The sequence below is a fragment of the Syzygium oleosum genome, unplaced genomic scaffold (genome assembly GCF_021117445.2).
Source record: "Syzygium oleosum isolate NSW1041296 unplaced genomic scaffold, Sole_v2.1 Sole_v2.03, whole genome shotgun sequence".
In the NCBI taxonomy this organism is placed as follows: Eukaryota; Viridiplantae; Streptophyta; class Magnoliopsida; order Myrtales; family Myrtaceae; genus Syzygium; species Syzygium oleosum.
The window spans coordinates 11,841,437-11,906,842 of NW_026607487.1; the positions used below are offsets into that span (position 1 = coordinate 11,841,437).

General features: G+C 40.9%; 4 protein-coding genes and 2 pseudogenes across 6 annotated transcripts; 4 read left to right on the forward strand and 2 right to left on the reverse strand.

Annotated features, from left to right (window-relative positions):
• The first annotated feature begins 6,171 nt into the window (after window positions 1–6,171).
• LOC115670864 (disease resistance protein RPV1-like) lies at window positions 6,172–13,573 on the forward strand (annotated as a pseudogene).
• A 1,142-nt stretch (window positions 13,574–14,715) lies between these two features.
• LOC115670866 (protein SHORT HYPOCOTYL IN WHITE LIGHT 1-like) lies at window positions 14,716–16,286 on the forward strand. 2 transcript variants are annotated; one of them, XM_056309676.1, is made up of 3 exons: window positions 14,716–15,159; window positions 15,354–15,419; window positions 15,809–16,286. In XM_056309676.1, exons 1-3 carry the CDS (start codon window positions 14,770–14,772, stop codon window positions 15,965–15,967), a joined length of 615 nt encoding a protein of 204 aa, XP_056165651.1. In that variant the 5' UTR covers window positions 14,716–14,769; the 3' UTR covers window positions 15,968–16,286. The 2 variants fall into 2 exon arrangements, with proteins under 2 accessions (XP_056165651.1, XP_030448106.2); XM_030592246.2 differs by having other exon boundaries at window positions 15,827–16,203.
• Window positions 16,287–20,483: 4,197 nt separating this feature from the next.
• LOC130137698 (LRR receptor-like serine/threonine-protein kinase GSO1) lies at window positions 20,484–21,783 on the reverse strand (annotated as a pseudogene).
• A 1,373-nt stretch (window positions 21,784–23,156) lies between these two features.
• LOC115668657 (uncharacterized) lies at window positions 23,157–44,275 on the forward strand. Its single transcript, XM_056309631.1, has 11 exons — window positions 23,157–24,187; window positions 26,846–27,956; window positions 28,178–28,591; window positions 28,759–30,375; window positions 30,579–31,087; window positions 33,173–33,206; window positions 36,032–36,546; window positions 39,400–40,510; window positions 40,732–41,145; window positions 41,313–42,890; window positions 43,095–44,275. Exons 1-11 carry the CDS (start codon window positions 23,703–23,705, stop codon window positions 43,605–43,607), a joined length of 8,301 nt encoding a protein of 2,766 aa, XP_056165606.1. The 5' UTR covers window positions 23,157–23,702; the 3' UTR covers window positions 43,608–44,275.
• Window positions 44,276–47,007: 2,732 nt separating this feature from the next.
• Window positions 47,008–48,632, forward strand: LOC115670867 (protein SHORT HYPOCOTYL IN WHITE LIGHT 1-like). 2 transcript variants are annotated; one of them, XM_056309880.1, is made up of 3 exons: window positions 47,008–47,560; window positions 47,755–47,820; window positions 48,210–48,632. In XM_056309880.1, the coding sequence occupies exons 1-3, from the start codon at window positions 47,159–47,161 to the stop codon at window positions 48,366–48,368; spliced, it is 627 nt and encodes a 208-aa protein (XP_056165855.1). In that variant the 5' UTR covers window positions 47,008–47,158; the 3' UTR covers window positions 48,369–48,632. The 2 variants fall into 2 exon arrangements, with proteins under 2 accessions (XP_056165855.1, XP_030448107.1); XM_030592247.2 differs by having other exon boundaries at window positions 47,015–47,560; window positions 48,228–48,632.
• Window positions 48,633–49,964: 1,332 nt separating this feature from the next.
• Window positions 49,965–52,103, reverse strand: LOC115670865 (probable leucine-rich repeat receptor-like protein kinase At1g35710). Its single transcript, XM_030592245.2, has one exon. The coding sequence runs from the start codon at window positions 52,040–52,042 to the stop codon at window positions 50,078–50,080; it is 1,965 nt and encodes a 654-aa protein (XP_030448105.1). The 5' UTR covers window positions 52,043–52,103; the 3' UTR covers window positions 49,965–50,077.
• Window positions 52,104–65,406: the final 13,303 nt, after the last annotated feature.

Here is a 65,406-nt window from a genome sequence, read left to right on the forward strand (position 1 = left end):
GCTATTAGATAAATGTGTGGTTATTATTTAAATATTTTAACACTCTCCCTCAAGCGTAGGCTAAACTTTGGCCTAAGCATAAAGCGTGAAAATATGCAATTAGGGAGACAAATAGGGTCCGGAAAGATTTGAACTTAGGATATCATATTTTGATATCACGTGAGATTTTGTGGGACACCGTCAATTTAATTTCCTTTATTTCCTTGGATAGTCCTCTAACAAAGCCTATAAATAAGCTCTCCATGTACTCTTTTTTATACATCAAAATATATAGAAAAATTCCTCAATTCTCTTTTCCACTTTATTTTTAACTTGGTATTATAGCCTCTATCTTGAGCAACCCTAGAGCATCGAGTGCACTTCGCACCCGGTGCACTTGTAGCAAAATAGATACATCCTGTTACTCGACAGTGTTCATTCAAATGCCTCATTCCCATTTGAGTAAGCGCTATGGTGGTTGTGTTACGATGTCATCGATGGGTCACCATGTTGAGTTTTTCTTTTGCACGAAGGTAATTTTCGACTTTGTGAAGACGCATCTTGTCACAGTAACTTTCGTTCAACAAAGCCTGATTTATTCCACTTGTTGTAGCCATACTAGTCGTATTGGCTACGATTATTAAGATATTGTCCCAACAACAAAGTCGACCGCAAAGGACGCATGCTGTTCGGCTCAAATGCCTCCGATTCTCGACTTTTCTCTTCACATTTCGAAAAGAGACACTACCACCAAACTTGCCGCCCTCGGATGAGCTAGATCTGGTAGACCCCGCCTCACACAACACCTCGCCACAGATCCACCAAGCCTGATGCCACGCGGCGTCATTAGAGAAACAAGTTTTCGTGACTTCTTTGAAGTCACCTTGAATTTGAGGGAGGATGTTAGAGATATTTAGATATTTTCTAGAGATATTTCGGATATTTCCTCTAATTTTCTTATCTATTTTAATTATGAATATATGATTTGATTTCCTTAAATAGTCATCTAATAAAGCCTATAAATAAATAGGCTCTCAATGTACTCTTTTCTATACATCTAAATATACTGAAAAATTTATCAATTCTCTTTTCCATTTTATTTTTAATCAAACTTTTAGAATAGTTGGTAGTGATCCCACAAAATATCACATTATATTTAAGCAGCAGGTGCCGAGTTCAAATCTTTTTAGGCCTCATTTGTCTTCCCAATTAAATATGTGCACGCTTAGTACTAGGTAAAATGACCAGACTAAGCGTGATGGGGTGTGATAGAACATTTAAATATTAAACCACGCATTCATCTAATAAACTTTCAGGATAGTTGGCAGTGATCCCACATAATCTTTTATACATAATTATAATAGATATAGAAAATCAAAGAAAATATCTGAAATATTTTTAGAAGATATCTAAATATCTCTAACAAAAATAAAAGATCAAGAAAAATCGATTTGTCACGGAGCAATCAATAGATCTAATTGACTTGATGGCTGAGGATTTTTTTTTCATGATATTGCATCCACTTAATGTGGTAGTGAGCTTGAGTTTGGACTCCATTTGGGTGATCTTCTCATCAACGAGGCATCGAACATCCACTATCCATCCACGGATGACCATTTGACCATGCCATGTTGGAACATAGAAAGATATGGAAGATCTCTTTGCATGCGCGCACACCGTCCCTGAGTGAAATCATCTTTTTATTGGATTCGTACACGACAACTTTGATAAGTGTCCCGGAATCTCGATTTGTTTGATTGTGCGTTACACACAACATGGGCCGATTCCATGCGATAAAAAAGCTCTAGATTTGGTTACTTGCGCTTCAATTATTATAAAAAAAATGCTTGATCAAGCATCTCTCCGAATAAAACATGGTTTCAATGCCATCACTGTGGCCAATGCTAAAGCACGGTTCGTCGTTCAGTACAAGTTTCTTACTGATGTTTCTCAGCACGATGCAAGTCGTGTCCAGCACCCTCTGATATGCTTCTGTATCTCTGTATTCGGTCAAAAGATGAATAGATAGTGCACAGATGTTTCCGAAACCTCTATGTTTTGATTTTCTACTGTATGAGACAGTTGAATGTTTCTAAGTGGGATTAACTTCACATGTTAGCTGTTGGTCAGTTGAGTCGTTAACGTTTTAGTTGAATCATTATGGATGTACAAGGTTTTTCTTTTCATCCTTGTAGAAGTGTACGTAATTTAAGAGTCGGATAAATCTGACAAACATACAAACTATACTAATACAGAAAACTCACAAACGTATTGTCGCGCCGTACCAAGGAACTTTGTGTTAGAAATTTTTATAAATGTGGGATAACATTGATCGGACAATGGTTTAATTATTGAAAGACAAGCTGTTATAAAGTAGATAAAATATACAAAGTTTTAGACCTATTGCATTGGCACCAATTCAATCTTAAACCTTTCAATTGAGTCATAAAAATTTTCACATTGATATCAATTCAATCCATCTGATCAATTTAAATTGGAAATCGCTGACTTAGATATTTTTAGTAATATTTTAAAAAATTTCTTTTCTTTTTATTTTTTTTATATTTTTTTCCCTTCATTTTGGCCGGTGAGGGTCCCTGGGCAAGGACCAGAAAGCCCTCATCGGCAGTTAGTGGGGGCCTTTGTGGCCCCACCGTCCGCGGGTGAGGCGGCCCTCGCCAACCAAAATGAAGGAAAAAAATAAAGAAGAAAAGAAAAAAATATTAATAAATATCCACGTTAGCGTCGGTCGTGTCACGTAGGACAACTGGCGTCCACATTAGCAATTTCTGGCCCAAATTGGCCAGATGGTCTGAATTAGTATCAATATAAAAATATTTGAGACTAAGTTGGCCCAATTAAAAAGTTTAGGACTGAATTAGTATCAATACAATATGTTTTTGGCTTTTTGGTACTTTTCCCCTTAAAAGACTCGGATAATAACATGTGGTCGGACAGTGTTGACCACTTTTTCAAATGATGACCGTGCTGGGCCTCTTAGAATATATAATATAAATAGGCTATTGTCTTGTCTCTACTCCGCATTGTGAACATATCACGGTTTATCCATTAGTCCAATGGAGTAGAAGGAGAGAAGGTCCTAGTCCTGGATTTGTACAGCTTCGTTCATATTGATAGTTATGAAAGAGATTACATGAATATAAAGAGCATTTAAAATTTATTATCAAGTCTCTCACGTGCAGCCCGGAGTAGGAGCAGCTCGCGAAATTTGACTAATGGTAGGTAGAGACATATTCGTGAAAGAGACGGTACTGGCTCTGATTCCATGTTAAAAAGTTCAACTTAAAAGCTTAAGCTGATGGGTGGAAGAAGACCATAAAAATATAAAAAAATATTTAGGATCTATTGTTAAGCGATGTGGAACAATACTTTACCATTGATCAATTCGATGATGGTGATCACTCTTCTTAGCCTGGACAAGTCGAGTTCGTGATTTCCATTCAGACCTAGGTATTCTAAGAATGTTCACCTGTTTGGTTTCATGACAAGGAATTCTCGAATGTGATTATGTTTCACCAAAAAGTGTTGACATAATACCTTTCAAATTATGAATGGGTAAAGACGAATTGAAAAAGGTTGTGAAGGGCCCTTAATTGATTTTTGGAAAGAAAATGTAAATGATGAGACAATCAAATGTTCCAAGACTAGGGAATATCGTTGCAGGCCATGTAATAGAGTACTAGAAATGTAAAGATAAACTGGAAGTATAAAATGAAGAACTGGTTTTTTTTTATTGATTGGCAGTCCCTTTTACAAATTACAATTCAAGTATTTATCCCTACTCTCGATGGTTAACAACAGTTACAAAGAAATAACACATTCTACGTGGTTCCTACAATGAAGCAATTCTTATCTACAAATGGTTACTCGGAATTAATCGACTCCACTACTTGACGGTTGCATCTTCTCCACTTCATCACAGTTGCCTTTATCAGTTGTTCCCGGACTCTTCGGCTCCATTATTTGACATTTGCATTGAATTCACTACTTTACAAGTAACTTTCTGACGGTTGCATCGAAATCGTTGGCTCCACTACTTGGACAGTTAATTCATTTCCACTCCGTCGACGGTTACATCAATCGTGACCATTTTTGTCAATTATGTCTATCTTTATTTGTCATTTCCAAAAAGTCTTAAACTCATTGTGCGAGGCCAATTCAATACTAAACTTTTTAATTGTGCCAATTTAGTTCTATACCTTTTGACGATTTATCAATTTAGTCTTAGTGCCAATTTAATCCTAAGACTTTTGACGATTTGCCAATTTAGTCATAGTGTCAATTTAATCCTAAACCTTTTGACGATTTGCCAATTTAATTCCTCTTAGAACTCTTGTTTGAAGATTATGTGGCTCGAGGAATTGACCATCGGAGTTCCTCTCATATCCATGTTGATGCTTTGAATCCTGAAAAGAAAAACGTGGATGAATACTGTTGAAAATATGTCTTGAGTTGGAGCCAACAATAGAAACCCGATTCAAGTAGGTTTCCTAGTTAGAGTAGCTTTTGGATACAAACATTATCATTCTAGAATAAAACAAGAGGATTGCTAAGGTTTTTTCTTTGTGAGTTTTCCGAGCGAGTTCTCTCTAAGAGATTGTGAGGTAGCACTTGTGAGTTTTGCTTTTAGTGTAATGTAGGGCTGTGAAACACTTGAGCAATTGTAAGCTCTATATTCTCCAAATTCATAGTAGATTATGTGACCGGCCCTTCCTGTGAAGTAGGTACCGACACTCGGATCGAACCCCGTAAATCTCTAGTGTTCTTTATCGCTCATCGTTGGTTTTTCTAGTAATTTTCTCCGTCTCACGTTAAACATAAATTGCAAGATCCATTGTTTCCGCGCAAGTTTCACAACAAATACAATGGACATTTGAATCTTTTCCCGTGAGGGTTCCCTTTCTCGTTAAATATCAAAAAAACTATATGGATCATAATCGATTATCAACATTTGTAATCGTCACAACAGAATTTCTTCTTGTTACGAGCAGTAATCCTCGTTGCGACTTAATATTTGTTAAAGATGTCTTTTAGATGTTATAGATACATTATATATATTTTTGCAAAGCATTCAAATGTTTTCCATATTGTGCATATCTTGTACGTGTCAAATTTGTGTCTAAATTCGTGATCATGTATATTGAACCGGAAATTCTCCATAAATAAGCTATGTTTGTAATATTGGAATCGAGCAATTCAATCGTTCCATCGCCCTTCTCATTTTCTAATAACTTTGTCTAAATATGACGCCTAAGATAATTGAAGTTCTTCCTCCTTGCGGACCCCAAATGGAATCTAAGGAGAATTGAAAAGCGAGCGAACATTAGAGGAATGGTGATAGGTGGAGAAATCCCGCGAACCACGCAAAAGCAACGCAATCACGCCAGCCACACAAAAGCAAATCAATGAATGAAGTGTCTCTGTTCTTTTGCCGAAGGGCTAGGCAAAGCAATAGTGCTTAGTACTAGGTGTGATGATAACGAGAACTTATTATACTAGGCGTACTATGTATATATGTTACTGTATTAAATTTAGAGAATTGAAAATAGTGGGATGTTTTTTTTTTTTTTTTTTTCCGACGTGGGTTTCAAAAATTGAACGATTTCAATTCACTTTAGCATATGTATGAGGTCAAAGAAATACTTCAAGAATGTAGGGTTGTTCGCTTTATACATGTATAGTGTAGACAATCATATGCTTTTTCCCTTGAATTTCTGTTCACATCTTCGACTCGGTCTTCATTCACCAAAGATGATGTGATGGAACTACAAGTTCCATTCAGTGAACAGTCTCTCGCTCAGCCAAAGTCTCCTCCTTTGATGCCTTTCTATGACTTGGGAAGCAACTGGCTCCATGGAAACTGATCAGACAAAGCTTTCACACCCTTCAACGAATCAAAGATGCTTTTCTTGGTTCTAACTTTCTTTCTGGTTGGGTACCCTTCCTTCCCCATCTGCCCTGTCCGATCACCTGTCACTATTGTGACGGCAGAGCTGACGTTGTAAGAAGAAAATGATACTTCGCTTCGGTTTCGAATTCTCCTTTTTCGCCTCACAAGGTCGAAGAGAGCGCTCTTTTTACCTCTCTGGTTGAGTACCTTCAATCGAATTCCCTGCCCGGTCACCTGTATTCTTCGTTGATTCGAGGTAAACTGCTTCTTAATAGCCTAATCCGCGTATTCCTTCAAACTCGGCAAACTCTGATGGTAGTTTCCGTATATAAGATCTCATATGTAGCCAAGTTACACTCATTTCGCATGCCCATCTTTCTCAACTTTTAGCAACGATTCAACCCTCCCCAGAAAAAACAAAAATGGAGAACGACGTTGCTGCATCTACTCAACCGGATCTGAGGCTGAAGTGGGACGTGTTCCTGAGCTTCCGAGGCGCAGACACGCGCATACCCTTCATCGACCCTCTCTACGACGCGCTCCGAAGCAAAGACATCCGGGCCTTCCGGGACAACGAAGGCATGAACCGGGGCGACCAGATCTCGCCGACCCTGCTGACGGCGATCGAGGACTCCGCCATGGCGATCGTGGTGTTATCGCCGGACTACGCGACCTCGAGCTGGTGCTTGGAGGAGCTGGCGAAGATATGCGAGTGCGGGAAGCTGATGATCCCGGTGTTCTACGGGGTCGAGCCCTCGGACGTGAGGTATCAGAAAGGCCCGTTCCAGGACTCGTTCAAGCGTCATGTGGGGAGGCACGGAGATGCGAAGGTTTCTTCTTGGAGAGCTGCCATGATACAAGCTGGTGGAGTCTCCGGTTGGCACTTCAGGGGCCAAGACGATCAGAGGTAAGAGATGTCGAGCCGTTTTCTTTCCTTCCCCCAACGTAAGTGAGAACACCCAAACATCATCCATGTTGTCATGTGTACCCTAAACAAGACCATCCGTAAGACGAGGAATTGAGATTAATCTCTAAATTTTACTTACTAAGATACTTTCATCTTTTTTCTCCTCTTTTCTCCATCATTTTGGTAAAGTTTGATCGAAAAGTCGAGGTGATTGAATCTACATCCGTCATTATGGGTCGCTAATGCGGTGATGATTAATTTACATAGGATAAGCTTACATGTTTAATTTCTCTTTAAATCTCAACAACTGAATAATACCTGTGGTTCCTGAACAATCAACGGTACGGGAAAATGTTCAATTAGCCTTAAGCCTATTGCACAAATATCAATTCAATATTAAACTTTTCAATTTAGCCAATCTAGACCTAGACCTTTGCGTGAAATTTCAATGTAGTGCTCCTGGCCAAATTACACCGAAAATTGATGTCGTGACACACCGCCACGTTAGCGATTCTGGGAAAAATTGACCGGACGGATTATATTGGAGTTTGGTACAAAAGTTTAGGACTAAATTAGTAAAATAGAAAAGTTTAGAACTAAATTAATAACTGTATAATATGTTTAGGACAAATTGGGTAACTGTCCCTTCACCGGTAAGGTGACAACACAAGGTACCTTGCCGATGCACCTGGTCCCAAAACTATAGGGTTAGTCATATATACTGATCTCTTTGAAGGTATACTACATTCTATTAATGATTGGTTGTTGTCAATTAAACCTTTCATGCGAAACTAACTTTTTCCATTTATTGTTTCCTAGTACAAATTCGATAGATCATAGCAATGTCAGTAATTATTGCTTTGGCTATAAAGAGGGTATACTTGGGGGCTAGGCTTATAAGTAAAATTTGAAAGCTCATATAAGCACACCTAGCTCAGCCTTGTTCACGAACTCCACAATTTGGATTTTTATTTAGTAAAAAAATGCAAATGTTGTAGTTGAGAAATTGGGCTCCGTTTATTTTTTCGAATTTTCCGCTGTTTGGCTCAAGGAAATGAATGGATTAAGGAAAACAATTTCCGTCAACTGAAAAAAGACCTTTAAATAGGGGAAAATAACTTCCGCTATCTGAAAAACAGAAATCATTTTCTGCACTTTTTGAGACAAAGCCCTAGCTCCATTCCTCTCGTTGCACGCCTCCTCCTTCCTCCTCTCTGCCTTCTCGCTCATCTCTCTCCACCTTCAGAGCTTCTCCTCCTTGTCGTCTCATACTTCTCTTCAGCACCAAATGAAATATGCCATATTTCGACAAAAAAAAAATCTGCCATATCACTTTATGAGCACATTTAATATATCAATTTTCGAATTTCTAACATTATTTGTATCCCTGACTTTCTCTATGTTAGGACACCATTTTCTATATGTCCATTATCTAAGTGTCCTAGTCTGAATATTATATATCTAGGAAGCCAACTTAAGTGAGTAAATTTTGAGTATAAGAAATACACCATTAAACTCATGGATCAAGTTCCAACCCAAAAAAAAAAAACTCATGGATCAAGTAAAATGCAAGTGTAAATATAGTAAACGATTTAATTATTTTTTTACTTCGAGGTGTACTCATCAAGGAATTGAACTTGTGATATGCGTCTAATTTACACTCATCATATCCTTAATCACTAAGCCAACCTCATAGGTCAAATATAATGATGTTATAGCCGAGTTTGTTTCTTTTGCCATACTAAGGATGTGTTTGGATTGACTTTTACTTACTATGTTTTGCTTAATCAGAATTCTTTTGCTCATACACTTTGATTTTTATTAATCGAAAACACCTGAAATTTTTACACTAGATAATAACAAGTTGATTCACATATGATTCTTTCATGATTTTTTGAAATGTGAATAAGATTTTTAAGTTCAGCGGAAAAGGAAAAAGCACCCATAATTTTAAAGCCAATAGTGGTGGAGAAGATGCACCAATAATTGTGTGTGTGGTCTTGGAATGTGTAGAGTTAAAGCATGATTTATAATTCCACCATCAATTTAATAAAAAAGCTTATGCATTCAACTTTAAAGAGTTAGTTTTGTAATCAAATTCTTCTTGGTGTCTGTAACCCAAAATGATGACGTGCATTCAATGTTAAAAGTTCGTCGATTTTTTCAATTTAAGAACGTGCATTTTTGTTCTTCTCCACAACAAAATCGGTAATTTTTTTTACCAATGATTCTTTAGGTTAATACTAAGAAAAACCCCCAACTAGTATACCAGTGACAATTTTACCCTCTGTTAATTTCCGTTTAATTTTACTGTCAAATTTCTGAGTTGGATAATACGTGGCAGTTCACTAGTGTACCAGTTTGGGGTTTTACCTTCCGTTTATTAAAGGTATATCGGTTTGTGATTTTTCGTGGTATTAATTCAATTTTACGGAGGGTAAATTTATTACAAATGTACCGGTTTGGGATTTTTGGTGGTCAAAAAAATAGTTTGGGATAAATTTATCACAGATGTACTAGTCTGGGATTTTTCGTGGTATCAAATCTTTTTTTTTTTTTTAAAGGGAATGGTAGGATGGTCTTTATTTTTTGAACGTGTTTCCCAGTGAAAATAATTGTATAACTTCAGCATATGTGCATTCACGTCCCGATTTGACAGCTATATATATATATATATGGGCCTTTGCATATTTGATTTATAATTCCTTCCCGCCACTCATCCACTCCCTCCTCGCTCGTAATGTATTCTCGACTTGAATCTCTTATTGCAGAGAAATGTCGCTGTTGATTCAAAACCTCGTCCGCAGAATTATGGATGAACTGAACAATGTTCCGCTCAACGTGGCTCCGATCCTCGTCGGACTGGACTCTCGCATTGAGCAACTCCTCGGTGTGTTGAGCGTCAAATCCGGCGGTGTCAAGTTTCTTGGATTGCACGGGTTTGGCGGTGTTGGCAAAACCACCCTTGCCAAATCGCTCTACAACAAGCTCGTCGCGCACTTTGAGAAACGCAGCTTCGTCGCGGACATCAGAGAAGCTTTCATGCAGAGCGATGGCTTGATCTCTCTCCAGGACAAGATCCTACGCGATCTCTCGCCCAATATGCCACCTTTGAATGATGCCACTTCTCACAAGAATGCGATCAGGCTAGCCCTTAGCGAAATGCGAGTCCTCCTCCTCTTGGATGACGTCGACGATGCTGGTCAGCTCAACATGTTGTTCAGCGGTAAAGAATGGTTCCACGAGGGAAGTCGAATCATCATAACGACCAGAAATACAGAAGCTTTGGTCGCAAGAAACTTTGAGATTGAGCTTTACGAGGTGCGAGAGCTGTTCTTCGAAGATGCGTTGCGTCTGTTCAGCTACCATGCATTGAAGAGAGAGAAGCCAATGGATGAATTCATGGCGCTGTCCAAGCAAATCGTGTCTCTGGCCGGGAATTTGCCGTTGGCTTTGGAGGTGTTCGGCTCTTTTCTGGTCGACAAGAGGAGGAAAATCGAATGGGAAGACGCGGTGCAGAAGCTGAAACAGATTCGCCCTAATAATCTCCAGGACACGATGAAGATCAGCTACGAAGGGCTCGACGAGGAGACCAAGCGCATATTCCTCGACGCAGCTTGCTTATTTGTTAAGACGCATATGACGAGAGAGGAAGCAATAGAAATATGGGAAGGTTGCGGCTTCAAGGCTGAGATTGGGCTCAGAGTTCTTGTCTCGAGATCACTTATCAAGATCATGAAGGATGACGGTACGCTGTGGATGCACGATCAGCTTAGGGACATGGGGAGAGAGATCGTGTTACTCGAGAATGCTCGTGATCCCGGCGCACGCAGTCGACTGTGGGATCGCAAGGAAATCTTGGCTGTCTTCAAAAATAGATTAGTATGGAAATTTTGTGCCATCGCGCCTTTTGCTTCCTCCGTCATTAACGCCATTACACACACGTCCCATGTCGTTGTTCTTCATTTGGTAGTTACTAACAGACATGAATTTGAAAAAAAAAAAAACATTGGTCAAATTGTAAACTGTTCCAATTGGTGTAGATTTATCTTTCTTTCTCCTAAGCAAGCTTTTAATTCAAGATCCATACTTTTTCCATCACAGGGGACAAGGAACATAGAGGGGATCGTCCTGGACTACCAACATAAGCCGTTTGTGACGGACCCTAGCAGCGAGAGACTGTCACGAGACAATTTCATGAGAACGCCCAATCTCGCTTCCGCCATTCAATGTTTACAAGAGATGTTTAGGAAATTTTTTGATTTTGGAGCAGAGAGTGAGAACGAGGCGGTGCTTCGTGCTGAGTACTTTAAACCAATAATTAACCTGAGACTGCTTCAAATTAATCATGCCAAATTGGAAGGGAAATTCAGGTTCCTGCCTCAGTCGCTGAAATGGCTGCAATGGAAAGAATGTCCCTCGACCATTCTTCCTTCTGATTTTTTACCACGAGAATTGGCGGTCCTCGATCTGGCAAGGAGCAAGATTGAACGCTTGTGGAAAGCCAACAGTAATAAGGTGAGTCACGGTCTTGGTCACTCTAACGATACAATAACTATAGACATGTTACGTCAGTATACTGTTTCAATGCTTCTGTACCATTTGATACTGCCTGTATGTTTTTGCTACCATTCATATGCTTCAGCAACTATTTATGATGGGATAAAATTTCATATCGACCAGGCTGGGGAGAACTTATCGGTTATAAATCTTCGTGGCTGCTGTAATCTTGCTAGTATTCCAGATTTATCAGCAAGTCGAAGCTTGAAAAAACTTGTTCTCGAGCGGTGCACGAGATTGACCCAAGTTCCCGAGTCAATCGGAAGTCTGAATGCTCTGGTGCACCTAAACCTTGAAGGATGTTCAAAGCTTGTTGGACTCCCAAAAGACGTATCCGGGCTCAAGAATCTGGAAGAACTCATTCTCTCCGGTTGTGCAAATTTGAAAGAACTACCCGAGGATATAGAGAGCATGGAATCTTTGAAGTTACTTCTCCTCGATGGAACTCCTATAAAAAGTTTGCCCGAAAAGATATTCCACCTCACAAAACTTGAGAAGCTTCATCTAAATCGGTGCACTTCTTTGAAAAAGCTACCCAATCACATTGGAATGATGGCTTCTCTCAGAGAACTCACTCTTAATGATACTGGAATAGAGAAGCTACCTGATTCGGTGCGGTCATTGCGGAAACTTGAGTTATTGAGCCTTGTGAGGTGCATCTCACTGATTGAACTTCCTGAATTTGTTGGCGACTTAGAATCGTTGAAAGAATTGTTCATTGATGGAAGTAAAATCAGAGAACTGCCTGCTTCCATCGGTTCTTTGCTGTACCTAAAGACCCTTTCGATTGGAGATTGTCAGTTTTCAAGCCATTGTCCTGACTCAATTAAAGGATTGCATTCGCTCACAGAGCTTAGTCTAGGTGGACCGTCAATCACAAGTCTACCGGCTCAACTCGGAGCTCTGAAGATGCTTAGAAGGTTGGAAATCCGGGATTGTGAATCACTTGAAAGCTTACCAGAATCGATCGGAAGCTTGTGGAATCTCACTACCATGATACTTTACAAAGTGAACATAACAGAGCTTCCGCAGTCGATAGGAAATTTGGAAAATGTCGTCATGATGAGGCTTAACAAATGTAAACGTCTCTGCAAGCTTCCGCCATCCATGGGCAATTTGAGATCATTGTACCACCTGATGATGGAGGAGACGGCAGTAACAGAATTACCAGAAACCTTCGGGATGCTCTCAAAGTTAGTAAGTTTGAGAATGGGCAAGAAACCGCGTTCCACGGTTATTCATGAGGGCAACACAGAGACAGAGAATCAACATTTGATTACAGAGGAAATTCCTGGGTCGATTCTTCCATCTTCATTATCGAATCTATCTTGGCTTGAAGATTTGAATGCCCGTGCTTGGTACATGCATGGAAAAGTTCCTGATGATTTCGAGAAGTTGGTATCGCTAGAAACTCTAAATCTAGGATACAATAACTTGACGAGCCTTCCCACGAGCCTGAAGGGACTTTCCGTCCTTAAGAAGCTGCTGCTACCTCACTGTAAGGAGATCAAGTCTCTTCCGCCTCTTCCATCGAGTTTGGTAGAGGTTAATATCGCAGGCTGCGTGGCAATGGAGACAGTCTCTGATCTGTCTGAATTGGAAAACTTGCAAGAGCTAAACATGGCGAATTGTGAGAAAGTGGTGGATGTTCCAGGACTTCAGTGCTTGAAATCCTTGAGTAGGCTATACCTGACTGGATGCCATGCGTGTTCCTCGGTAGTAAAGAGGAGAATATCTAAGGTTATCTCTCTCTCTCTCTCTCTCTCCCCCTCAAAATATGCATCTGAACTATTCAAGTCCGAAAACTCTGGAAAAGGAAAATTATATGCACCAAATCCTCAATTGCACGAAAAAGTGGTGAATCGTGCCATGTGGGTATAGCAGTCATGCAGTCACTACTAATGGACATGTTTATATAGCAGTCACGATGGTTTGACATTTTGCAGGTTTCTTTGAGGAATTTAAGCGTTCTCAGTATGCCAGGGAGTGAAATTCCAGATTGGCTAAATGAAGAGGAAGTGAGCTACACGGTACGCAAAAACCGCTCGCTCAAGGCTGTTCTCATAGGTGTAGTCGTTGCCATCACCAGTGACTTCCCAGAATCTTTGAGAGATCATATTCCCACACTGGTGGATATCCAGGCAAATATACTCAAAATGAACACGCCTATCTTCAGCACCACATTGCGATTGACGGGAGTTCCGAAATTAGACGAAGATCAGGTTCATTTGTGCCGGTTCTTGGATTTTCATCCGCTGGTTTCCAAGTTGAAAGAAGGGTACAAAGTTCAGGTGGCAAAGCGGAACCCACCATTCATTCCCGGAATGCAGCTGAAGAAATGCGGGGTACGTCTGATTTTCGAGAGAGACGATGAATTTGAAGGAGATGAGCAGCAACTAGATGATGGCTACCAGTCTTTATCCGAAAAGCTTGCCCGGTTTTTCAACAGTCTGTAGTAGCCAGTTCGCTTTGGTTTAAAGTTAGCCTCTGGAAAATGGAAGCAGAAAACGGTGCCAAAGATTGAAGAGAAAGGGAACGGGCTTGCTCCTGTCAATTGAAATTTCATTCCTGGAAATGTAATCTGAAAATACCAGAAGCTTCCTTGTAGACTTTGTGATGAAGATGAACTATAGAGCATCGTTATCCCCCGTTCTTTTATTTTGAAGCCTTTTCTGTTGACCCAGAAAGTTCCCACTTTTCTTCTACTGCAAAGTTTGAGCAGCGGACAACTCTTTATTTCTCACTCAAAAAGAAAAAAAAGGCATAACGATACGTATGCTTCATGAATTTTGACCAAATGTGCAACGTGATCCTTAAATTTTTAACTTATTCAATATTGTACATGAACTTTAGCCTATTGTTCAATTGATACGTATTCAATATAGTTCATTGTAGTTCATGAACTTGAATTAATGAAAAGATTACCTTGAACATTTTCATATAATTCAGGGACTACATTGAATATGTAAAACAAATTCAGAAATCACATCGAATAAATTAGAAGTTTAAAGATCACATTACACGTAGGGTTAAAGTTCAGGGATCACATTAAATAAATTAAAAGTTCATAGACTATATTACACGTTAGAATAAAGTTTAAAGATTATTTGTATTTTTTCCAAAAAAAAAACACTGGAAAAGGAAAAATCAAAACTTGGTCATAGTGTCATGACCAAACATATAATAGAAAAGAGAGAAAAAAAAAACAGAGCTAAATAATGAATAGGTTTCATGATTAACAAAAGAACTAAACTTTTGAGTCGCATGTTCTCTCTTGTCTTGTGTTTCAAAAGGAGAAATTGTCCTGCTGTGTGTTCCACTGTCGAATCCACCTGTTTATAGCAAGTTGAGTTGCTGCTATCCATCCACGTTCTCGTCCATCCGTAATTTCGCCAAAACGGATGCGGCGTCCATGGCGACGCGAGCCGCAATTTGGCCAGCACGCGTCGCGAGCAACCCGACGAGCATCGGCCCCCCGCGCCCCCCGCTCGCGCCACCCACTTCGGCCCTCCCCTTCCCTCGCCGCGCCCTCCCTCGGCGCCCCGCCGGAGGACCCGGGACCCGCGTCCGCCGTCCCGGGTCCTCCCTCCATGGCTCGGCCGGCGAGCCGGTGGAGGGCTTGGACGACGGCTTCTTCGAGGGTGGCGGCTCGATGATGGAGGACGAGAGCGAAGACGAAGAGGACGCGGAGAGCAGCGTCGATTTGCTCATCAGGTTCTTGCAGAGCATGTTCAAGAAGGCGGGCCGGCGTGCCAAGAAGGCTTCTCGCTCCGTTTTGCCCGACGCGATACCACCGCAGCTGGTGAACTCTCTTTCTTAATCTGCCTGGTCTTGCAATGTCTATACAGGGTTGGGAGGAGGCGATACTGAGAGGTGTTCATATCCTGCTTGGTATAATTCCTCTAAAAATGAGCATTTTGCTGATACCTTCGGCGTACCCTTTGTTGACTGACGCTGACCGTAGTTCTCTAATGCTTCTATGGATGGAAACTGCAGGTTTCCTTTGCGGTTGATGGGATTCTTCTGCTAGCTTCACTTTCCATTTTGAAGGCACTTCTTGAGGTACTCCAGTAAACTTTTTATCAGCAAATGTGAATAACTTAGTGGCTTCAAGAGGTTCACCTCGTGTCTGTGGTGACCGTATCTCGCTTATAATGTTTAGGCTGATGACTGTCTATATTACGTATGTCATACGCTCCACATTTCTTCCGTTTGTGCCCTTATATGAGCATTGGTCTCCAATGACATTTCTCGATCGATAGGCTCTTTGTTCATTGGAAAGTTAGATAATAAGGAAAAATGTGGAGGGCATTTTCAGAGTAAGAGTCGATCATTGAGTGGCTGCAACTTCATCTCATTGTGCCAGTGCGTAGCAAATGAAATTGGCTGTAACTAGATCAATTTTTTAGAAGGAACAGCCTTTGGCTTTGACCCTCAACTGCCGATGGTAGTGTTGGTGCTGGTTTCAGGTGGCTTGCACTCTTGGTGGCTCTGTATTTGTGGTGATCCTCCTCCTGAGGGTGATTTGGGCAGCTGTCTCGTATTTCCAATCTAATGGGGGTGGCTTGAACCAAGGTGGGAATACCTTTGGTGCGGCACAACCCATATGACAGACGATTTCAGTTTGAGCTTATGCATCTCTCTTTGATAATTTCAGAATTCTCCTTCCTTCAACCTTGCTTATGTCTATAAGTTGAACCACTACGTCTGTACTCTGAAAATTTAGGTTCTCAGGTAATTGTCCGTCGGCTGTGAATACAAGTGCTATTGACGCTTATAATACTTGATGATGATTATTAGTGACTGTACTGATTTATGTCATCTATCATATTACAAAGACATCCAGTATCCAATTGTATTTTTTGTAGTTAAAACCATCTGCTCTATACCGTTTAACATAAAGGAAATTATCTTGCTCTTTTTTCTTTTTATCTATTTCGTCTGTCCTTTTCGTTGTAGTCCGAACATCAGAGTAGATGTTCCAGTGGTGTTGGCCGATTGTCCAGTGAGTAGGTAATGAGCAACACCGAGTAAGTCCTCATGAAATTGGTTCTACTCTTCAACCAGATCATTGTAGCAATTGAAGATGAATAGATGCCTAACAGTGAATATTCAAGACTTATAGCAAATGGTAGTGTAACTTCTCATTGACAGGGATGAGTGGATCTAGGGTACAACCTAAATCGCCACCCTTACAGTGGTGATTAGACAATATGGAGATGATGCTACTCTTCAACCGATCACCATGGCAATTAAAGATGAATAGATTACTGAGCAACTGGTAATTTCCCTTCTAATCAACAGGGATGAGAGGGTCTCGAGTATAATGTTTGTATTTAGATCTATGTTTGTACTACGAATAAGGTTTTATACAGCATATTTGAGCATCAACCCACGGTGTCCAGCCTCATTATATCTGTGTTTGCCCACTGCAGTTTCGCACATTTCAACTCGACCTCCATGTTCAACAGGTATGTCTATCTGACCATTGTGTTTATTTAAACACTGCTGTCTCCTGATTTCATGTATAGAATACTTGAGACTCCACATGCACCTAGAGTTTACATTGCTTTCACTGTGAAATCCACTTCCACATCCTATAGTGGAAATATACTCAGTAACATGCATAAAAATGACATGATCAAGTATAATTGTTCAGTTCGAGCGTTTTTGGTTGTTTCCTTGGTTAAAATCCGTCCTAAAGAAAAATAAAGACGAAAAGGCCTAACAGTCTTAAGCCTTTCCCTCTTGTATTGTATTGTTATCTCATATTATAATGTTCTAATGAATTCCTGAGTAGCTATATGAATTCAAATGGCTAATGCAAGACCGGATGTCATAGATTGCTTGAATGGTTTGATAATGTGAGGCTGAGGCATAAACTTCGAAGAGTGGAGCTACTATCCACATCTTATTTACTGCTTTCTCACTTGTCCTGAGTGTCGCGACCTCCCCGAACCGGCCCCGCCGCCTAAGGTGTTTGGCTAATGGATTACTAAGTTAAACCTAGCTCGAGCTCTCCCAAGCCCATACCAATTCGCGACTTAAGTTTAAGTTCTTGACATGCAAATCAATTTCATCTAGGAGTCGCCGCTAATCAATTTTTGGTGGGTCGATTAGATACCCAAGTGAAACACAGGAGAAATGCTTCACTTCTACGAACCAGAGATTTAATGGGTACGGGGACTTGATTACACTAGCGATCTACTAGTGCCCTTTCGGTACCTAAACTTAATTTCTTGCGAATTAACTTACCAGGCAGCCTATCGAAAAAGCTAAGATTCCGTCTAACCATGCTAAAAATAGAAAATAACAACCAATAAATTAAAGGTGCGCAATCAAATAATCACAAAGAAAACAAGCAACCAGCGACCTAGCATCGTCTCTAAAAAGAAAAGGCAATCAAAAGCCCTAAAGTAAAGCCTTCATGGCTTAACCCATTTTTGAGAATTTTTTAGAGGGTTTTTTCTCATTTTTTCATTTTTTGTTTTGAGTTTTTTAACCTAAAATCTAGTGAAATTAAGCCAAAAATTGATTTCTAAACATTTCCTAATTTTCTGATTTTTTTTTTTTGGAATTTTTCCAATTTTTCCGAATTTTTTAATGTTTTTGAATTTTCTGAATTTTTTTAATATTTTTTAGATTTTTTTTAGATTTTTGGGTTTTTAAAACATTTTCGAATTTTTTTGGAATTTGTAGTATTTTTTATTTTTTAAAATATTTTTTTGAATTTTTGAATACTTTTATTAATAAAATAAAGATTCCGGACCGAGTCTCCTGACCCGATCCGCCCGAACTCTGACCCGGCATTCCGACCCACCCGGGACTCCATTTTCATTTTTTTTCTGAAATTTTTTTCTATTTCCCCTCTTTTCTTTTTTTCTTTTCTTTTTTTTGGGTTTCTTTTTCTCTTTTCCATTTTGTTATTATTCTGGTCTTCATCCCATACGTGCTTTCTGCCCATGCACGTCCTTCTACTCCTGGGCTTCTTCTTCTTCGTGGTGTTCTTCACCGAAACTCACCCCCACCATGACTATGCCGGAGACGTCCCACCGCCGGCCGTCGACTTGAGCCGCCAGCGCGGATGGAGGATGCTGGCCTTACGCCGTCGCCACCGGCTGACGTTCCGGCGACTTACTCCGACCACGGAAACGACATCGACGAGTAAAAACTCGATTTCCAGCCACCACACTTCCGGCCCCGAAGAAACGCACTAAATCTAAGCAAACAAACACACATACCAAGCAACAGAGATAGTGGATTAACGGGAGCGGCCCCAAACCGCGGGCGTCGTTCCGACGACGGGAAGGGCATCTCCGGCGAAGGCTTCATCGACGGCTCACTCGGATATACGACAAATATGTCACAGAAAAGAACAAAATAACGCCGCATCAGTCACCAAACATCAACTTCAGAACAAACAAACGTGAATCTAAGATTTTTACGGGTCGATGCGGTGACTTCGGTTTCGGTTTTCATTCGGGCATTTCATCGAACAAGTGGGATGCGCCTAAAACTAAGGTTTCCAGGTGGATTTCAGTGGGATTCGAAGGTTTTTCTTGATGGAAAACGTTCAAGAACACATCCTGGAGGTGAAAAGAAACATTTTCCTCATCTTGTGGTGCCGGGCGACCACCGAATAGGCTCGGTGTGCCCGGCACCCGAGAGGCAGGGGAGGTGGACACGAAATAGAGGAAGATGAAGAGAAGCCCACCTGTTCGCGGCCGGCCGGAGTGAGGCGCGATGGCTGGGAGGGAGGCTCGGCGACGGTTCAGGCGGTCCTCCAGCGAGCGAACGAGGCTCGGGCCTCTCCGATTCGCCTCAACTTTCTCTCGGTCTCCCCTTTTTCTCTTGAAACTCTGTCGCTCTCCGAAACTCTCTCGAGCTCACTCTCTCCCCGATTTCTCCTTCTCGGTTCCAATGGCTTCCCCAAAAAGACCTCCCTTGGTTCACAGCGGACCGGGGTAAGGCGTGACGGCTGAAGGATCGACAGGGGCTCCGGCGGGCCTTTGACAAGCAGATGAGGTTCTCGTCTCTCTCACTCTCCTCCTCTCACTCTCTGTTCCCTCCTCTCTTGCTCATCAAGCTTTATCCTCCCCCTTCTCTCTCTAGTCAAACTCTATCTTGACTCCCCCTTTGCATGTGCAGATTATCGTGTTTCCTTTTTCGTGTCTCCGTGGATGGAGACCAAAGAGAGAGAAAGAAAGGCTTTCATCTCCATCCTCCGGAGAGAAGTGTTTCTCTTTCGTCTTTTCTTTGGCTTTTCCTTTCTCGATCTCTCCTCTTGCTCTTCTCAAATTTTGTCTTTTCTGTGAAATGCCTCTCTCTTGATGACCACCCCACGCTCATTCTTTTCTCTGAAAAAAAAGATTACCTCTCTCTGTACACTCTCAATTCTCTCTTCTGTAGCGTGAGATAAGTGAATCCCTTTCTTGTTGGTCCATGGGAAGAGCTCCCCTTTTGTCTTTTCTTTCTTTTTGCTTCTTTTGTGAAAGTGTGGGTGGAGTTCCGAGAGGGAGAGAAAAGAGACCCCTTCGTATCAGCCCAGGGAAGAGATCCCCTTCGTACTAGAGTTCACTTTTTTTTTTTGTCTTTCTCTCTTTTCTTTTTTTTTTCTCCTTTTTTATTATTATCATTTTTTTTTAATTTTTATAATGATGATTTTTTTACATAAAATAAAAATGAAATAAAATAAAAGGAAAATATGTTTCACTAAATTCTACTAATGCAAATGCGCCTAACATCTATATGTCATGTAATTTAACGAAAATATTTTTGTTTAGAGATTAAAAATCAATCCCTAATTTTTTATGCAATTAAACCCTAAATGAATAGGCAAAATTTAGGTGTCAACACTGAGGAAGTGCAAGTAATATGTCCGTGGCTCCGTGCATGCATGAGCACATGTTCAGTTTTTGGAAATCACAAGTTCTAAGGAGATAAGAGTCTTATTTTTTAGTAACCCTCCTGATCTGTTTTCTCCCATGATTCAATTGTAAATCCTTCTTGTTTTTCATTATATGTTGTAACGAAGCAAAACAGAAAGGAAAATAGAGTTCATCATGTGATGGACTGAGAAATAGAACTTATCTACTTAATGTTCTGACTTCTGAGAATTAGTGCAGATTAACATAAAAGCAATTACACGTATATATTCATGTGCGATCTGATTCAAACGTGGAATACTCATTCTCTATAATGCTTTACTTGCTGAAAGAAGAAAGATGGAAAACAAATTCTCAAAGCTTACATGGATTAGGGGGCTTCCCACACAATCGTCTGTTTCCAGTGAACGAGCTCTCAGGAAGTCAGTCAGAGGTTTACCAGCAGGAATTTGCCCCACCAAAAGATAATCTGACAAGTTCAAGTCCCTTAATTTACTCAACTTCAAAAATCCTTCTGGTATGCTGCCAGTGAACCGGCTCCTTTGCAGCTTCAGTACCTCTAGTGAGCTTAAATTTGCTAAAGCATCCGGCAGATTAAATCCCAAGTTGTTGTCGCTCAAATCCAAGCTTTGTAAGGATGTACACGTCCCTATAGTTGTCGGTAGTCTCCCCGAGAAATAGTTGTGTGATAAATTTAGAAACTGGACTCCACATTGTTCTCCAATCCCTATCTGTTCAATTCCTTCGGTGAATCTATTATCAGAGAGATCAATATATGTCAGTGAACCTTGTGGAAACCTGTGTTCCATTTGGAACACCTGACCTACGTTGCCTGTTAACTTGTTTAAGTGGAGATCAAGGATACCCAAAGCATTCAACTTCGTAATTGATTCTGGAACATCTGAAACTAGTGAATTTCTGGAGAGATTCAACAAGTAGAGCTGAGTTAGTGTTCCAAGCCAAGATGGCAAATTCCCTGTCAGGTGATTGACTGACAAATCCAGCTCCTGTATTGAACTAGGCATTATTTTCAAGGACTCTGGAATTTCTCCTTGAATTCCACATCCTGCCATATAAATTCGGGAAAGAGACGGCAATCACAATAACCACTGAGGGATGGAGGAGAAATTAAATTCGTTGAATGAAAGATTGATTATTTGAAGATTAAAGAGGGAAGACATCTCCTGAGGCAATGGTCCTTGGATCATATTGTTTGAAATGTTTAGAATCAAAAGCTGAGATAACTGACCCATTGACTGGGGTATCATGCCAGATAAAAGGTTGTCATCAAGATATAACACTGTCAGTGCAGAGAGAGCTCCCAGACTTGAAGGAATTTTTCCCTTCAATCTGTTATGTGCGAGAGAAACTCTCCGGAGAGAGATCAGATTGGCAAAATTGGGCGAGATTTCACCAGTTAGCTGGTTATTGTGGAGTCTTAGGAAACTGAGGGAAGGCATTTGACCTAACCTGGAGGGGCTCGGGATTTCTCCCTCGAGAGCCGGGATCAAGTGCCACGGCCTTGTCTCGGGGCGTGACATCCTTTCATATCCATGCTAATGCTTCGAATCCTGAAAAGAAAAACGTGGATGAATACTGTTGAAAATATGTCTTGAATTGGAGCTACAAACAGAAACCCGATTCAAGTAGGTTTCCTAGTTAGAGTAGCTTTTGGATACAAACATTATTATTCTAGAATAAAACAAGAGGAATGCTAAGGTATTTTCTTCGTGAGTTTTCCGAGTGAGTTCTCTTTAAGAGATTGTGAGGTAGCACTTGTGAGTTTTGCTTTTAGTGTAATGTAGGGCTGTGAAACACTTGAGCAATTGTAAGCTCTATATTCTCCAAATTCATAATAGATTATGTGATTCGCCCTTCCTGTGAAGTAGGTACCGACACTCGGATCGAATCCCGTAAATCCCTGGTGTTCTTTATTGCTCATCGTTAGTTTTTCTAGTAATTTTCTCCTTCTCACATTAAACATAAATTGCAAGATCCATTGTTTCCGTGCAAGTTTCACAACAAATACAATGGACATTTGAATCTTTTCCCGTGAGGGTTCCCTTTCTCGTTAAAAATAAAAAAAACTATATGGATCATGATCGATTATCAACATTTGTAATCGTCACGACAGAATTTCTTCTTGTTACGAGCAATAATCCTCGTTGCGACTTAATATTTGTTAAAGATATCTTTTAGATGTTATAGATACATCATATATATTTTTGCAAAGCATTCAAATGTTTTCCATATTGTGTGTATCTTGTACGTGTCAAATTTGTGTCTAAATTCGTGATCATGTATATTGAACTGGAAATTCTCCATAAATAAGCTATGTTTGTAATATTGGAATCGAGCAATTCAATCGTTCCATCGCCCTTCTCATTTTCTAATAACTTTGTCTAAATATGACGCCTAAGATAATTGAAGTTCTTCCTCCTTGCGGACCCCAAATGGAATCTAAGGAGAATTGAAAAGCGAGCGAACATTAGAGGAATGGTGATAGGTGGAGAAATCCCGCGAACCACGCAAAAGCAACGCAATCACGCCAGCCACACAAAAGCAAATCAATGAATGAATGGTCTCTGTTCTTTTGCCAAGGGCGAGGCAAAGCAATAGTGCTTAGTACTAGGTGTGATGATAACGAGAACTTATTATACTAGGCGTACTATGTATATATGTTACTGTGTTAAATTTAGAGAATTGAAAATAGTGGGATGTTTCCGACGTGGGTTTCAAAAATTGAACGATTTCAATTCACTTTAGCATATGTATGAGGTCAAAGAAATACTTCAAGAATGTAGGGTTGTTCACTTTATACATGTATAGTGTAGACAATCATATGCTTTTTCCCTTGAATTTCTGTTCACATCTTCGACTCGGTCTTCATTCACCAAAGATGATGTGATGGAACTACAAGTTCCATTCAGTGAACAGTCTCTCGCTCAGCCAAAGTCTCCTCCTTTGATGCATTTCTATGACCTTGGGAAGCAACTGGCTCCATGGAAACTGATCAGACAAAGCTTTCACACCCTTCAATGAATCAAAGATGCTTTCCTTGGTTCTAACTTTCTTTCTGGTTGGGTAACCTTCCTTCCCCATCTGCCCTGTCCGATCACCTGTCACTATGGTGACGGCAGAGCTGACGTTGTAAGAAGAAAATGATACTTCGCTTCGGTTTCGAATTCTTCTTTTTCGCCTCACAAGGTCGAAGAGAGCGCTCTTTTTACCTCTCTGGTTGAGTACCTTCAATCGAATTCCCTGCCCGGTCACCTGTATTCTTCGTTGATTCGAGGTAAACTGCTTCTTAATAGCCTAATCCGCGTATTCCTTCAAACTCGGCAAACTCTGATCGTAGTTTCCGTATATAAGATCTCATATGTAGCCAAGTTACACTCATTTCGCATGCCCATCTTTCTCAACTTTTAGCAACGATTCAACCCTCCCCAGAAAAAAAAAAATGGAGAACGACGTTGCTGCATCTACTCAACCGGATCTGAGGCTGAAGTGGGACGTGTTCCTGAGCTTCCGAGGCGCAGACACGCGCATACCCTTCATCGACCCTCTCTACGACGCGCTCCGAAGCAAAGACATCCGGGCCTTCCGGGACAACGAAGGCATGAACCGGGGCGACCAGATCTCGCCGACCCTGCTGACGGCGATCGAGGACTCCGCCATGGCGATCGTGGTGTTATCGCCGGACTACGCGACCTCGAGCTGGTGCTTGGAGGAGCTGGCGAAGATATGCGAGTGCGGGAAGCTGATGATCCCGGTGTTCTATCGGGTCGAGCCCTCGGACGTGAGGTATCAGAAAGGCCCGTTCCAGGGCTCGTTCGGGCGTCATGTGGGGAGGCACGGAGATGCGAAGGTTTCTTCTTGGAGAGCTGCCATGACACAAGCTGGTGGAGTCTCCGGTTGGCACTTCAGGGGCCAAGACGATCAGAGGTAAGAGATGTCGAGCCGTTTTCTTTCCTTCCCCCAACGTAAGTGAGAACACCCAAACATCATCCATGTTGTCATGTGTACCCTAAACAAGACCATCCGTAAGACGAGGAATTGAGATTAATCTCTAAATTTTACTTACTAAGATACTTTCATCTCTTTTCTCCTCTTTTCTCCATCATTTTGGTAAAGTTTGATCGAAAAGTCGAGGTGATTGAATCTACATCCGTCATTATGGGTCGCTAATGCGGTGATGATTAATTTACATAGGATAAGCTTACATGTTTAATTTCTCTTTAAATCTCAACAACTGAATAATCCATATGTCGACCTGTGGTTCCTGAACAATCAACGGTACCGGAAAATGTTCAATTAGCCTTAAACCTATTGCACGGATATCAATTCAATATTAAACTTTTCAATTTAGCCAATCTAGACCTAGATCTTTGCGTGAAATTTCAATGTAGTGCTTCTGGCCAAATTACACCGAAAATTGATGTCGTGACACACCGCCACGTTAGCGATTCTGGGAAAAATTGACTGGACGGATTATATTGGAGTTTGGTACAAAAGTTTAGGACTAAATTAGTAAAATAGAAAAGTTTAGAACTAAATTAATAACTGTATAATATGTTTAGGACAAATTGGGTAACTGTCCCTTCACCGGTGAGGTGACAACACAAGGTACCTTGCCGATGCACCTGGTCCCAAAACTATAGGGTTAGTCATATATACTGATCTCTTTGAAGGTATACTACATTCTATTAATGATTGGTTGATGTCAATTAAACCTTTCATGCGAAACTAACTTTTTCCATTTATTGTTTCCTAGTACAAATTCGATAGATCATAGCAATGTCAGTAATTATTGCTTTGCCTATAGAGAGGGTATACTTGGGGGCTAGGCTTATAAGTAAAATTTGAAAGCTCATATAAGCACACCTAGCTCAGCCTTGTTCACGAACTCCACAATTTGGATTTTTATTTAGTAAAAAAATGCAAATGTTGTAGTTGAGAAATTGGGCTCTGTTTATTTCGCGAAAAATACTTCCGGCAAAACATTTTTCCAATTTTCCGTTGTTTGGCTCAAGGAAATGAATGGATTAAGGAAAACAATTTCCGTCAACTGAAAAAAGACCTTTAAATAGGGGAAAATAACTTCCGCTATCTGAAAAACAGAAATCATTTTCTGCACTTTTTGAGACAAGGCCCTAGCTCCATTCCTCTCGTTGCACGCCTCCTCCTTCCTCCTCTCTGCCTTCTCGCTCATCTCTCTCCACCTTCAGAGCTTCTCCTCCTTGTTGTCTCTTACTTCTCTTCAGCACCAAATGAAATCTGCCATATTTGGACCAAAAAGAAAATCTGCCATATCACTTTATGAGCACATTTAATATATCAATTTTCGAATTTCTAACATTATTTATATCCCCGACTTTCTCTATGTTAGGACACCATATTCTATATGTCCATTATCTAAGTGTCCTAGTCTGAATATTATATATCTAGGAAGCCAACTTAAGTGAGTAAATTTCGAGTATAGGAAATACACCATTAAACTCATGGATCAAGTTCCAACCAAAAAAAAAAAAATCATGGATCAAGTAAAATGCAAGTCTAAATATAGTAAACGATTTAATTATTTTTTTACTTAGAGGTGTACTCATCAAGGAATCGAACTTGTGATGTGCATCTAATTTACACTAATCAGATCCTTAATCACTAAGCCAACCTCATGGGTCAAATATAATGATGTTATAGCCGAGTTTGTTTCTTTTGCCATACTAAGGATGTATTTGGATTGACTTTTACTTACTATGTTTTGCTTAATCAGAATTTTTTTGCTCATACACTTTGATTTTTATTAATCGAAAACACCTGAAATTTTTACACTAGATAACAACAAGTTGATTCACATATGATTCTTTCATGATTTTTTGAAATGTGAATAAGATTTTTAAGTTTAGCGGAAAAGGAAAAGGCACCCATAATTTTAAAGCCAATATTGGTGGAGAAGATGCACCAATAATTGTGTGTGCGGTCTTGGAATGTGTAGAGTTAAAGCATGATGGATAATTCCACCATCAATTTAATAAAAAAGCTTATGCATTCAACTTTAAAGAGTTAGTTTTGTAATCAAATTCTTCTTGGTCTCTGTAACCCAAAAATGATGACGTGCATTCAATTTTTAAAAGTTCGTCGATTTTTTCAATTTAAGAACGTGCATTTTTGTTCTTCTCCGCAACAAAATCGGTAATTTTTTTTACCAATGATTCTTTAGGTTAATACCAAGAAAAACCCCAAACTGGTACACCAATGACAATTTTACCGTCCGTTAGTTTTCGTTTAATTTTACCGTCAAATTTTTGAGTTGGATAACACGTGACAGTTCACTGGTGTACCAGTTTGGGGTTTTATCCTCCGTTTATAATAGGTATATCGGTTTGTGATTTTTCGTGGTATTAATCCAATTTAACGGAGGGTAAATTTGTTAGAAATGTACCGGTTTGACAGCTATATATATATATATATATATATATATATATATATATATATATATATATATGTATGGGCCTTTGCAGATTTGATTTATAATTCCTTCCCGCCACTCATCCACTCCATCCTCGCTCGTAATGTATTCTCGACTTGAATCTCTTATTGCAGAGAAATGTCGCTGTTGATTCAAAACCTCGTCCGCAGAATTATGGATGAACTGAACAATGTTCCGCTCAACGTGGCTCCGATCCTCGTCGGACTGGATTCTCACATCGAGCAACTCCTCAGTGTGTTGAGCGTCAAATCCGGCGGTGTCAAGTTTCTTGGATTGCACGGGTTCGGCGGTGTTGGCAAAACCACCCTTGCCAAATTGCTCTACAACAAGCTCGTCGCGCACTTTGAGAAACGCAGCTTCATCGCAGACATCAGAGAAGCTTTCATGCGGGGCGATGGCTCGATCTCTCTCCAGGACAAGATCCTACGCGATCTCTCGCCCAATATGCCACCTTTGAATGATGCCACTTCTCACAAGAATGCGATCAGGCAAGCCCTTAGCGAAATGCGAGTCCTCCTCCTCTTGGATGACGTCGACGACGCCAGTCAGCTCAACATGTTGATCAGCGGTAAAGAATGGTTCCACGAGGGAAGTCGAATCATAATCACGACCAGAAATAGAGAAGCTTTGGTCGCAAGAAACTTTGAGATTGAGCTTTACGAGGTGCGAGAGCTGTCCTCCGAAGATGCGTTGCGTCTGTTCAGCTACCATGCATTGAAGAGAGAGAAGCCAATGGATGAATTCATGGCGCTGTCCAAGCAAATCGTGTCTCTGGCCGGGAATTTGCCGTTGGCTTTGGAGGTGTTCGGCTCTTTTCTGGTCGACAAGAGGAGGAAAATCGAATGGGAAGACGCGGTGCAGAAGCTGAAACAGATTCGCCCTAATAATCTCCAGGACACGATGAAGATCAGCTACGAAGGGCTCGACGAGGAGACCAAGCGCATATTCCTCGACGCAGCTTGCTTATTTGTTAAGACGCATATGACGAGAGAGGAAGCAATAGAAATATGGGAAGGTTGCGGCTTCACGGCTGAGGTTGGGCTCAGAGTTCTTGTCTCGAGATCACTTATCAAGATCATGAAGGACGACGGTACGCTGTGGATGCACGATCAGCTTAGGGACATGGGGAGAGAGATCGTGTTACTCGAGAATGCTCGTGATCCCGGCGCACGCAGTCGACTGTGGGATCGCAAGGAAATCTTGGCTGTCTTAAAAAATGGATCAGTATGGAAATTTTGGGCCATCACGCCTTTTGCTTCCTCCGTCATTAACACCATTGCACACACGTCCCATGTCGTTCTTCTTCATTTGGTAGTTACTAACAGATATGAATTTGACAAAAAAAAACCATTGGTCAAATTGCAAACTATTCCAATTGGTGTAGATTTATCTTTCTTCCTACTAAGCAAGCTTTTAATTCAAGACCCATACTTTTGCCATCACAGGGGACAAGGAACATAGAGGGGATCGTCCTGGACTACCAACATAAGCCGTTTGTGACGGACCCTAGCAGCGAGAGACTGTCACGAGACAATTTCATGAGAACGCCCAATCTCGCTTCCGCCATTCAATGTTTACAAGAGATGTTCAGGAAATTTTTTGATTCTGGAGCAGACAGTGAGAACGAGGCGGTGCTTCGTGCTGAGTACTTTAAACCAATAATTAACCTGAGACTGCTTCAAATTAATCATGCCAAATTGGAAGGGAAATTCAGGTTCCTGCCTCAGTCGCTGAAATGGCTGCAATGGAAAGAATGTCCCTCGACCATTCTTCCTTCTGATTTTTTACCACGAGATTTGGCGGTCCTCGATCTGGCAAGCAGCAAGATTGAACGCTTGTGGAAAGCCAACAGTAATAAGGTGAGTCACGGTCTTGGTCACTCTCTAACGATACAATAACTATAGACATGTTACGTCAGTATACTGTTTCAATGCTTCTGTACCATTTGATACTGCCTATATGTTTTTGCTACCATTCATATGCTTCAGCAACTATTTATGATGGGATAAAATTTCATATCCACCAGGCTGGGGAGAACTTATTGGTTATAAATCTTCGTGGCTGCTGTAATCTTGCTAGTATTCCAGATTTATCAGCAAGTCGAAGCTTGAAAAAACTTGTTCTCGAGCGGTGCACGAGATTGACCCAAGTTCCCGAGTCAATCGGAAGTCTGAATGCTCTGGTGCACCTAAACCTTGAAGGATGTTCAAAGCTTGTTGGACTCCCAAAAGACGTAACCGGGCTCAAGAATCTGGAAGAACTCATTCTCTCCGGTTGTGCAAATTTGAAAGAACTACCAGAGGATATAGAGAGCATGGAATCTTTGAAGTTACTTCTCCTCGATAGAACTCCTATAAAAAGTTTGCCCGAAAAGATATTCCACCTCACAAAACTTGAGAAGCTTCATCTAAATCAGTGCACTTCTTTGAAAAAGCTACCCAATCACATTGGAATGATGGCTTCTCTCAGAGAACTCACTCTTAATGATACTGGAATAGAGAAGCTACCTGATTCGGTGCGGTCATTGCGGAAACTTGAGTTGTTGAGCCTTATGAGGTGCGTCTCACTGACTGAACTTCCTGAATTTGTTGGCGACTTAGAATCGTTGAAAGAATTGTTCATTGATGGAAGTAAAATCAGAGAACTGCCTGCTTCCATCGGTTCTTTGCTGTACCTAAAGACCCTTTCGATTGGAGATTGTCAGTTTTCAAGGCATTGTCCTGACTCAATTAAAGGATTGCATTCGCTCACAGAGCTTAGTCTAGGTGGACCGTCAATCACAAGTCTACCGGCTCAACTCGGAGCTCTGAAGATGCTTAGAAGGTTGGAAATCCGGGATTGCGAATCACTTGAAAGCTTACCAGAATCGATCGGAAGCTTGTGGAATCTCACTACCATGATCCTTTACAAAGTGAACATAACAGAGCTTCCGCAGTCGATAGGAAATTTGGAAAATGTCGTCATGATGAGGCTTAACAACTGTAAACGTCTCTGCAAGCTTCCGCCATCCATGGGCAAATTGAGATCATTGTACCACCTGATCATGGAGGAGACCGCAGTAACAGAATTACCAGAAACCTTCGGGAAGCTCTCAAAGTTAGTGAGGTTGAAAATGGGCAAGAAACCGCGTTCCACGGTTATTCCTGAGGGCAACACAGAGACAGAGAATCAAGATCTGATTACAGAGGAAATTCCTGGGTCGATGCTTCCATCTTCATTATCGAATCTATCTTGGCTTGAAGATTTGAATGCCCGTGCTTGGTACATGCATGGAAAAGTTCCTGATGATTTCGAGAAGTTGGTATCGCTAGAAACTCTAAATCTAGGATACAATAACTTGACGAGCCTTCCCACGAGCCTGAAGGGACTTTCCGTCCTTAAGGAGCTTCTGCTACCTCACTGTAAGGAGATCAAGTCTCTTCCGCCTCTTCCATCGAGTTTGGTAGTGGTTAATATCGCAGGCTGCGTGGCAATGGAGACAGTCTCTGATCTGTCTGAATTGGAAAACTTGCAAGAGCTGAACATGGCGAATTGTGAGAAAGTGGTGGATGTTCCAGGACTTCAGTGCTTGAAATCCTTGAGAAGGCTATACCTGACTGGATGCCATGCGTGTTCCTCGGTAGTAAAGAGGAGAATTTCTAAGGTTATTTCTCTCTCTCTGTCTCCCCCCTCAAAATATGCATCTACACTGTTCAGGTCCGAAAACTCTGGAAAAGGAAAATTATATGCACCATATCCTCAATTGCACGAAAAAGTGGTGAATCATGCCATGTGGGTATAGCAGTCATGCAGTCACTACTAATGGACATGTTTATATAGCAGTCACGATGGTTTGACATTTTGCAGGTTTCTTTGAGGAATTTACGCGTTCTCAGTATGCCAGGGAGTGAAATTCCAGATTGGCTAAATGAAGAGGAAGTGAGCTACACGGTACGCAAAAACCGCACGCTCAAGGCTGTTCTCATAGGTGTAGTCGTTGCCATCACCAGTGACTTCCCAGAATCTTTGAGAGATCATATTCCCACACTCGTGGATATCCAGGCAAATATACTCAAAATGAACACGCCTATCTTCAGCACCACATTGCCATTGAAGGGAGTTCCTAAATTAGACGAAGATCAGGTTCATTTGTGCCGGTTCTTGGATTTTCATCCGCTGGTTTCCAAGTTGAAAGAAGGGTACAAAGTTCAGGTGGCAAAGCGGAACCCACCATTCATTCCCGGAATGCAGCTGAAGAAATGCGGGGTACGTCTGATTTTCGAGAGAGACGATGAATTTGAAGGAGATGAGCAGCAACTAGATGATGGCTACCAGTCCTTATCCGAAAAGCTTGCCCGGTTTTTCAACAGTCTGTAGTAGCCAGTTCGCTTTGGTTTAAAGTTAGCCTCTGGAAAATGGAAGCAGAAAACGGTGCCAAAGATTGAAGAGAAAGGGAACGGGCTTGCTCCTGTCAATTTGAAATTTCATTCCTGGAAATGTAATCTGAAAATACCAGAAGCTTCCTTGTAGACTTTGTGATGAAGATGAACTATAGAACATCGTTATCTCCCGTTCTTTTATTTTAAAGCCCTTTTCTTTTGACCCAGAGAGTTCCACTTTTCTTCTATTGCAAAGTTTGAGCAGGGGACAACTCTTTCTTTCTCACTAGAAAAAACAAAGGCATAATGACTCGAATGATTTCTAAACTTTGACTTAACACGTAATGTGATCCTTAAATTTTTAATTTGTTCAATGTGATACTTGAGCTTTAGCATATTGATTAAAGTGGTCCTTAAATTTTTAATTTATTGAATGTGGCTCTAAACTTTTGTTACATGTCCAATGTAGTACCTTGACTATATGAAAATGTTCAATATAATCCATAAATTTGAATTAATGGAATGATTATCTTGAACATATTTATATAGTTCAATGACTACATTGAACATGTACCAAAAGTTCATGGACCACATTGATCAAATTAAAAGTTCAGGGCCTATATTGCACGTTGGATTAAAGCTCATGGATCACATTAAACAAATTACAAGTTTAGGGAACACATTACACATTGAGGCAAAGTTTAGGGACTATTCGTGTCATTTTCCCAAAAAAGAATAGGGAAAATGGAAAAATCAAAACTTGGTCATAGTCTCATGACCAAGCATGTGATAGAAAAGAGAAAAAAAAAAGTAAATATTGAAGAGGTTTCATGGTTAACAAAGGGTTAATACCACGAAAAACCCCAAATCTTTATATCTGCGACAATTTTATTCTAAACTAATTTTTTTACCTCAAAAAACTTCAAACTGGTACGCCTGTAATAATTTTACCCAAAACTAATTTTTTGCCATTAATCACCGGATACTAACCCTAACTTGGCCTAGAAATCATTCTGATGGAAACTTCCTGACTCAATCATCTTCTGCATCAACGTAGGAGCACAAGTGTCGACTGCATTTTGATTTCCCACACTGTATCCAGTACATATCATGTCTGTGTCCTCCCCTTTTTTCAATCATTGAGTAAGTACGGCTTTTGGAACACGAATATCTCTTTGCGATGTCACCCCCGATCTAGATCACATGTCAAAGGACTCGTCAAACAATTCGATGAGGTTACGTCAACATCGAAAGAATCTCGAGAGATCCGATATCGATTTCCAGGCCATCCGTTAGGGATACCCCAGTTGCCGAAACAGCACGACTACTTACTAGTCACTCGAATGTACTTTGATGCATGAAAATCATCTGTTCCTTCGTTGTACTCCTAATTGAACCTCATGAATAAATCCGCAAGGGCTTCGAAAGGTAGGATGACCCCGTTTAGGGAGACAGTGTCGGCACGAAATCGAGCTGAATATGAGAAAATGGGCTTACTTGGAGTCCCCCTTGAAGGAGGCCCATGGGACTGGTTGTCCTTCCCAAGCCCAAGCCCTGCCCCTGGGATGGGCCCAATCTCAGCGACCTCTAGCACAGGTTCCACGCTGCTTTCCTAGTTTTCCTTTAGGCCAACTCCCAAAAAAAAGAAAAACCCACTTCCACGACGTTCCAGGAATAAAAATATCCTGACATTTCAGACGATCAAAAAAAAGAAATGCACGATTTTTATGTGGACAAAAATACCCAGTTGAATTTTTTCGTCCGTGCATTTTGCTGCGGCACATGATGTGGCTGACAGCGCTGCCACGACATTGTTGAAAAGGACACGTCGGCACGAGCGAAGACGACGCCTGCGAGACGCAATAGCAAAAGCCCGAAACACCGTTTCTCCGAAAACGTTGCCGTTTTCGGTTCACGTAGGTTTCAGGAGATCGTTGTAATTCTTTCTCTGTTGATTCGTTGCCTTAAAACGTCCCCTAGTCAGTACCACATCGAGTCACTTCGATGGAAAGATTTAAAGGGGGTGTACTTTTTACCTCTCGGCAAAAAACGCTCGTGACATTTTTTGGTTCGTTTACACAGTCGTGGCATATTTGTCCTACAAGCAAAAGTTCAGGTATTCTTTTTTTTTTTTTTTGAGATTTGGCCGCTTTTCTTACCTCCTATGCAACTGTTGTGGCATTAATAAGTAAAACAAAGAGGGTTGGGCTGACCAGAGGTTCTGAACGTTTACAATATCTTAGTTAAAGGAAAATCGACTATTCGAAGTGATTAGGGCACGTAAGCAACAAATAGACGTGTCATTTCCTTCAATCTAAAACGAGAGATTGCGCACTGGAAAAATTGAGAACCTATGGTTAACCTGATTAAAAACATTAGAGATGACATCGACAGGAAGTTCGTGGTCCGATGCTGATCTCACGCCCACATATTTGTTCGCGAGAGTTCCAGTCTTCGCATGTGAATGCTCGAGTCGCGGAAATGTCACTGTCATCATCAATAATGAGGTGCGTGGGTGGGTGGGTGGGTGGGGGCGGGGGGAGAGGGAAAGTCAAGATGTACGACGAGTTCACATGTTCACATGTAGAGACTAGAACTTTACACGGCCAAGAATTCGAAATACAGGGGGTTGTTTCATTTGAGGAGTTGCGTACGCCTTTCGACCTTCGAGTCTGAAAAAGCGGTGGGTGTTCGAAGAGTCAAGAAAGGAACTGCGTGGGAGGGATGCAGACGAAGATTCTCGACGACGTCAGTCCCTTTCTTGGCCACCACCGTCGTCATTCTCTCGACGGAATATTATTAGGGTTCTTTCTCGAGACAATGACGTTCCTTCTGCTCTGTGGATATACCGCAGTTCGGGATGGCATATGCTCGCATAACTCATAACCCCCCTTCTCCTTATGGAAGGAGCGTGGAATTGTTGCATTACGTGCCATTGCTTTTTGGCCAAATGCGGGCATCGGTCGGATTCAATTATCGGATACCGACATTTTTCTATGTATTCTTGAGCTCGTGCAATCATAGTCCATGATGCTAGATTTTCTCTACTGAAAGCACAGTTGAGGTAAACACATGATTATGCTCTGTTTTAGAGTTTCCTCTACTTCCTAAGACGAATAAAGATGCGTGTATGCATTTATGTCCGCGCGGCGCACCGTATAATTTTCATCCCCTATTTCACTAATAGAGCCCTGCGCTAGAATGGAAGTCCACCTTGTTTTACATGTGAATTTTCTCTATAATCTTTTTTTCTTTATTGGAATCACGAGTGACCTTGTCAAAGGTTTTAGAAATATATGTAGAATCACGAGCAAGCTTTTGTTCATCAGTAAGATCACATGCCAGCATGAAGGCCTTTCCATGGATTGAACTGGAGCGTCGTACAAGCAGATTAATGAAAAGCGAGCTATCGTAGGTCAGCAATGTTAGTAGCTCGGTTAAGATGACCTTCTTTGCTCACCAAAAGAAAGAACAGGATAAAAATTAAAAAGAGATTACGTCCTTTGAACTTATGATTGTCTAGGTGCGCGAAGATAGAGAGAGAATGAAAAGAAAAATGGGATTAGGGTTTTGGTTAGTGTGTATATAATTTTCACAAAAGGTGAGCATTTTCGCTAATTCAAGGTATTTGTGGTGGCGTGACTTAATCGGGATCTTCCATTTGGTTGCTAATGCATTGACCATCTAAGGAAATTTACCTCCCTAGATTTAGAGGATCTCAATCTCGAAAAGTAAAATTGTATTATGCATTTAATGTAAGTGAGCAAGTTCATTCATTAGCCGTAAAACCAAACTTACAATCAATTCATAGATATATGTCACTGCAAGCATGCAAGAAAAATAATTGTATCATGAGTTGTTGCTCTCATATGGTGGTCATGCCCTACCTTAGGCCTAGCTACAATGAGCTGCTACCAATATGTCTTATCTCGAACATTCGAAAAAACCTCCGATGTAAAAGTTACCAAACAGAGGAGTCTCCATATAGGAAAGATGAATCTAGTTCACAAGTAATACAAAATCCTCTTTGACATGCTAAGACAACTTCACAGGGATGACGAGCCAGATGGGAGGAACCAAATGCAGCACGAACTTATCAACTTGATTCTAGTACCATGTTAAAGCACGAGAGTCTTCAACCTAAGGCCTAAGATATCATATGGAGATGAAACATTTGTGATTACGGTCCTTCACATTCTCTCCATGGAATGAATGGCTCACATAACTCACTTTGGTCACGTAAAACTTTCACGTGGCAAGTGAACAGCACCGTCCAGAGCAGGTTCTCAGGCTCGCAGTGTACCTCAAGGCTCAAGGTCAGTAAAGTTTTTTTGCCCTTATTCTCTACCAAAAGCCGGGACCTCTCGTGTCGTTTCTCCTGTTTCCATCTTCGACTCAGTCTTCACCAAAGATGATGTGATGGAACTACAAGTTCCATTCAGTGAACAGTCTCTCGCTCAGCCAAAGTCTCCTCCTATGATGCCTTTCTATGACTTTGGGAAGCAACTGGCTACATGTAAACTGACTAGATAAAGCTTTCGCCCTCCTTCAATGAATCAAAGAAGCCTTCCTTGGTTCTAACTCTCTCTGGTTGGGTACCCTTCCTTCCCCGTCTGCCCTGTCCAATCACTTGTCACTATTGTGACGGCAGAGCTTACGATCTAAGAAGAAAATGGTATACTTCGCTTCGGTTTCGAATTCTCATTTTTCGCCTCACAAGGTTGAAGAGAGCGCTCTTTTTACTCTCTGGTTGAGTACCTTCAATCGAATTCCCTGCCCGGTCACCTGTATTCTTCGTTGATTCGAAGTAAACTGCTTCTTAATAGCCTAATCAGCGTATTCCTTCAAACTCGGCAAAGTCTGATAGTAGTTTCCGTACATAAGATCTCATATGTAGCCAAGTTACACTCATTTGACATGCCCATCTTTCTCAACTTTTAGCATCGATTCAACCCTCCCCAGAAAAAAAAGATGGAGAACGACGTCGCTGCATCTACTCAACCAGATCTGAGGCTGAAGTGGGACGTGTTACTGAGCTTCCGAGGAGCAGACACGCGCAGACCCTTCATCGGCCCTCTCTACGACGCGCTCCGAAGCAAAAACATCCGGGCCTTCCGCGATAACGAGGGCATGAACCGGGGCGACCAGATCTCGCCGAGCCTACTGGCGGCGATCGAGGACTCCGCCATGGCGATCGTGGTGATATCGCGGAACTACGCGACCTCGAGCTGGTGCTTGGAAGAGCTGGCGAAGATATGCGAGTGCGGGAAGCTGATGATCCCGGTGTTCTACGGGGTCGAGCCCTCGGACGTGAGGTATCAGAAAGGGCCGTTCGAGGGCTCGTTCGGGCGTCATGTGGGGAGGCACGGAGATGCGAAGGTTTCTACTTGGAGAGCTGCCATGAGACAAGCTGGTGGAGTCTCCGGTTGGACCTTCAGGGCCCAAGACGATCCGAGGTAAGAGATGTCGAGCCTTTTTCTTTCCTTTCCCCAATGTAAGTGAGAACACCCATACATCATCCATGTTGTCATGTGTATCCTAAACAAGACATCCGTGAGACGTGGAATTGATATTAATCTCTAAATTTTACTTACTAAGATACGTTCTTCTCTTTTATCCTCTTTTGTCTATCATTTTGGTAAATTTTAATCAAATAGTTGAGGTGATTGAATCTACATCCGTCATTATGGGTCGCTAATGCGGTGATGATTAATTTAAACATGATAAGCTTACATGTTTAATTTCTCTTTAAAAAATAACAATTGAATAATCCATATGTGGACCCGTGGTTCCCGAACAATAATAATTTAGTGAGTTCTTGTGGATACCGCTCAGCAGAAGGGGAAAATGTTTAATCAATCTTAAACTTATTATGCGGATATCCATTCAATCTTAAACTTTTCAATTTTGTCAATTTAGACCTAGATCTTTGCATGAATTTTCAATGTAGTACTTCCGGCCAATTTTCGCCGAAAATTGATGTCGTGACACATCGCCACATAGGACGCCCGGCGATGATTGGACCGCCACGTTAGCAAACTAGAAGGATTACATTGAAATTTCGCGTAAAAGTTTAGAAATAAATTAGCAAATAGAAAAGTTTGGAAATGAATTCACATTCATATAATAGATTTATGACAGGTTGTGCAATTTTCCCTTCAATGGTACGGTGACGACACAAGGTATCTCGCCGGTGCACCTGGTCCCAAAACTATAGGGTTAGGGGGTCATATATACTGATCTCTTTGAAGGTATATATATACTACATTCTATGAATGATTGGTTGTTGTCAATCGAACCTTCCATGCGAAGTTTAACTTTTTCCATTTATCGTTTCCTAGTACAAATCCGATAGATCATGGTAATGTCAGTAATTATTACTTAGGCTATAGAGAGGGTGTACTTGGGGGCTACGCTTATAAGTAAAATTCGAAAGCTCATATGAGAAGACCTAGCTTAGCCTTGTTCACGAACCCAACAATTTGGATTTTTATTTAGTAAAAAAATGCAAATACTGCAGTTGAGAACTTCAGCTCTGTTTATTAAAATATTTTTCGAATTTTTCGCTATTTGACTCAAAGAAATGAATGGATTAAGGAAATTAATTTCCGTCAACTGAAAAAAGGCCTTTAAATAGGGCAAGAAAACTTCTGCTTTTTAAAAAACAGAAATCATTTTCCCTACTCTTTGAGACAACGCCCTCGCTGCATGCCTCCTCCTTCCTCCTCTCTGCCTTCTCGCTCATCTCTCTCCACCTCCGGAGCTTCTCCTCCTTGTCGTCTCGTACTTCTCTTCAGCACCAAATGAAATATGCCATATTTCGACCAAAAAAAAAAATTTCTGCCATATCACTTTATGAGCACATTTAATATATCAATTTTCGTATTTCTAAAATTATTTATGTTAGAACACCATTTTCTATATGTCCATTATCTAAGTGTCCTAGTCTGAATATTATATATCTAGGAAGCCAACTTAAGTGAGTAAATTTCGAGTATAAGAAATACACCATTAAACTCATGGATCAAGTAAAACGCAAGTCTAAATATAGTAAACAATTTAACTATTTTTTTACTTAAAGGGGTACTCATCAAGGAATCGAACATATGATGTGCATCTAATTTATACTAATCAGATGCTTAATCACTAAGCCAACCTCCTGGGTGAAATATAATAATGTTATAGCCAACTTAGTTTCTTTTGCCAAACTAAGGATGTATTTGGATTGACTTTTACTTACTATATTTTGCTTAATCAGAATTTTTTTGCTCAAACACTTTGATTTTTATTAATCAAAAACACCTGAAATTTTTACACTAGATAATAACAAGTTGATTCACATATGATTCTTTCATGATTTTTTGAAATGTGAATAAGATTTTTAAGTTTAGCGGAAAAGGAAAAAGCACCCATAATTTTAAAGCCAATATTGGTGGAGAAGATGCACCAATAATTGCGTGTGTGGTTTTGGAATGTGTTGAGTTAAAGCATCATTTATAATTCCTCCATCAATTTAATAAAAGCTTATGCATTCGACTTTAAAGAGTTAGTTTTGTAATCAAATTCTTCTAGGTGTTGTAACCCAAAAATGATAACGTGCATTCACTGTTAAAAGACCGTCGATTTTTTCAATTTAAGAACGTGCCTATTTGTTCTTCTCCACGACAAAATTGGTAATTATTTTTACTAATAATTCTTTGGGTTAATACCACGAAAAACTCAAAACTGGTACATCAGTGACAATTTTACCCTCCGTTAGTTTTCGTTTAATTTTACAGTCAAATTTCTGAGTTAGATAATACGTGACAGTTCACGGATGTACCAGTTTGGGGTTTTACCCTCCGTTTATTATAGGTGTATCAGTTTGTGATTTTTCGTGGTATTAATCCAATTTAACGGAAGGTAAATTTGTCACAAATGTACCGGTTTGGAGTTTTTTGTGGTTAAAAAAATAGTTTGAGGTAAATTTATCACAGGTGTATCAGTTTGGAGTTTTTTATGGTAAAAAAAATAATTTTGATTAAATTTATCACAGATGTACCAGTCTGGGGTTTTTCGTGATATTAACCTTTTTTTTTACGGAATTGTAGGATGGTCTTTATTTTTCGAACGTGTTTCCCAGTGAAAATAGATGTATAACTTTAGCATATGTGCATTCACGTCCCGATTTGACAGCTATATATATATATATATATATATATATATATATATGTATGGGCCTTTGCAGATTTGATTTATAATTCCTTCCCGCCACTCATCCACTCCATCCTCGCTCGTAATGTGTTCTCGACTTGAATCTCTTATTGCAGAGAAATGTCGCTGTTGATTCAAAACCTCGTCCGCAGAATTATGGATGAACTGAACAATGTTCCGCTCAACGTGGCTCCGATCCTTGTCGGACTGGACTCTCGCATCGAGCAACTCCTCAGTGTATTGAGCGTCAAATCCGGCGGTGTCAAGTTTCTTGGATTGCACGGGTTCGGCGGTGTTGGCAAAACCACCCTTGCCAAATCACTCTACAATAAGCTCGTTGCGCACTTTGCGAAACGCAGCTTCGTCGCGGACATCAGAGAAGCTTTCATGCGCGGCGATGGCTCGATCTCTCTCCAGGACAAGATCCTACGCGATCTCTCGCCCAATATGCCACCTTTGAATGATGCCACTTCTCACAAGAATGCGATCAGGCAAGCCCTTAGCGAAATGCGAGTCCTCCTCCTCTTGGATGACGTCGACGACGCCAGTCAGCTCAACATGTTGATCAGCGGTAAAGAATGGTTCCACGAGGGAAGTCGAATCATCATCACGACCAGAAATAGAGAAGCTTTGGTCGCAAGAAACTTTGAGATTGAGCTTTACGAGGTGCGAGAGCTGTCCTCCGAAGATGCGTTGCGTCTGTTCAGCTACCATGCATTGAAGAGAGAGAAGCCAATGGATGAATTCATGGCGCTGTCCAAGCAAATCGTGTCTCTGGCCGGGAATTTGCCGTTGGCTTTGGAGGTGTTCGGCTCTTTTCTGGTCGACAAGAGGAGGAAAATCGAATGGGAAGACGCGGTGCAGAAGCTGAAACAGATTCGCCCTAATAATCTCCAGGACACGATGAAGATCAGCTACGAAGGGCTCGACGAGGAGACCAAGCGCATATTCCTCGACGCAGCTTGCTTATTTGTTAAGACGCATATGACGAGAGAGGAAGCAATAGACATATGGGAAGGTTGCGGCTTCAAGGCTGAGATTGGGCTCAGAGTTCTTGTCTCGAGATCACTTATCAAGATCATGAAGGACGACGGTACGCTGTGGATGCACGATCAGCTTAGGGACATGGGGAGAGAGATCGTGTTACTCGAGAATGCTCGTGATCCCGGCGCACGCAGTCGACTGTGGGATCGCAAGGAAATCTTGGCTGTCCTCAAAAATGGATCAGTACGGAAATTTTGTGCCATCGCGCCTTTTGCTTCCTCCGTCATTAACACCATTGCACACACGTCCCATGTCGTTGTTCTTCATTTGGTAGTTACTAACAGACATGAATTTGACAAAAAAAAACCATTGGTCAAATTGCAAACTATTCCAATTGGTGTAGATTTATCTTTCTTCCTACTAAGCAAGCTTTTAATTCAAGACCCATACTTTTGCCATCACAGGGGACAAGGAACATAGAGGGGATCGTCCTGGACTACCAACATAAGCCGTTTGTGACGGACCCTAGCAGCGAGAGACTGTCACGAAACAATTTCATGAGAACGCCCAATCTCGCTTCCGCCATTCAATGTTTACAAGAGATGTTCAGGAAATTTTTTGATTTTGGAGCAGACAGTGAGAACGAGGCAGTGCTTCGTGCTGAGTACTTTAAACCAATAATTAACCTGAGACTGCTTCAAATTAATCATGCCGAATTGGAAGGGAAATTCAGGTTCCTGCCTCAGTCGCTGAAATGGCTGCAATGGAAAGAATGTCCCTCGACCATTCTTCCTTCTGATTTTTTACCACGAGAATTGGCCGTCCTCGATCTGGCAAGCAGCAAGATTGAACGCTTGTGGAAAGCCAACAGTAATAAGGTGAGTCACGGTCTTGGTCACTCTCTAACGATACAATAACTATAGACATGTTACGTCAGTATACTGTTTCAATGCTTCTGTACCATTTGATACTGCCTGTATGTTTTTGCTACCATTCATATGCTTCAGCAACTATTTATGATGGGATAAAATTTCATATCTACCAGGCTGGGGAGAACTTATTGGTTATAAATCTTCGTGGCTGCTGTAATCTTGCTAGTATTCCAGATTTATCAGCAAGTCGAAGCTTGAAAAAACTTGTTCTCGAGCGGTGCACGAGATTGACCCAAGTTCCCAAGTCAATCGGAAGTCTGAATGCTCTGGTGCACCTAAACCTTGAAGGATGTTCAAAGCTTGTTGGACTCCCAAAAGACGTATCCGGGCTCAAGAATCTGGAAGAACTCATTCTCTCCGGTTGTGCAAATTTGAAAGAACTACCAGAGGATATAGAGAGCATGGAATCTTTGAAGTTACTTCTCCTCGATGGAACTCCTATAAAAAGTTTGCCCGAAAAGATATTCCACCTCACAAAACTTGAGAAGCTTCATCTAAATCGGTGCACTTCTTTGAAAAAGCTACCCAATCACATTGGAATGATGGCTTCTCTCAGAGAACTCACTCTTAATGATACTGGAATAGAGAAGCTACCTGATTCGGTGCGGTCATTGCGGAAACTTGAGTTGTTGAGCCTTATGAGGTGCGTCTCACTGACTGAACTTCCTGAATTTGTTGGCGACTTAGAATCGTTGAAAGAATTGTTCATTGATGGAAGTAAAATCAGAGAACTACCTGCTTCCATCGGTTCTTTGCTGTACCTAAAGACCCTTTCGATTGGAGATTGTCAGTTTTCAAGGCATTGTCCTGACTCAATTAAGGGATTGCATTCGCTCACAGAGCTTAGTCTAGGTGGACCGTCAATCACAAGTCTACCAGCTCAACTCGGAGCTCTGAAGATGCTTAGAAGGTTGGAAATCCGGGATTGTGAATCACTTGAAAGCTTACCAGAATCGATCGGAAGCTTGTGGAATCTCACTACCATGATCCTTTACAATGTGAACATCACAGAGCTTCCGCAGTCGATAGGAAAATTGGAAAACGTCGTTATCATAAGGCTTAACAAATGTAAACGTCTCTGCAAGCTTCCGCCATCCATGGGCAGTTTGAGATCATTGTACCACCTGATGATGGAGGAGACCGCAGTAACAGAATTACCAGAAACCTTCGGGATGCTCTCAAAGTTAGTGAGGTTGAAAATGGGCAAGAAACCGCGTTGCGCGGTTATTCCTGAGGAAATTCCTGGGTCGATGCTTCCATCTTCATTATCGAATCTCTCTTGGCTAGGAGAATTGAATGCCCGTGCTTGGTACATGCGTGGAAGAGTTCCTGATGATTTCGAGAAGTTGGTATTGCTAGAAACTCTAAATCTAGGATACAATAACTTGACAAGCCTTCCCACAAGCCTGAAGGGACTTTCCGTCCTTAAGGAGCTTCTGCTACCTCACTGTAAGGAGATCAAGTCTCTTCCGCCTCTTCCATCGAGTTTGGTAGTGGTTAATATCGCAGGCTGCGTGGCAATGGAGACAGTCTCTGATCTGTCTGAATTGGAAAACTTGCAAGAGCTGAACATGGCGAATTGTGAGAAAGTGGTGGATGTTCCAGGACTTCAGTGCTTGAAATCCTTGAGTAGGCTATACCTGACTGGATGCCATGCGTGTTCCTCGGTAGTTAAGACGAGAATTTCTAAGGTTCTCTCTCTCTCTCCCTCTCTCTCTCTCAAAGATGCATCTACACTGTTTAAGTCCGAAAACTCTGGAAAAAGGAAAATTATATGCATCAAAACCTCAATTGCACGAAAAAGTGGAGAATCATGCCATGTGGGTATAGCAGTCATTTACTCGCTACTAATGGACCTGTTTATATGGCAGTCACGACGGTTTGATCTTTTGCAGGTTTTTTTGAGGAATTTACGCGTTCTCGGTGCGCCAGGGAGTGAAATTCCAGATTGGCTAAACGAAGAAAAAGTGAGCTACACGGTACGCAAAAACCACACGCTCAAGGCTGTTCTCATAGGTGTAGTCGTTTCCATCACCAGTGACTTCCCAGAATCTTTGAGAGATCATATTCCCACACTTGTGGATATCGAGGCAAAAATACTCAAAATGAACACGCCTATCTTCAGCACCACATTGCCATTGAAGGGAGTTCCGAAATTAGACGAAGATCAGGTTCATTTGTGCAGGTTCTTGGATTTTCACCCATTGGTTTCCAAGTTGAAAGAAGGGTACAAAGTTCAGGTGGGAAAGCGGAACCCATCATTAATTCCCGGAATGCAGCTGAAGAAATGTGGGGTACGTCTGATTTTCGACAGAGACGATGAATTTGATGGAGATGACCAGCAACTAGATGATGGCTACCAGTCTTTATCCGAAAAGTTTGCCCGGTTTTTCAACTGTCTGTGTTAGCCAGCCAGTTCGCTTTGGTTTAAAGTAAGCCTCTGGAAAATGGAAGCAGAAAACGGTGCCTAAGATTGAAGAGAAAGGGAACGAGCTTGCTCCTGTCAATTGAAGTTTCATTCCTAGAAATGTAATCTGAAAATACCAGAAGCTTCTTTGTAGACTTGTAATGAAGACGAACTAGATGTTGTCTGGGTCCGCCTTATATGTGGGGCCGAGCTGACAAATAAAACAAAAAAAAAACAAAAAGTCAAAAAACAAAAAAAAAAGGAAAAAGGAAAAGAGCAGCTTCCTGCGAGAGGTGAGCCCCAAGAAGAGAGAAAAAAAAGAATGAGAGAGAGTGCCCTCACCATGAGGTGCACGAAGGAAAGAAGGGAAAGAAGATTGCGGCTCCCGATTCGAAAGCCAAACGTTGACGGAATTGGTTCAAATTTCAGTATGTTGTGCATGAGACCGAGGGCTACGAGTTGATTGATTTCATTGATTAAGAACTTTCTCCGAATTCTCCAATCGCGGTTAAGGTTTTTTGCTTTATTTATGTTAATCCATCTTTGGTGATGAAATACTGTTGTATTGTTATTCTTGAGCCTCTAGTGTGTGAATCGAGAAGAACACCTGGTGTATTCTACTATTCTTTGTCATTAGAAGTTTTTGGGCCGTTTGTGATTTTTCCCGCATTGTATTTTCACTTCCACGTTAAATCTTGGTGTTGGTGTTGTTGTTGTTGCATTTGTCTCCTTATCATATTGGCATTATATTTACGTATTGCGAGGTTTTATTGCTGAAATATATTGTTGGTTGTTGTTGGGGATAAATTGATTTTGGTTGGTTTAATTTTGGGGAAGAAATTGATCTTGAATTAGACGAATTGTTGCCTGATTCTCCCCAACAAAGTAGTATCAGAGCTGTGATTCTAGTATCAAATGGAGGAAATTAGTGGCACCATGGTTTTAAGCTAAATGCCTTGAATTACTATTTGGAAGTCTTGGATGGAAGATATGTTATATTGCAAAGATTAGTATAATCCCGTTGATGGTGATGAGGCTAAATGAATAAAAAAACGGTTGGGTTTATTCGATAATGGATTGATGAAAGTGTGTTTCATCATGTGACTCAAGAAATGAAAGCGATACTTTGTGGAAGAAATTACAAGATCTTTATGAGAGGAGAACCTCACAAAATAAAGCCATTTCAGTTAAAAAACTTGAGATACAATGAGGGAAGTAATGTCTTGGAACACTTGAGTGAATTTTTCAAGATGTTGTAAATCAATTGACAAATATTGAGATTGGCCTTGGTGATAAAATGCAATCATGTCTATTACTTGGTACTTTTTCTGAAAGTTGGCACACCTTAGTTTCGGCGTTAAACAATTCAGCTCCTTTTGGTGTGCTTTCTATGAGCATGATTAAAGAAAGTTTGTAATAAAGAAACAATGAGAAAATGCTAGAATTATGTTTCTAAATCGGAGGCTCTTGTTATAGAAAACAAGGCGATAAGTCAATCAAGAAAGTTTCAAAGTAATTATAACATAGGCAAGCCAAGAGGAAGGTCAAAATCAAGGCCGAGGAGAAGTGTGAAGTGTTATAATTGTGGCAAGATGGGACATTATCCTAAAGAATGTTAGCTACTAAAGAGAGATAAATCCTGTGATAGAAATGGAGATCAAGTAGCAATTGCATTTGGTTGTGATATTGCGTTCATTCGTGACGATGCTTGTGTGAACTTTACATGCCAAGACTCTAGCTGGGTTGTATTCAGCAGCTTCATTTCATGTCACCTCACGACGTGACTATTTTACATCCTTTTGCAACGGTGATTTTGGTTGTGTTAGAATGGGAAACATCACTAGTTATCGACATGGGAGATGTTTATTTGGAGATCGATGGTGGATGTAATTTGTTTTTGAAAAATGCGAGACATGTTTCAGACATTCGACTTCACTTGATCTCCATGGGTGCCTTAAATGATGATGGTTACTGCAATTCCTTCTATGATAGCAAATAAAATTGACTAAATGTTCCATGATAGTGGCTAGAGGTGTAAACGGTTCCGTTTGGTTCGGTTTTCTTGAAAAATCGAATCGAACCGAACCGAACCGTTAAGGGTGCCCCCTTGAATTGAACCAAAACTCGCTTGAGCTGAATTGGAACCGAACCGATAAACCGATTTGGTTCGGATCAGTTTTTGGTTTCTTCTTCTTCTTTTTTTTTTTTTTGCTTTTTATTCATGGCTCGATTTTAGGGTAAAAACAGAAGTGTTTATTTCAGCTTGGTTCGATCCGAACCGAACTGAAATAAACCAAATTGAAAAAAAAAATTGGTTAATTTTGATTATCCGAACCGAAATTGAAACCGAACCGAAATGCACGAAATTTTCAGTTCAGTTCAGTTTGGTTCGTATCTCAGTTCGATTTTTCGGTTCGGTTTCGACACCTCTAATAGTGGCTAAGGGCCAAAAGACATGCACTCTTTACACCATGCAAGCCAAGTTGTTTAGGAGAGAGGTAAATGCAGTGGAGGACTCCTCAATTGACCTATGGCATACGAGACTTGGTCATCTCAGCGAGAAGGGGTTCGAAACTCTTGATAGAACAAATCTTCTACCATTGAAAGAGAGAAATAAGAGGGAATGTAGTCATTGCCTAATAGGTAAGCAGCATAAATTCTCATTTCATAGTTCTTCTATACACACGAAATTAGATGTACTGGAGTTAGTTCATATTGATATTTGTTGCATGGATGCTAGAACACTTAATGGTGCATTATATTTTGTGAAATTTATTGATGACTGCTCTAGAAAAGTGTGGACAACTCTTGCTTTCTCACTCAAAAAACAGAACACGGGGAAAGGAAAGATCAAAACTTGGGCATAGTTTCTTGACCAAACATGCGATAGAAAAGAGAGAAAAAAGAGGGCTAAATATTGAATGAGGTTTCATGATTAACCTGGTTTGGTGAAAGAACTAAGTGTGTGAATGAGAAGAGCACGAATGATAACCATTTTCTTCTCCGATCCTATTTCTGGCTAGAAATAGAAAAATTTATTTCTATTTCCTAAACGAGTTTCTAAGTAAAAAATTGAGTTTGATAACAATATAAAATTTCTACTTTTCCAAGAATAGAAATAATCATTCCTCTAAGAGGTCTCTCTCACCGCCCACCCGCCGATATACGAATTCTACATGAATGCTATCAAACGAATTTCTGATACGAGAACAGAAATTTTGTATCATTATCGAATGCTACTCAAACCAAGGATTAGAAATAGACAGAAATTATTTCTGAAAATATAATAATTATCATTCGCGCTCTCTAAACTTTCCAGATTTAACATTTGTGTCGCATGTTCTTTCTTAGTGTTCAAAAAGAGAAATTGTCGAGCTGGGTGTTCCGCTGTCGAATCCGCCTGTCTAGCGGTTGAGACGACAACCATAAGCCATCCCCGTTCTCGTCCATTTAGTAATCTAACCCGCGCTCAAATGGCGTCCTCTGCTTCGCTGCTCAGAACGGAGGTGGGTGTGGCCAACCCCATCACCACCATCTCCTCCCACTAAAACCATGACCACCTCCATGGCGACACGAGCCGCAGTTTCTTCGGCACGCGTCGTGAGCAACCCAACAAGCATCGGCCCCACGCGCTCCCCGCTCGCGCCACCTCCTTCGGCCCTCCCCTTCCCTTGCCGCGCCCTCCCTCGGGGCCCGGCCCGAGGACCCGGGATCCGCGTCCGCCGCCCCGGGTCCTCCCTCCGTGGCTCGGCCGGCGAGCCGGCGGAGGGCTTGGACGACGGCTTCTTCGAAGGTGGCGGCCCGATGATGGAGGACGAGAGCGACGACGAAGAGGACGCGGAGAGCAGCGCCGATTTGCTCATCAGGTTCTTGCAGAGCATGTTCAAGAAGGCGGGCCGGCGAGCCAAGAAGGCTTCGCGCTCCGTTTTGCCCGACGCGATACCGCCGCAGCTGGTGAACTCTCTTTCTTGATCTGCCTGGTCTTGCAGTGTCTATACAGGATTGGGAGGAGGCGATACTGAGAGGCGTTCATGTCCTGTTTGATATAATTCCTCTAAAAATGAGCATTTTGCTGATACCTTGGGCTTACCCTTTGTTGACTGACACTGACTGTAGTTCTCTAATGCTTCTCTGGATGGGAACTGCAGGTTTCCTTTGCGGTTGATGGGATTCTTCTGCTAGCTTCACTTTCCATTTTGAAGGCACTTCTTGAGGTACTTAAGTAAACTTTTTATCAGCAAATATGAATAACTTAGTGGCTTCAAGAGGTTCACCTCGTGTCTGTGGTGACCGTATCTCGCTTATAATGTTTAGGCTGATGACTGTCTATATTACGTATGTCATACGCTCCACATTTCTTCCGTTTGTGCCCTTATATGAGCATTGGTCTCCAATGACAGTTCTAGAGCGATAGGCTCTTTGTTCATTGGAAAGTTAGATAATAAGGAAAAATGTGGAGGGCATTTTCAGAGTAAGAGTCGATCATTGAGTGGCTGCAACTTCATCTCATTGTGCCACTGCATAGCAAATGAAATTGGCTATAACTAGATCAACCTTTTAGAAGGAACAGCCTTTGGCTTTGACCCTCAACTGCCGATGTTAGTGTTGGTGCTGGTTTCAGGTGGCTTGCACTCTTGGTGGCTCTGTATTTGTGGTGATCCTCCTCCTGCGGGTGATCTGGGCAGCTGTCTCGTATTTCCAATCTAATGGGGGTGGCTTGAACCAAGGTGGGAATACCTTTGGTGCGGCACAACCCATATGACAGACGACTTCAGTTTGAGCTTATGCACCTCTCTTTGATAACTTCAGAATTCTCCTTCCTTCAACCTTGCTTATGTCTATAAGTTGAACCACTATGTCTGTACTCTGAAAATTTAGGTTCTCAGGTAATTGTCCGTCGGCTGTGAATACAAGTGCTGTTGACGCTTATAATACTTGATGATGATTATTAGTGACTGTACTGATTTATGTCATCTATCATATTACAAAGACATCCAGTATCCAATTGTATTTTTTGTAGTTAAAACCATCTGCTCTATACCTTTTAACATAAAGGAAATTATCTTGCTCTTTTTTCTTTTTATCTATTTCGTCTGTCCTTTTCGTTGTAGTCCGAACATCAGAGTAGATGTTCCAGTGGTGTTGGCCGATTGTCCAGTGAGTAGGTAATGAGCAACACCGAGTAAGTCCTCATGAAATTGGTTCTACTCTTCAACCAGATCATTGTAGCAATTGAAGATGAATAGATGCCTAACAGTGAATATTCAAGACTTATAGCAAATGGTAGTGTAACTTCTCATTGACAGGGATGAGTGGATCTAGGGTACAACCTAAATCGCCACCCTTACAGTGGTGATTAGACAATATGGAGATGATGCTACTCTTCAACCGATCACCATGGCAATTAAAGATGAATAGATTACTGAGCAACTGGTAATTTCCCTTCTAATCAACAGGGATGAGAGGGTCTCGAGTATAATGTTTGTATTTAGATCTATGTTTGTACTACGAATAAGGTTTTATACAGCATATTTGAGCATCAACCCACGGTGTCCAGCCTCATTATATCCGTGTTTGCCCACTGCAGTTTCGCACATTTCAACTCGACCTCCATGTTCAACAGGTATGTCTATCTGACCATTGTGTTTATTTAAACACTGTTGTCTCCTGATTTCATGTATAGAATACTTGAGACTCCACATGCACCTAGAGTTTACATTGCTTTCACTGTGAAATCCACTTCCACATCCTATAGTGGAAATATACTCAGTAACATGCATAAAAATGACATGATCAAGTATAATTGTTCAGTTCGAGCGTTTTTGGTTGTTTCCTTGGTTAAAATCAGTCCTAAAGAAAAATAAAGACAAAAAGGCCTAACAGTCTTAAACCTTTCCCTCTTGTATTGTATTGTTATCTCATATTATAATGTTCTAATGAATTCCTGAGTAGCTATATGAATTCAAATGGCTAATGCAAGACCGGATGTCATAGATTGCTTGAATGGTTTGATAATGTGAGGCTGAGGCATAAACTTCGAAGAGTGGAGCTACTATCCACATCTTATTTACTGCTTTCTCACTTCTCCTGAGGAAGTGCAAGTAATATGTCCGTGGCTCTGTGCATGCATGAGCACATGTTCAGTTTTTGGAAATCACCAGTTCTAAGGAGATAAGAGTCTTATTTTTTAGTAACCCTCCTGATCTGTTTTCTCCCATGATTCAATTGTAAATCCTTCTTGTTTTTCATTATATGTTGTAACGAAGGAAAACAAAAAGGAAAATAGAGTTCATCATGTGATGGACTGAGAAATAGAACTTATCTACTTAATGTTCTGACTTCTGAGAATTAGTGCAGATTAACATAAAAGCAATTACACGTATATATTCATGTGCGATCTGATTCAAACGTGGAGTACTCATTCTCTATAATGCTTTACTTGCTGAAAGAAGAAAGATGGAAAACAAATTCTCAAAGCTTACATGGATTAAGGGGCTTCCCACACAATCCTCTGTTTCCAGTGAACGAGCTCTCAGGGAAGTCAGTCAGAGGTTTACCAGCAGGAATTTGCCCCACCAAAAGATTATCTGACAAGTTCAAGTCCCTTAATTTACTCAAGTTCAAAAATCCTTCTGGTATGCTGCCAGTGAACCGGTTCCTTTGCAGCTTCAGTACCTCTAGTGAGCTTAAATTTGCTAAAGCATCCGGCAGATTAAATCCCAAGTTGTTGTCGCTCAAATCCAAGCTTTGTAAGGATGTACACGTCCCTATAGTTGTCGGTAGTCTCCCCGAGAAATAGTTGTGTGATAAATTTAGAAACTGAACTCCACATTGTTCTCCAATCCCTATCTGTTCAATTCCTTCGGTGAATCTATTATCAGAGAGATCAATATATGTCAGTGAACCTTGTGGAAACCTGTGTTCCATTTTGAACACCTGACCTACGTTGCCTGTTAACTTGTTTGAGTGGAGATCAAGGACACCCAAAGCATTCAACTTCGTAATTGATTCTGGAACATCTGAAACTAGTGAATTTCTGGAGAGATTCAACAAGTAGAGCTGAGTTAGTGTTCCAAGCCAAGATGGCAAATTCCCTGTCAGGTGATTGACTGACAAATCCAGCTCCTGTATTGAACTAGGCATTATTTTCAAGGACTCTGGAATTTCTCCTTGAATTCCACATCCCGCCATATAAATTCGGGAAAGAGACGGCAATCGCAATAACCACTGAGGGATGGAGGAGAAATTAAATTCGTTGAATGAAAGATTGATTATTTGAAGATTAAAGAGGGAAGACATCTCCTGAGGCAATGGTCCTTGGATCATATTGTTTGAAATGTTTAGAATCAAAAGCTGAGATAACTGACCCATTAACTCGGGTATCATGCCAGATAAAAGGTTGTCATCAACATATAACTCTGTCAGTGCAGAGAGAGCTCCCAGACTTGAAGGAATTTTTCCCTTCAATCTGTTATGTGCGAGAGAAACTCTCTGGAGAGAGATCAGATTGGCAAAATTGGGCGAGATTTCACCAGTTAGCTGGTTATTGTGGAGTCTTAGGAAACTGAGGGAAGGCATTTGATCTAACCTCGAGGGGCTCGGGATTTCTCCCTCGAGATTGTTTGTGTCCAAGTACAAGACTAAAATGGCAGTTAAGTTAGTAATGGAAAGTGGAATTCTCCCTCCAAAGAAATTGGTTGAAAGATCGAGCTCTTTCATATTGTGCAACTGACCAATTTTTTCGGGGATGACACCAATAAAAGAATTGTTATGGAGATCTAGATGAACCAGCCCTGTCAGGTTTGTAATAGAACTGGGTACTGTACCAGAAAATTGATTTGAGTACAGAATCATAGAATTCAGATTTCTGAGATATCCTAGGCTCGGAGGGAGTGACCCAGATAGCTTATTCTCATACAACAAAAGTTCTTCAAGCTGCCAGAGCTTACCAATGCTTTCTGGTAACATACCGCTTATTTGGTTGCCGTACAGGTAGAGCTTTCGCAACTTTGGGAGACGGAAGCCGATGGAAGGCGGGATCGTTCCAGCGAGATTCATGAGTCCACCGAGATCAATGACTTTGAGAGACCTCAAGAGTGTTATGGAAGGAGACAACCAGCCTGTCATCTCAGATTGGTACACAAAGTCCGTTGTGGAAATAAATCCCGGGAGACGGATTTCCGTGACTCTGCCTGTTGCATTATTGCAGGAGATGCCTTCCCACTCACAGCATTTGAGGCCAACCCATTTCTCTAGTCTTCCAGAAGTATCGAAGCGAATGCCTGCCCTAAAACCGCTCAGTCCTTTCAGGTCTTTGGGAGTACATATTCCATGTACATTTGCTGCTCCAAGTGAAGCAGCACACGCAGTGAGCGCTATTAGCAAACCTAGGAGCTGATCCTGCATTTCGAGTCCTGATCGAGGGTGTCTCTTCATGGTCGAAGTCTGTACTCAAGGAAGAAGACAAATGAAATTAGCTTTCGTTATGGAACTTGCTAAAATTTAAGCAAAGGAGGCAACAGACGATCTAAAGTTCGGAGATTCTGCTTTTCTTGTTTCCAACTTTCTTTTTGGTCTTCCTTTTGCTTTACAGTTTGTTGTGTTGAAAACAGTATTTGTGTCTTAATGATGGTGTGCTGTCAGAGATTTCTTATTTGATTATTCTGGGGGATGCCTGAGATCTCTTCCTCCAATATTTCGAAATCATTAAACTAGTCATACTTGCTCTTTTGCCAAAGATCAAGAACATCTTCCCCAAGAACCTGCATAAGCCAATGCAAGGACCAAAGTCCTTATTGATACCCCTTGGAAAGGAGAAGTACTAGAGCAAATCTAGGAATGTAGTCTTAGATCATGCGGGATCTGTCAATTTTGAAGGTACTGATTAACCGATTCCACGGTAGACGAGATCTACGGAACTATTTCACTCTTAAAGGTCTACCATATCATGCAAGCAACAGGCGAAACTGAGATAGTGTCGCGAGACTCCCCGATATATCGATCGGTGTTAATCATAATGTGATCCTTTAGTTTATCAGTTATGCTAGAGCAAAACTAGGATAATACGCAAACACCTAGAGGGTTTTCAGGGGGAATAAATAATACAAATAGTCTCTAAATTTTAGTTCAATGAGCAATGTGGTCTCTAAAATTTTAATTTGTTCAATGTGGTTTCTAGACTTTTGGTACATGTTCAAGTTAATCCTTAAACTATATGAAGATATTTAATATCATCCTTCCATTAATTCAAATTAAAGGAAAATATTGAACATTTTCCGTAGATTGAATATATATCAAAAGTTTATGAACTACATTGAACAAATTGAAAATTTAGGGACCAAATTGCACATTAGGCTAAAGTTTAGAGACCACACATGAATCACATTGTATATTAGATCAAAGTTGACTGATCATTTGTATCATTTTTCCTTTCATGCCGAAGAAGTTTGAAAACATCCGGATTCCCAAGAAAGGAGGTAATACTTTTTGTTTTTTTGTCTTTTTTTTCTTTTGGTACCTTTGTTAACATCATCTCTATCAACCCCAAGCTGGCCAGACAAAAGATGCTTGAGAGGAACAATGCCGTTATCATAATCACGTGCTTTTAGCTGTCAAAAACGAAGTTTTGCAGGAGAAGAAATCATGTTTGTCTACGACTTGATAGGGAACACTGTGCTGGCAGGCAAGTTGTGCTGCGACAACCCTCCCTTTTTTTTTCTTTGGTCCTTTTTATGTTGTAATTGTATAGATGGACAAGCATCATACACGCGCTTTTAATTTTTTCCGAGGCAGGCAAGTTTGTAGTTTGGAATCTCGAGAAGAATCTTCTACTGGTAGCATCAGCATTGCCTTTTTTAAAAGGAAAAAAAGACGTGTCAAAAAGATACCGACTAATAGATCGTGTGCAATTATAACCATTAATTTTTAAAATTAATATCATTAAAAATCCTAAATCGATATATCTATGTCATGTTTATCGCAAACTATCACTAAATATCCTAAACTAGTAAAATTTTGAATCTACCATGTTAAAAGTCAACGATTTGAGCGTGAGATGCGAGAAGTGAAGCAAACAGGCAAGGATACGAGGTATTTGCGAACATTCCAAGAGTTTTCTCAAATCGAATTAAGCAACAGATTCCATTTCTGGTGAAAAAAGAAAGAAAGAAAGAAAGACTTAAACACATGATAATAAGGTCGGATTTTGGAATAAAATACTTTACGAATATTGAAATGATAAGAAACAGGTTAATAAAGCTAATTTTGATATTTTTTGTGGTATGAAAATTTTAAAATATTTTGGTGTAAATATAGTATTGGTGTACCAGTTTAGATTGTGGCACGGATGTATTAATTTGAGGTTTTTTGTGACATGATAATTAGTTTGGGGTAAATGTGATATGAGTATATCGGGTTGTGATTTTTAATGATAATTATCCTAATCTTTATGGGGGCGCCTGTCGAATTCACTTAGGGCCCGCATGATTAATTGCTTCAATTGATCTGTCCATCGACCCAAAAAAAAAAATTGATCCTGTCCACGTGGATTTGTGTCCCGGCAAGACTGGCCCAGATCAAACGCATTGGAAGCAAAAAAGAAAAGTAAGCAAATCAAAAAGAGACTTGGAGTCAAGAGTAAGTATAGCAACCTGCTCTTCCCCATTTTCAACACCCACTAGTTTGTTTCCACCCTTACTATAGCCACATACATTGCATTTTCAAGTGACCTAACCGGATTGACCTTCTAATTAGCCTGTGTGGAATTGAAGGTGGACCTCGTTGCAGAGTCATCTTTTCCTTCACTTGCTTTTTAACTTCTTCCCTTAATTAGAACAATGCGGGATATATTGAGATCAATTTACAAAAATTGACGTATAAAGTCGTTCAGTAGACTAGCTTATTGGTTAATATGATCCTATCACCATTCTCTTTTTATGCCGCGATTCACACAACCAATCTTTGTCTTCATAACGCTCTCGGCTAATAGAAAAGAACTAAAGATCCAACAGTGGTCGCTGGTCACATTAAAATCCAGAGTCTCCTCTCTTGCCATGAAGACAGTGATTTGCTAGCCCAATCGACGCAAGCAATCGCCTACCGGTAAACATGATGAACGTGAATAACTGATATAACAAGTTTCATCGAGTAACGTATCTTCCACAACAAGCTGGGTAAAGCCCTTCATCCTTGCCAAATGGGGGCCATGTCAGAGAGTCCAGACTTCTATCAGGATGGATGACTACATTTCGATGGTGGTGACATATTCGCACAACCAATCTCCATCTTCACATGACTCCTTGGACAGACGCCTGCTTTACGCGGGCTGCCTTTAGAGGCTCATTACCATAGTTTCTAGCGGTCTCTTCTGGGTGATCTCCAATTGAAAATCTTTGAAAGTGACCACTACAAAAAAACATGTAATTTGCGACGGAAATTTTCCGTCGGAAATTTACGACGAAATTTGCGACGGATTATATTTTCCGTCGCAAATTTGCGACGGTTTATTTCCGTCGCAAATTTGCGACAGAATTTGCGACGGATGAAAAATCAGTCAGAAATTTGCGACGGAATTTTTATCCGTCGCAAATTTGCGACGGAAATAAAAAACCGTCGCTAATTCCGTCGCAAATTTGCGACGGAAAAAAGTTCGTCGCAAATTTCCGACGGAAAAAAAAACCGTCGCAAAATCCGTCGCAAATTTGCGACGGAAAGAAGTTCGTCGCAAATTTGCAACGGAAAATAAATCCGTCGCAAAAAGTTCGTCGCAAATTTCCGACGGAAAAAAAAAACCGTCGCCAAATCCGTCGCAAATTTGCGACGAAAACGAACGTCCGTCGCAAATTTGTAGTTTATCAGCCCGTGATATTCCAACCCTATCTCTCTCTCTCTCGCTCTCTCTCGCTTTTCTCCCTCTTTCATATGTCTGAAATCAGCAAAATCCGCGCACGCACATATTAATCTCGGTGAAGCTTTTGTACCGATAAGTATCATAGCTAGCTTCGTGACTATTCATCGTTGAATTGTAATTTCTTTTATTTTATATATGTTTATGTTTGTTTTTTTTCGTATCTGCATCACCGGTTTAACGACCGGCGACACCTCGCCGGCCTTTGGATGAGGCCGAACGGCCACGCCGTTTTGCGACGGAAATAGTTTCCGTCGCAAATTTGCGACGAATAAATGAAAATTCCGTCGCAAATTTGCGACAGAATTAACTTTCCGTCGCAAATTTGCGACGGAATCAAGGATCCATCGCAAATTTTGCGACGAATTTCCTTGATTCCGTCGCAAATTTGCGACGGAATCAAGGATTCGTTGCAAATTTGCGAGGGATGAATTCCGTTTCCATCGCACATTAAAAAATATTAAAAAATGATTCTTGAGTGATTATTCTTTTTGGGTATGTGTCTAATTGAAGGTCTCGCAATCCAAGTGGACGTTGCAATTCTCATCAAATTGACCACTTTCTCCTACCAATATTTCAGTCAAATATTTGGGTAAGTCTTTTTTACATGGTAATTTTTTCTATTTTTGCAATTTCATATTAATTGTTGCGTAAATAACAAAAATTATAATTTCCAAAATTTTATGGTTTTAATTAAGAACAATAGATATGATATTTTAAATATTTTACCAGAATTTTTTATTTTAATACAGACACAATGCAAAGAGAAAGGGCTTGGATGTATAATAAGAACTTACCTGGACGTCAAGGATTGACGAGATGAGTTTAAATCTTGGGTTGGAACTATTTTTAGACTTTGCTAGTAGTAAATATGAGTTCATGGATGGAAATAAGTTAAGGTGTCTGTGTAAAAAGTGCGGTAATGGTAAATTTCTTGTGTGTGATCAAGTTAGAGAACACCTTACTAGATTTGGGTTTAGTCCGAACTATTATAATTGGACTTCCCATGGTGAACCATTTATATCTGATGAAGGATATGGAAGAAGTGACCAATTTTCAGTTAGGGAAGAATGTGGCTATTATGAGCAATTGAACCCATACGAGAGGATGGTGATTGATGCAGCTAGTTATAATTTTGTCACAGAATCAAATCATGCAAGTACTAGTTTTACTCCTACACGTGAACAAGTGGGTACTAGTCATGCTTCACAATTGGAAGATATAGGAGTAACGGGTTTTGATGAGAATGTCTATAATGAAACTTTTCAATCTAATCAGTTCTGGGATGTGTTGAAAGCAGCAAATGAACCTTTATGGGTAGGTTGTGAGGACCACACTAAGTTATCGGTGACAGCCCGACTATTAAATATCAAGGCAGAGCATAATGTGTCTGCGGATTGCTTCAACTCTTTTGTTGAAGTAATGCGGGAATCATTGCCTCGTGATAACATCACGCAAAGTGATTTTTATGATATGAAAAAGCTAGTGGATAACTTAGGTCTTCCGGTTGTAAGGATTGATGTATGTAGTAGGGGTTGTATGATATATTGGAGAGATGATGAAAATGCAGAATCTTGCAAATTCTGTAGCCAACCTAGGTACAAGATTAACAGGAGGCCGGGTCGTAATCAGAAGCGTAGACCATGCAAGCAAATGTTTTATCTGCCCTTAATCCCCAGATTGCAAAAGCTTTATGCGTTTAAAGCCACTGCTGAACACATGACTTGGCATGCAAATCATGAAACAGAAGAGGGTCTAATGTATCATCCTTCAGATGCGGAGGCATGGCAATATTTTGATAGAACATACCCTGAGTTTGCGATGGAGCCTCGGAACATCAGATTAGGTCTCTGTGCCGATGGATTTGCTCCATTTGGGAAAACAGGAAAAAGTTATTCATATTGGCCAGTTATCTTAACGCCGTACAATCTTCCACCTGGTATGTGCATGAAGACACCTTATATGTTTATGACATTGATCGTGACAGGGCCGCAAAATCCAAAAAAGTTGATAGATGTTTATATGCAACCATTGATTGAGGAGTTACAACGGCTATAGGTTGAAGGTGTCCCTACGTATGACGTTTCTACCGATCAAACATTTGTAATGAAGGCTGCCCTTCTTTGGATGATAAATGACTTTCCAGCTTACGGAATGTTATCTGGATGGAGTACAGCTGGGATCTTAGGATGTCCGATATGTTTGGAGAGGTCAAAGTCATTTAGATTAAAACATGAAAAGAAGCCCAGCTATTTTGACTGTCACGGATAATTTTTACCGCCAAGTCATCCTTTCAGAAGGAATAAGAAAGAGTTCACCAAGAATAGGACTGAAAGAACGCGTCCACCATTGAGGTTGACCGGCGATCAAATTTGGGAGCGTGTGCAGGACTTTCCAACTGTTGTTGAGAACCCGCACGGCACGACTTTTGCGTACGGAAGTACACATAAGTGGACAAAATGCAGTATATTTTGGGATCTACCATATTGGAAGGCCCATCTTATTCATCAGAATCTTGACGTCATGCACATAGAAAAGAATGTTTTCGACAATGTCATAAATACTTGTGATGGATGTCATTGGAAAAACAAAAGACAACTTGAACGCAAGAAAAGATATGAGAGATATTTGCGATCGGCCAATACTAGTTTGTGGATGCAAGCGACGGGGGACCAAAACCGCAAGCAGTTTATACATTGGATAAGGAGCAGAGGCGAGTTGTTTGTCAATAGTTGAAATCTGTGCAGTTTCCTGATGGATATGCTTCGAACCTCGGGAGATGTGTTGATTTGAATGAATGCAAGTTCACAGGTTTGAAGAGTCATGATTGTCACATCCTGATGGAAAGACTAATTCCAATAGCTTTGAAGGAAGTTCTACCGAACTTTGTATGTGGCGCCATTACAGAGTTAAGCAATTTCCTCCATGATATTTGCTCGACAGTGTTAAAAGCATCGCACATGGAAAAACTAGAGAGAGATATTCCAATTATTCTTTGCAACTTAGAAAGGATATTTCCTCCGGCGTTTTTTGATTCGATGGAGCATCTCTTAGTTCACTTGCCTTATGAGGCCAAAGTTGCAGGTCCCGTCCAATTTCGATGGATGTATCCATTCGAGAGGTAATGTTTTTTTTTTAAATACAGTTCAAATTAGTTTATCATATAATATGTTCCGATAAGCTTCTTTCTATTTCAACTAGATTCTTATATCATTTGAAGAAAAAAGTGAAGAATAAGGCACGTGTTGAAGCTTCAATTTGTAATGCATATATTGTGGAAGAAGTGACAACATTTGCATCATACTATTTTGAGCCGCACCAAGAGGCGGAGAGCAGGCAGAAATGATGAGGGCACCAAGAGGCGCATGTCAGTTTCGTTACTTATCAGGCGAAGAATTTCATGCAGCCCGTACTTATATTTTACTGAACTGCCCAGAAGTCGAGCCATACTTCAAGTAAGTGTAAATTTGTAAATATATATTTTGTGTGTCAAATATTTGCTAATATTTATATGGTTTTTAATATTAGGATTTTCCAAACTTCAATGTTTGGACTACAACCAAATGAGTTTGACCGTTTGTGCAATGAACAATTTGCAGCATGGTTCAAGACATATGTAAGTTGCCTATGGACCAAAACCAAGTTATTAAAATTATATACATCATTTAGTATAATATATATTATTGACTTTGCATGTGTAACCTTAGGTTCACAGTAATTATGATAAAATTGAAGGGCAAGGATTGCTATATCATCTGTCATGGGGTCCACAGTTAAGAGTTCGAAGTTGGCCAACATATTTCATAAATGGATATAATTTTCATACTCAAGAATATGGAATGGGAAAATCCATAATGAATAGTGGTGTGTCTGTTCGGTCATCCAATGGTGGCAGTTCAGAAGATGATTTTTATGGCTTGTTGGATGAAATCATAGAGATAGAGTACCCTGGATCATTAATGATGCGGGTTGTGTTATTTAAATGCACGTGGTTCGACCCCGTCAAAGGAATGAAGGTGCATACGAAGTTCAATTTGGTTGAAATAAATCACAAGAAAAGGTATATGAAGTATGAACCATTTGTCTTGGCACAACAAGCAATTCAAGTATGTTATGCATCATATCCTAGTTTGAAACGTGACAAAGCTGATTGGTGGGCTGTACGTAAAATCAAAGCACGGAGGAAAATCGAAGAACACTTGAAGGATAGAGTCTACCAACAAGAGGAAGTGTGTAACACGGTTGAAATTGAGGAATATAACATACCAACTTTACGAGATCCGTGTGGAGCAATGATAGATGTGGATCCAACTGAAATTTGCGAATTAAATGTACAAGAATGTTCAGAATCTGATTTTCAGATAGAAGACGAAGACGAGGACGAAGACGAAGACGAAGACGAAGACGAAGATGAAGATGAAGATTAAAATTTTTGTCACAAAACACTACAGATGTGTAATTATTAATGCTACAAGTGCTATTTTGGTTGTTATCATTATTGTTCTTGTTATTATTGTTATTGTGCTTTTTTATTATTGTTATTGTCGATTATTCTTTTTATTTTAATTGATCGTCCGAAATTTTGTCCCTAAATGCCGACAAGTCAAATATTATTAACGTGCCCTAACATTTCCGATATTCTAATTGCCATTGCAAAATTTGAGATGCCAAAATTTTGGACTGAAAAAAAGACGTAGCAAATTTAGGACCCAAATAAATGAGATGCTAAATTTTTGACCAAAAAAAAGACGTCACAAATTTACAACGATCATGTAGTATGTCCATATTTGCGACGGACCAGTATAGTTCGTCGCAAATTTGCGACGGACTCAACCTGTCCGTCGCAAATTTGCGACGGACTCAACCTCTCCGTCGCAAATTTGCGACGGATTTTTATTTCCTTCGCAAATTTGCAACGGATTTTTTTTTACGGCGCAAATTTGCAACGGATTTTTATTTCCGTTGGAAATTTTTTGTCGGTCGAAAATTTGCGACGGACATAGAAATTCAGTCGCAAATTGGCGACGGACTCAACCTGTTTGTTGCAAATTTGGGACGGACTATAGTGGTCCGTCGCAAATTTTGCGAGGCAATTTTTACCGTTCGAAATTTGCGACGGATAATTTAATCCATGGCAAATTTGCCACGGATTTTTTTTTACGTCCCAAATTTGCGACGGATTTTTATTTCCGTCAGAAATTTTTTGTCGGTCGAAAATTTGCGACGGACAGGTTGAGTCCGTCGCAAATTTGCGATGGACTCACGGACTATACTGGTCCGTCGCAAATTTGGCGAGGGAATTTTTACCGCTCGAAATTTGCGACGGATTTTTATTTCCGTCGGAAATTTTTTGTCGGTCGAAAATTTGCAACGGACATAGAAAGTCCGTCGCAAATTTGCGACGGAAAGTGGAGTTCCGTCGTAAATTTGCGACGGACATTAGGTCCGTCGCAAATTTGCAACATTATTACCCCCTCTTTCTCCCCCCTTCCCCGACGCCGCCCAAACCCGCTCTGCGCAGCTCCCCCGCCGCCGTCGCCATCGTAGCCGTCGCCGCCCAGCCTCGCAGCTGCCCCGCACTCCCCCGCCCGTCGTCGGTCGCCCCGCAGGCCCCCCCGCCCGTCGACGGTCACGGGACGGCCGCCCGAAGACCCCGCCCGTCGCCCGCCCCTCGCCGGTCGCGCCCTCGCCGTCGCGGCCGTCGCCGCCCGGCCTCGCGGCCGCCCGCGCAGCTCCCGCCGCCGTCGCCGGTCGCCCCACAGGCCCCCGCCCATCACCGGTCGCGGGCCGGCCGCCCTGCGGCCCCCGCCCGTCGCCGCCGCCCGGTCGCGCCTCGCCCGCCCCGCCTCGCCGCGTCCGAGCAGCCCGGCCGAAGCTCGCCGTCGCCGACAAAGCGGATTGACGCCCGGCCTCGCCGCCCTCGCCCAGCCCGGCCGAGAGCCGCCCACACCGTCGGCCGCGGCCCGCCTTGCCGTCCACCGTCGCCGCCCACCATCAGTGGTAGAGGCTCTCGCCGGAGTAGCCCCGCCCATTGCGGCCTTCGCCGGAGCACGGGCACCGTCGCGCCAACCCGGCCCGCCGCCCAAGCCAGCAGTCGTCACCCGATCCGCCGCGCCGCCGGCCCGGTGCCGCGGTACCGCCGCCGGTCGCCGGCCACCCGCCTCCCGGTGCCGCCGGCTGGACCGTCGCTGCGCGAGCCGCCGCCCCCACCCGACGCCGTCGCAGCCAGCTGGCCCGACCGACACTGTCGCCGCCGAGCTCCGCCGTCGTTCGCCCGGTCGTGGCCGAGCACCTGGCCAACTAGTCACCATTTGGGCCCACGCCCGCGCCGGGACCACCACTGTTCGATCGGCCGGTTTTTGTTGTCCTTGAACCAAGTAAACAACTCCCTAAACCCTAGTTAGTATAATTAGGTAATTAGTCGGACTTGTTTAGGGATTATTTAGGATCACTTTTCGTTGGCTAAGTTACGGGTCGATTTCAGGATTGCATGTGGCTTTGATTGATGATTGACTGGTTAATTTGTCTATTATGTGGATGATTAAGCGTTAAATGACGATAGGGTGATTGATTAAGCGTTTTCACGGAAAATGCTTGAAAATTGAACAATTCTACAAAAAATCATGAAAAATTACAGAAAATTTAAAAAACGGTATATGTTGGCAACAAATATGAAATTTGACCGTAAAAGTTTTTTAAAATTTTTAAAAAACTAAAATTTCATAATATCACAAAATGGCAAAAATTAATAGTGACCACCCATTTTTAGTGAAATTTAGATTTTTTAACGTTTCGGGACAAAAAATATTAAAATATTAAAAATTTTCATAACCTTATAAAATGGCTTAAAATAAATGTGGTCACCCATTGTGAGGGAAATTTTTATTTTTTTTGGGTGAAAAAAATTAAAAAATATAAAATTTCAAAGCGCATAGAATTGCCTAGAAAACATGTGGCCATCAACTTGCAGTGAAATTTAAATTTTTTTAGGTGGCCAAAAAAAAATTAGAATTTAAAAATTTTCAAAACTTCACGGAATGACTTATAATACCTGTGGCCACCCACTTTTAGTTATATTTAATTTTTTTAACGTGCCCTAAAAATTATTAAAATAAAGACGGACAAAAATTTTGGAAACTTTACCTAATAGCTTAGACTACCTGTGGCCACCCAATTTTAGTATGGAAAATTTTTTTTATTTCACGGAAAAAATTTTATATTAAAAAATAATAATTTAAAAATTCTAAAAATTTTTAAATTTCAAAACTTTACAGAATGTCTTAGAATATTGGTGGCCATCAACTTTTAGTGAAATTTTTTTTTTAGGTCCCAAAAAAAATTTAACAATAATAACAATTTTTCTCTTACAAAATTTACAGAATGACTTAGAATACCTGTGGCCATCCACTTTCAGTGAAATTTAAATTTTTGTACGTGGTAAAAAAAAGTTGATTCAAAATGAATGCGATTCATATAGTGATGTTTGATACCTGTGGCCACCCATATCGTGCTCATATATTGATGTTTCATATCAAAATGAATGGGATTCATAGTATATTTGTTCGTAGGAAATTGCACGTCATAAGCACTCGACATTGGCTCATTTCAAGGAAACATTTTCTCAGTCTTTCCATCAAAATGGTAAGCTTCGTCATGTACATCATTATGTGTCCGTAATACGTGTCAATAGTTCTTTACATATTCGCATAACCTTCCTACTTGTCAGTATAAACGTGGAGGTCATTCTTATAGAAGACAAGCCTCTTCCTCGTCCTCGTCCTCGGCCCTTTCCTCTTCCCCTGTCCCGTCATCTAACCCTCAACCACAATATGGTCCGTCACAATATGGACACGTTGGCCCTTCCTCCAACACTCAACAACATGTTACGGGACTTGGCCACATGCGAACTGAATCTCCTCCAGTTCAATCTCCTTGAGCTCCCTCTCCTTCCGTTCCACCCCATTATTCGGCGGAATAATCGAATATTGACGGAAACACAGGTCAAGAAGATAACCGATTCTTCATATGCCCATTTGGAGATTCGTAAGTACTTCATTTTTATTTTAGTATATGTAATATTTAGGGCTTTAGATATTGATGTCAACTGAATTGTCGATGTTGCACAATATCCGTATGATTGCTGATTCACGGATGCTCCGTCTGCATTGTGAGGAATTGAACAAAATAGTAAGAAACTTTTGGATGGGAGAGTATATTACTTACAGAAGTGTTCCACAAGAAGTGAAAGAAATGTGGTGGAATGAGTTCAAGGTAAGTTTTACATATTTTATTTTCTCACCAATTAAGTTTGGTGTAGTATATTGATGGTCAAGAATGATGTAAAGGGACCAGAACAACTCTGTAGTTTTCGATACCTAAAGGACCAGATATTTTCCCCGACATGAACTTTACAAAATCTATCTACATTTGTCTGGTGCATGGTTATGGATATGTGATCATCATAATAACTTTCAATTTGTGTTTTTATTCATTGCAGCGGAAGTTCAAGTGGGAGGAAGCGGAAGACAATGAAGTGAGAAGAATTTTCGATAAGAAAAACGGTGATTTTATGTGAAATGTCATGAATAGAGCGAAGATCAAGCAAGTGAAACCGTCTTTTTTTACAGCTGACAATTGGGCGGCAATTAACAGATTTTGGGCATCTGAACAGAGTCGGCAACCCTTACCAAAAAAAAAAAAACAGAGTCGGCAACTCTGTGAGCAGAATAAGAAGAATCGATCTTCTAGTTCTAGTGATGGGTCAGCCACATATGCTGGGGGCTCTATCAACATTGCGGAGCATCGCAAACGACTGGTAAGTCTGTTAAATGAGTTATAAGTTAATTTAATTCAATTACTCATGTTTACATTTTGTAGGCATAAGAATTGGGGACGGAACCGACATTTGCAGCTACATTTGAACGCACATTTCAAAAGAAAGATAAGACATGGACTGGCGATCGAGCAAAAGCTGTTAAGGTATGTAAGGTTATACTTTGGCTTATATGTAAACTATAATGAAAACCGTGAATGCTTTCAATATTTATGGTAGATATATATATAGTGATTTTATTTTCATCTACATTGTTAATGTAGGAAAAATATGATGAACTTTTAATGAGCAGTGCTAGTGGTAGTGATGATTGTCCTGAGTCCTGGCCATCAGTTGATAATATGGCATTATGGATGGAGGCAACGGGTAGGGTGAAAAAAGGGAAACTATTTGGGATGGGATCGTTGTCAAGGATGTACATGCCGAATAATCCTGGAAGTTCATCATCCACTGCGACTGGTCGAAGGAAGTCACGACAAGACAAGTAATTGACCCAAGAAGTGCATCGTCTGAATAATTTACTTGTTCAGAAGGACGAACAAATAAATAACTTGGAACAACAAATGAGACTCGTTATGCGACACCTTAACCTCAATCGCTATGACGATCCTCCTGTACCTCCAGCCAATCCAATAGGTGATGGGCACAATGATGACCAACACATTGATGCCGAGAATGCTGATGCTGATGATGATGATGATGATGATGATGATTTTCTCCAGACTTTCTAGTTAAAATCCTCAAAATCGGGGGTAAACTTGCTTCATAATCTTGGTTTTTCATAATTTCACTCATATTCATATGTAAGAACATTTATGTTCGTCCTGAAACATATTTTTGTTAACCCTCTTGTTATTTTACACCTAGTTCCACATCCATGCATAAACGCTTCTTTTATATTCTGGACTGATTTATGTATCGACATTTCCTCAGGTCTCGACAAAAGTGACTACTTTTGGTGTCCTGCCATCGTACCAAAGCTGCGTCTTCTTGTGTATGGTTTTTCTGCGTCTTCTATGGTTGTCCCGTCTCTTAGTTCATGTTTTGAATGTATTGTAAGAT

Coding starts and splice junctions, on each gene's coding strand:
- LOC115670866 (XM_056309676.1), top strand. CDS start 14,770: ATGGCGACGCGAGCCGCAATTTGGCCAGCACGCGTCGCGAGCAACCCG. Junction 15,160..15,353: donor ACGCGATACCACCGCAGCTG/GTGAACTCTCTT, acceptor TGGAAACTGCAG/GTTTCCTTTGCGGTTGATGG. Junction 15,420..15,808: donor TTTTGAAGGCACTTCTTGAG/GTACTCCAGTAA, acceptor TGCCGATGGTAG/TGTTGGTGCTGGTTTCAGGT.
- LOC115670867 (XM_056309880.1), top strand. CDS start 47,159: ATGACCACCTCCATGGCGACACGAGCCGCAGTTTCTTCGGCACGCGTC. Junction 47,561..47,754: donor ACGCGATACCGCCGCAGCTG/GTGAACTCTCTT, acceptor TGGGAACTGCAG/GTTTCCTTTGCGGTTGATGG. Junction 47,821..48,209: donor TTTTGAAGGCACTTCTTGAG/GTACTTAAGTAA, acceptor TGCCGATGTTAG/TGTTGGTGCTGGTTTCAGGT.
- LOC115668657 (XM_056309631.1), top strand. CDS start 23,703: ATGGAGAACGACGTTGCTGCATCTACTCAACCGGATCTGAGGCTGAAG. Junction 28,592..28,758: donor GGAAAGCCAACAGTAATAAG/GTGAGTCACGGT, acceptor CATATCCACCAG/GCTGGGGAGAACTTATTGGT. Junction 40,511..40,731: donor CTGTCCTCAAAAATGGATCA/GTACGGAAATTT, acceptor TTGCCATCACAG/GGGACAAGGAACATAGAGGG.
- LOC115670865 (XM_030592245.2), bottom strand. CDS start 52,042: ATGAAGAGACACCCTCGATCAGGACTCGAAATGCAGGATCAGCTCCTA.